Source organism: Manacus vitellinus, unplaced genomic scaffold, assembly GCF_001715985.3.
Source record: "Manacus vitellinus isolate BGI_N305 unplaced genomic scaffold, ASM171598v3 scaffold_53_pilon, whole genome shotgun sequence".
NCBI classification, from domain to species: domain Eukaryota; kingdom Metazoa; phylum Chordata; class Aves; order Passeriformes; family Pipridae; genus Manacus; species Manacus vitellinus.
This window is the reverse complement of record NW_021940637.1, coordinates 1,812,279-1,884,101: the sequence shown is the minus strand read 5'-3', so window position 1 is coordinate 1,884,101 and position 71,823 is coordinate 1,812,279. Positions and strand designations below refer to the sequence as shown.

General features: G+C 43.7%; 2 protein-coding genes across 4 annotated transcripts in view; both read right to left on the bottom strand.

The window, feature by feature from the left end:
- DAPK2 (death associated protein kinase 2) overlaps positions 1–30,414 on the bottom strand; it is a 35,077-nt gene extending 4,663 nt beyond the window's left edge. Inside the window, exons 1-9 of one of the 2 annotated variants that reach the window (XM_018081526.2) lie at positions 30,324–30,414; positions 18,216–18,437; positions 12,514–12,652; positions 11,072–11,201; positions 10,026–10,074; positions 9,333–9,359; positions 4,902–5,054; positions 3,499–3,544; positions 1,048–2,599 (exon numbers count right to left, since the gene is read on the bottom strand). In XM_018081526.2, the coding sequence (XP_017937015.1) occupies positions 1,964–2,599; positions 3,499–3,544; positions 4,902–5,054; positions 9,333–9,359; positions 10,026–10,074; positions 11,072–11,201; positions 12,514–12,652; positions 18,216–18,437; positions 30,324–30,385 (1,464 nt within the window). In that variant the 5' untranslated portion in view covers positions 30,386–30,414 and the 3' untranslated portion in view covers positions 1,048–1,963. Of the gene's footprint in view, positions 1–1,047; positions 2,600–3,498; positions 3,545–4,901; positions 5,055–9,332; positions 9,360–10,025; positions 10,075–11,071; positions 11,202–12,513; positions 12,653–18,215; positions 18,438–30,323 lie in introns of those variants that run through there. The other variant, XM_018081527.2, reaches the window with a different exon arrangement.
- Positions 30,415–40,341: 9,927 nt separating this feature from the next.
- Positions 40,342–68,089, bottom strand: TBC1D2B (TBC1 domain family member 2B). 2 transcript variants are annotated; one of them, XM_008934856.3, is made up of 13 exons: positions 67,055–68,089; positions 65,572–65,725; positions 60,669–60,834; positions 56,002–56,159; positions 54,767–54,996; positions 53,028–53,420; positions 52,098–52,208; positions 51,004–51,197; positions 50,022–50,516; positions 48,950–49,067; positions 48,094–48,279; positions 46,663–46,784; positions 40,342–44,225 (listed from the first exon to the last, which is right to left on the bottom strand). In XM_008934856.3, the coding sequence occupies exons 1-13, from the start codon at positions 67,079–67,081 to the stop codon at positions 44,030–44,032; spliced, it is 2,550 nt and encodes an 849-aa protein (XP_008933104.2). In that variant the 5' UTR covers positions 67,082–68,089; the 3' UTR covers positions 40,342–44,029. The 2 variants fall into 2 exon arrangements, with proteins under 2 accessions (XP_008933104.2, XP_017936996.1); XM_018081507.2 differs by lacking the exons at positions 60,669–60,834; positions 65,572–65,725; positions 67,055–68,089 and adding an exon at positions 56,621–57,162.
- Positions 68,090–71,823: the final 3,734 nt, after the last annotated feature.

Genomic DNA, 71,823 nt, shown 5'->3' with positions numbered 1-71,823 from the left:
ACTGTGTCAACCAGCCTCCAGGACAAGTCACAACAACATTACCCTCACCCAAAGTGGCCTCATTTGATGGTCCTTCTCATCGTGCATTTGTTCATACAGAAAATCTGTGTGAACAAATGACCTGAGATCATGGCTGAGGGAGGGCAGACTCGCTCCTGAGAGGCTTTTCTGCAAATACGAACTCTCACTAGGCTTCAAGTTACATTTTAAGAATTAAAACTCTCCCCCTCGTAAAAAAATCCTGTGTTCTGGTTTCCCTGGATAGCATCCAGTGGGTCTTCCAACCAAAGGAACCTGCAGGAGTGACGACTGAAGCATCTGGAGACAATAAAAAATGGACACACACAAAACTCTCAGTGCTGTTTGTCACAACAGAGCCCAGTTCTCCCCAGCCACCAACACCAGCTTGCCAGGGTCATCTCCTGGCTACCCATGGGACTTGGAAGCTTTTGAGAATTTCACATCTCGTGCCAAGAAGGAGGCCACAGGGAGCACATCCAGTCTCCATCCTCCTCCCAGCACAGTGACAGGAGCAACAGTCCCCCAGCTGAACAACTGCTTTCAGAGCCCTGAATTCCCACCAGCCTCTGCACATCTTTGAGATAAAAAGATAAAAGCATACTCTCCTCCAATTTCTGCAGAGTACAGTGGCCCCCCTGCTGCCATGTCCTCACAAAGTAGGAAACACTCTTCTTAATCATGTTAGGAACAACAACAATTCCATTTATTTAGGTCATTAACTCCTCTGCAAAAGGAGAAGGGAGGAGGGGCAGTGAAAGACATACTTTATATATATAAGATCCACTCTAGATGGACATCAGCTACTATCTCACTGATTCTTGCAGCTTCACAAAGTCACCTTGCAGCAAATGCCCACAGCACACAGCAGCCTGACATCTTCAGTCTCTAACTAACCTGCAGGGAACAATGGCACCCTGCTTAAATAACTATTTACTGTGTTCAAAAATGAGATGGAACACCTGTGCAGGTTGATACAGTATGACCACATGGCTTCTTTGAACACAAGACAGCAGGGCAGGATTCAAGTTTGGGTCAACTTTTCTTTTACTTTCTAAAACTTAAGGCAAAAAAAATCTTTACAGCAAGAGCACTAGTCTCACGTTCCCACACCACAGATTAAGTTAGTTGTAGTTTGTCATCTTCTTCACTGTAGAAAACAAACTAGAGGACTATGATATCACTTCTCAGTCACATATTAACATTTGAACTGTAAAATTGCAGTTATTTGATCATTACAAGTTCCCATTGGTGTCTTTGGAATAGGATTTCTTTGGTATAGGACAGAAAACTGAATCCTTTAGTTTAAAATTCAGGTAACACCTCTGATGGTAAAAGACTTCACCCTGCACAACTGGCTTTAAAATAATCCTTTTCTTCATTGGCAGCAATTTCATAGAGAATTTCCACAGTAAATGTTAAATTACTACACCGTTTACTTTGTTTTACAGGACAGAGTTATTAACCTTTGCAAATACTTCTCTCATGTGGTCTGTAGGACTCCCTGCACTGTTTCCTTCAGCCAACCAAAGGTACTATAATGAGATTTGCATTAGTTTCCAGGCACCCAGCTTCTAGTAAGTACAGGCTGACTTATTCTTTATTCCAAGTTGATAACTTAGTACCTTCAGGAACTGTAATACACAATGCACTATGATATAGGCAATACAAAAGGCTGTAGGTTTAGATATGTCCATACCACTGTGAGAACCTTGTTCCTGCAAGTTCAGACACTCTAAAAAAAAAAAAAAAACACACAGAAAAAAACCCTTCAACACTACAAAGCACTGGGAGATTATGGCTTTGGTCAGCACCTTGTGCAATACCTCAGAACTTCTACTTTAATTCTAGGTGATGTTTTTGGGGAGAATCTGTACATTGGGACCTTTTCAAACTGGTGTACTGGAAGGAGGCAGCAAACCCTGCCCCTAGCCTGATCTCAGCATCACTGATGGGATTCTGCTACACCAAGATTCAACCCTGCAAGGAATTCCTCACAGCGAGATCTGTTCAGCAGCTCCATCAGTGATTCGTTAACATCTTTGCTGAAAACAGAGTCGAAGTTTCTGTTCGCACAGACTTCATTTTCCAGCTGAAAACTGCTCATTAAATCCTGTATCCACTTGAGCTCCTCAGAGAGTTCCTGCCTGAGGGATTCATACTGGCCCTGCAGACCAGTGTATTTCCCAGCCACGCCTGCCAGACTGGTGTCCACGGCCTTGATGTCCTCCTGCAAATGCCTCCTCAGGGACTCGATCTTGCGGCACTCGTACTTCAGCTGGGACAGCTTGTGCCGCACGCTCTCGCTCTCCTCTTTGTACCAGGCCTCCTTCTCATTGTAGATGGACAGCAGAGCGTCGACGTCCTCCTGCAGGGAGTCCCGGGACGCGGCCAAGGTGCCGCAGCCGCGCTCCGTGCGCGAAATGTCCTCGACGACGCGGGCGAAGCGCTCGAAGTTGATGTAGGTGTTGTTGGGGGGCATGCTCGAGTGGCACTTGATGGTGTACTCCCTCAGCCGCTTCGTCTTCAGCTGGCTGCTCCCAACCTTCTTGGGCTCCTGCACTTTGGTTTCTTCTTTCAGCTGGCGAGTCACCGGACAGAGGAACCAGTGTTACTGAGCGTTCACAAGACAGGGCAGGCACTCAAAATCTGCACACAGAGGATGCAGCCTGGACTTCCACAATGTTGGGAGATCCTCTGCTCACACAGGCTTGCCTTCATGCATATGAGTAAAAGAAAAAAGACACCAAACACACGAGCCCAAAAACAAATGTGACAAGTGATGTGCATTCATTCCAGTGTGATAAGAGCAAATAATGCAGCTGCAACTTATTTTCATGTTAATTTTTAGCAGTTAATAGTCTCAAGCTGTGGATACTTGTGAGAGGAAAAACAACAACCCTGAAAAACTCCAATTAACGTTTTGTGCAACGCAAAGCAAAAACTGAACTTCAAAAATCCTCATTAGTCATGCTGAGATTAGCTAAATGTATTTTCAATAAGAGACTTATCCACACAAGCAGGCAATGTTTATGATGAAAAATACGTATGGACACACAAAATGTAAGCAAATCAGCACACGTGGTACACAGCAGTTATCTCTTGAGAGAAATCCATTTTCCACACTGACTAGCAGTCAACTCTCAGTTCAAGAAAGCACTGAAACCAACACATGTGTCCATGCAAATAGAGAAGGATGGAAAAATGCAAAGCCCAGTCCAATCTGGGAGGCTGTAATGTGCAATAAAGATCAGAGCTTGGTCACCCTCTTTTTGAAAGTTATGCTGATAAAAGAAGGCATTTGCAGAAATCCAGGGATTTAGTCAGACCCAGCCAATTTGTTCCCAGTAGATCTCTGAAACACCCAGGATCACTAAGCACTTAGGGGGCAGTTTTCCATGTAACACACCACTAAGAGTGAGAATATGATCCCTGCTTTGCTCATAGCAAAAACCAGGATGTTTGTTTATGCAGTCTTACCGTTATCCAGGGATGAGACAGAGCTTCCTGAATCGTAAGCCTCTTCCTAAAAAACATCAACACAAAACCCCCACAGACTTGAATGAGAAATTCCTGGTACACGAGTCCATTGACCCACCCTTCTCCCAGGTTTCCTATGAATTATTTATCAGGATAATACCAGGACCAACTCTCAAATGTCAGGGTTGTTACTCCCTGAGCCTGCTGCTTCTGTGTAGTTTAGTTACTGTTCTGAACTGCAGTGGGTAACTGGCCTCACTCCACACAATTTTAATTCTTCATCAAAACCTACCTGTATTTTTGTGCACCCTTCCATACAAAGTAACACAATATCTGTTTTGTTCATCTGACATGCTTAGAATAAGTTCTTGCTGCACACCTTTGATACGAGTGTGTCTTTGATACAGCAGTAATTGTATCAAAGCTGTCCTTTGGAACAGATTACAGCACTGCTGTCCTTTGGAACAGATTACAGCACTGCTGTCCTTTGGAACAGATTACAGCACTGCAGGAGCTGTTGTTTCCTGAAAGCAACATTTCTGAGAGCAATACTTAAACCTAATCAAACTTGATCAATTCTAACTTCCTCCTGCATTGTGGCAGTTTGGTGAACAGCACATTAAGAGCACTGAGAATCAAAGAGCGAAACACAGTGTTGCACAGAGATGTGGGACAAGTATCATCACTGACTTCTCCTTTCCTAAAACGAGGCTGCAGGACCTGTCCAAACCTCTCAAACCCCAGCTAGCTCTCCCCACTCTGAGGTCTGATGATCTGCAGAAATCTTGACCAACAGCTCTCTCATACCTATTGCCTCCCCCACTGAAGCCACTAGAAAGAACCACAATGGTCTGACTTCCCTCCAGGACAAAGTTACAGGGAAGGAGATGCTACTCCTGCATGAGCTTTGTTAAAAGCAGGAAGTCTGTGGTTCCTCTGAACTGGGAATAAAGATCTGCAGAGCTGTCACACAAACTCTGGGTGACTGCAGAGAGACTTACAGCAATTCCATATCAGCACATGTAAAGATTTTTCTGGCATGGCACCACTGGGGGCATATTCTGGGATGGTATCACCTCCTTGTAAGTAGTTCATAATAGACTGAAACAGTGGAGTGGGAGTTACCCTGAACTCGAGGTTCTGCACACCATTTTCAGCCCTTCAGCCACACCCTGTTGTACCAGCTTGGCTCAGGTGAGAATTCAGTCCTGAACATGAAATTTAACTGAGGAGATTTGGTTCCTTAGAGCTTCTGGGGCAGTGATTAACTAGGGGCAGCATCCCCTGCCTTGCTCTGGAATGGCAGTGCAACTGCAAGGAAAGCTTTGCACACACCTCATCGGGCTACGTTTCACCAGGTTTACCTTGAGAGACAAACGGATCTTTCTGGATCTTTTCCTTACCGTGTATCTTTCACCAGAAGTTTCTGAATAAAATCTTTGGCCAGGTCACTGGTATTGCTGAAAAACTCTTCATCAAAATCGTAATTCACAGCTGTGATGTTGGCAAGTGTTTCTTGTTTAGTTTCTCCAAGGAAGGGTGATGCACCACTAAGCCTGGATAAGCCACAAGGAAGAATCAGTTGGAAAAATAAACAGAGCAAGACCCCCGGTGAAGTGACAGTGACTGTGTAATATACTCTGAGGACATTTGTGGCTCTGGTGTGGGAAACAACAGGGCCAGCTTTGGCCCACCACATCTGTGGTGATGAGCCAGACTCACCCTGGAAGTCTCTAGTGCAGCACTAATGGGTGCACCCAGACAGGAATGCACACATTCCCCTCTCCTAAGTGCCTCATTGAAGTCATTGCTAACAAAACTACAAGAGGCTTCAGTTGAGGACAGTTTCTATCCCTGAGACTGAAGCTTCTATCACCTTCAGATAAAGTAGTGTTTCTGTAGATTTTCTTCAGGTAGGAAAAGCCCTGCCCCTACTTGTGCTGCCCACAAGTTCCCTGCACACCAGGTTCAGCCAAGAGACCTCTCTCAGCTGGCTCCAAAACACAATGTGTGATCAGAAGCCTTGCCTAGGCCCAGCTCCACTGGAGAGCTAGGGCCATGCTGCTCAGTGAAAGGAATCCACAGACAAATGGACTTTGGCTGCAATAAAATCCAACAGTTTCTGAACAACACAAATGTTCATTCTGTCAGCACCCTGCTCCAGCTGCAAGGATATAATGGAGACAGCATCATAATAAAATGCCATTTAGCAGTCCTTACTGGAAAGAAAGCTTTCCTCCTGCTTGGACTATCCATGAGCTGACAGAGTTGATCTTCATCTTTGATGACTCTATTTACCATTGCTCCATGAAAGCTGAGTGTCAGAGCAGAGTCACTGCAGACTCCTCCTGCCCTGCCTCTCCTCCAGGTTCCTCCCTCCCCAATACACAGGGATGATGACTTGCAAAACTCTGGTTTACAGGAAATGTTATTTATACCAAGGAATTTGATCTCATCCCTTTTTTATCATCTTCTGGGCTATTATTGTGCTTATCTATTATGTCCAGCTTTGACAGCACAGTTTCAGGATGCAGCAGGCTCAAAAGAGGACTGCAGCAAACTCTAAATTGAACTTTTGAGTACTAAACCACTTGTTTACATGATCCTGCTCAATAGACCTTTTACTCTGCATTGCCACTACCATGTTGGCTGGGAATTTTGGGGGGCAAGCAGAAAGTTGGATGGCACCACCTGGCCTTTTAGGCCAATCCCCAGCTACCACATGTGGTTTTCCCCATAGAATAAAACATTTGAGTGCATAAACTGCTTTCTCTCTCTCTACAATTGCACAATGACACCAAAGCATCTGCCACAGCAAGGCAGCACGAGTGAGGTGCTCCAGCTGTCTCTGATGAAGTGACTTTCCTGCCATTAACCACAGTCACTCTCATTTCTTAACAGGTTTTACATACTCCCTCTTAGGCTTTTGTTCCACTTCTGCTGCCCACAAAGAAGGCTACAAGCAGGCACCTCACCACAGACCACAGGCATTGTTCCAAAACTAAAGCTTGGAAAGCTGGTCTAGAGCCTTGGTTTCTTTGCCCTCTCCCCAAACTGAGCTGTGAAGTAGCTGTAATTCCACCTTCTGGCCTCTTGCTGGAAGCCCAAACCAGCAGTGCTCTCTCTACTCTGATTTTTTTTTCTCTTTGGGACCTAGTTTTGGAGGTCTAAAATCAGAGCATTCCCAAATTCTAATATCTAATGCAAATGACTTTTGTCATATCCTGACTCACAGCCTGTAAACATGTAACAGCAGACAGACCTCAGCACTAAAGCCCAGTGAATCACTCCACTGGTTACTGAACTGAGGGCTTGTCTGCATTTTGGTCTCTACACCTGATGATGGCACCCATTTGATTGCTGCCACGTTTGCTACAGCAGGATCACAAACACACCCTGCTTATTCAGAACAATTCAGAACAAAAGGCTTTCAAATTAACAGGCAACAGTAGTTACAGAATCACAGAATCAATCAGGTTGGAAAAGACCTCTGAGATCATTGAGTCCAACCTTTGACCCAACACCACCTTGTCACCCAGATCATGGCACTGATGCCACATCCAAGCTCTTCTTAAACATCTTCAGGGACGGTGACTCCACCTCCTTGGCAGCCCATTCCAATGCACAATCACTCTCTTGGTAAAAAACTTGTTCCTAATGTCCAACCTAAACATCCCCTGGCAGAGCTCAAGGCTGTGCCCTCTTGTCCTACTGCTGGTTCCTGGGAGCAGAGCCCAACCCCACCCAGCTACAACCTCCTGTCAGGGAGTTGTAGAGAGTGAGGAGGTCTCCCCTGAGCCTCCTCTTCTCCAGGCTGAACAGCCCCAGCTCCCTCAGCCTCTCCTCACAGCACTTGTGCTCCAGACCCTTCCCCAGCTCTGTTCCCTTCTCTGGACCTGCTCCAGCCCCTCCATGTCCTTCCTGAGATGAGGGCCCAGAACTGGACACAGCACTCCAGGGGTGGCCTCACCAGCGCTCAGCACAGGGGCAGAACCCCTTCCCTGCTCCTGCTGCCACACTGTTCCTGATCCATGCCAGGATCCATTGGCCTTCTTGCCCGTCTGGGCACACCTGGGCTCATGTTCAGCTTCCTGTCAATCAGAACCCCCAGGTTCAGTCACATAGTTGAAGGCAAGCAAATTCCTAGTCCACAGTTTATGGTGCAAGCTGCCCCCTCCCATGACACAAAGCATGTTCTTTATTGCTGATCATTTGCAGGGAGACATTTTTCTACCTTAATCCCCACGGCCATGACAACCAGTCAAGCAGGTAAAACATCTCCTCCCCTGGGTGCAGCACAGAAACTCTCCCTGTAACTCTGCCCCAGCACAGAGCCCTCAATGCCACTGAAGGACCCCCAGAGCAGCTGGCTCTGTGCATCATTCATGGCATGCCAAGCATTCCCACCTGCTTATCCTCAACTCCTAAGTTCTCCTCTCATCATATATGGACACCCATAAATAGAATTTACACAGTTTAATGCCCTGGCAAGTACAGGTGTGTCACTGGAGACCAGAATGCTCATAAAAAACAAGGATCTGGATAACATTTCAAACCCCTTTCCCTGAGCTTGGGCTCAGCCAGCATCCCTCTCTTTTTGTGCACTGCAGGACAGAAGGAATTTGTTGCACTGAATCAGGTTTCTCAGCCCATACCTCTTACAGCTTTCAAGGTCTAAGCCTTTGGTATAGCTGAAGAGTGGATTTAATTCCACTACATTTATTTTCCACACTGAAAAGACAATCCCTCCCCTTCAGGCCTCCAAACTTGTCCTGAGCCCCGAGCTGTGCACTGCAAATCCACCCAATGCCAGAGTCCCCCTTTTTTAAGCTTGGCAGCAGGTCAGTCCTCTGAGTATCACAGGGAACAGCTGAGCCCAGGGTGAGACATTTCCCAGCATAGAATATCCACCATGTGCTGCTCCCCAGGAGTCACAGGAGCTTGATTTCAGTGGAAGCAGTTAGTCCAAGGACCACTGCTCACTTCTGCAATTCCCATAACAAACCAGAGGAAAAGCAAGGAGTGCTGTCCCTCAGTCACACCCACTGTCACACAAGCAGTTCCCCAAATTGTTAAGCTCCATCTTAAAACTCTTCCCTGCTTGTCCCCAGATGCCCACACAAACTCACTTCTTTGAGAGCCTGAGCTTGTCAGAATTTCCTCCTTTTATTTATTCATCACCAGTTGACACACTTTTCTTCTAAAGAGTATCTGTGCCTAAAAAGCATTGTGATCTACTTTTCCCCCTGTGCTTTTTAACTATAATGCTATCCCCAAACAGCCTTTGCTTTACCAGCTTTAACAAACCCTTTTTTTTGCCCTGTAAGTTGAATTCTCAGTTCCCAGGGTCAACTTTTCTGCTCCTTTTCCAGCTTAAATTGAACATGGGTGACCAGATTTATGCATAATAATCTAGACTTCTGCTGCCTTGACAAGCAAACTGAATCCTCCCTGTTGCCACCCGAAATGACACACCTTGGAAGGGGTGCTGTTACCCTTTCTATGCTCTCCACATGCTGGTAGCTCAGTCATTCCACCAGCAATGGATATGCTTGGCTTTTCCACTCCCTGCCATTTGGAGCTGATGAGGTCCCACGGGAAGCAGAAGTGCCCAGTGGTGTCAGGGGCCATTTGCTCTCAGTTTGCTCAGAGTGCCCCCCTACTTTTAGCCCTTATTTCCAGCTTGAAAAGGCTGCAGGGCAACACTGTGAGACAAAGCACTGCCCACCCCCTGTGTGCAGGTCTGTCCTCAGGTGACTGCAGGCAGAGCTGTCCTGTACTAATGCAAGAGAGCTGCAGGAACACTTGCACTGGGGCGAAGCTGTTGTACTCACAGGATGTAGGTGATGACTCCTATGCTCCTAAAAAACAAAGAGATCAATGGCAAGGGTTATACATGACCTGTGTTCTTCCTAATGTACAGAATATGAAAAAGTGAATTAGCAGCTGCAATAGAGGCAGGAGAGCCACTGTGGCCTTAGGTAACTGCTGACATCTCTTTTAAAGGACAGTGTTCCAGGGAAAGAATTAATTTTACATGTAAGAGTAAGTAATGTGGGTATCTGGAGTCTCCACGTATTTCTGCTCTAGTGGGTACTACAGCACACATCAGAAAGGCAAAGGATGTTTTATTTGGGGTGACCTCATTTGCCTGCCTTCTCAGCAGATGAGATTAGTGCACAGGTCTCCTCTGCACCAAGTGCTCTTAGAAATAAAGCTATCAAAAGCAGTCACTGCTTGCACTGTTTTCTTCTAAGAGTGCTGCTCTGCAGTGGACAGTGGCAAACACTTAACTCTGCAACTGCCAGCACTCAAGCTTTTCATTGTAATTTCACAGAAATTAAATATTTATCTTTTGATTTAAAAGGATGCATAAAAATGACATGACAGAACACAGAGTAATTAGCTGTATTTAAGTTTTTTGTTTTACTTCGTGGCAGTGCAATGGATTCTACTCAGAGCCAAATAGGAAAAAGCAATTGTAGAGCAACCTGGAAAAAAAATTACTAACATTCTAAAAAACTTACCACATGTCTGCAGCTAATCCAAGTGGTTCGTAGTTTACGATTTCTGGAGCTGTAAGAAACATTTAATTAAACATCAGCAATGAAATAACGTGTTTTTACCAGGCTGGAGTAGCAGGACAAGAATTACCAAGAGGAAGAAAGGGGGGGAGATTATGTAGGGTAACTTAAAGCTTAGTGCAACTCAACAGTAAGGGCAAAGCAGATATTATACACTAATTACAGTGCAAATTACAAAAAATAACAAATTATGTCACCTCCCAAGAACATTGTTGCCCCCAAGAATTGGAGCTTTTGTTTTGTGTTTAACTGGAGCCATTATAGGAAGTTTGTAAAGGCCAGTCAGAAAGAGCTCTTGAGCAAGAGTTTGAAATGACTTGCCCGACTACATTGCTATCCATGTCAAACTCTGTTTTATAGGAAACATTTCCTCATTGGAAAACATCCCCACACAAGATTGCAAGCAGGAGAAAAGAGCAAGGGGTAAATAAGATGAAAAAAGGGATCTGCAACAGTTGTGTTTAACTGGAACATTAATTACAATTCTCTCCTCACTCCCCAGACCAACCCCAAAGCCTCTAATTGAAACTATGAGAAAGAAGTAGGATTAACCCAAAATCCAAGTGAGACAGATAATAACTGTGATCAGTGAGGAACAAGAAGAGAATCAGGTGGTAAAATGTGAAGGAGTTGAGGGGTTTGTGCTCAACAGGTGAACGGTGTGAGGCATTTTAATCTAGAAGTACCCATGTCACTGTGTACTCACACACCACAACACAGGGAGATCTACTTACTCCAGGCAACAAGGGAAGAAATTATAATTTGTATTTGCAGAGTTTCACAATCTCAATCCTGAATTTACATCTCTAAGCATTTATCTGGCAGCAGTTTACTCTCACAGGAGTAGCACATCCAGTTTATAGAAAGCACCTCTCACCTATCCCAGAAAAATAAAGCAAACCTCTAGATTTAAGTCACCTTGATAGAAATGAGATGTCTCAACTTCCTCATGGAACCTGTAATACAAGACAAAGGAACATGTCACTCACCTACAAATTCTGGAGTTCCAAAAATGTTTTTAAACTCAACTCCATCTTCGATTTTGTGAGCCAGGCCAAAGTCAATGAGTTTGATGTGTGGAATAGGGATATTCTTGTCTAGAAGCATAATGTTTTCAGGCTAAAAATAAAAGATGGATCTACGTTATTAAAATATTAACATCTTGGAAAGTAACAGAGTTTTCAAGTGCCTTTTTTTCCCTTTGCAAACACAACACTGTAGAACAAGAAACACATACCTGTACCTAACCATTTACAGTGGTTTTGATGAAGGGTTTTTATATTTCATAACATCTGCCCAGTTGACTCTATACTGTACTGCAAGCCACTGGGAGAAGCTTTATTAAATGCTTCCTGAGGGATTCTAGTCACATCTGAACCTATTTAGGGAAGGAGAAAATGATCTTCTCTATGAGACAATTCACAGCTGCAACAAGGCCAGGAAGATCTGGGATTCACCAGCTGAAAATGGGTAGAGTTGGGATCAGAGGTCCTAGACCATATGACAGCAAGCTATTAAAAGAACATGTGGCATTCCTCACAGCATTGCAGGAAAATCTGGAGCTGGAACTGTGAAATTAAAAGTGTCGTGTTCAACCACAGACTTTCCTCTTTTACCAGATTTAAGGGAAATGTCATAAACTTCTTTCTTGAACCAAGTTTCTCAGCCTTATCTGCTCCCCTCCATGGCCCCAATTCACAGGTTTCAGAGTAAACTCTGGGTTCAATTTATCTCTCATGAAGAGCTTTAATGCATTAATTTGTCAGAACTTAACCATAAGCTCAAGAGCAAGAGTGAGAGTTTGATTCCCTGCTGGCCTTCCCACAGCAGATCCCAACATGGAAACTGCTCCTGCTAACACATATTCTCAGTCAGAGCCACACTGGGAAAGAGAACATATGAATAATTTATTATCATAATCTTAGACCAAGAATGTTTTAGCCTCAGGCTAACAAGTCAGTTTTTCTTCCATGGATCTAGGGCACATGTGTTCACCACAGATACAGGATGTAAAGTTCTTAAAGCAGCCAGAAGAGACTGAAATGGCAGAAAGTCACAGTCACACCTCTGGCACTGGTTGATTCCTTAGGTGGTATAAGGCACTGTGGCTCCACTGCAGCTGATGGAGCCCTGTCAAGTGAGGAGATAATGATGAATCATCCTCTGTCTAATCAGATCACTGCTTAAAAATACATGTCTTATTTAACACTACAAAGCTCCAAACCCAGTCCTTTAAAACCCAGGAGAGTTATTATGTGAATACATTTTAGGTTATTTAATATTCACTACCAGTGAAATGATTCTTTACTTATGCTTTCTGATTTCTATCTTGCATGTCTTGCAACATCTTCAGTGACCACCTGACCTTACTGGCACTAAATACCAAAACTAGCAACTAGAGATCAGCTAAAGTCTAAAACAGCATCTTTACCTTTAAATCAAAATGAGCAATTTTCTTAGAGTGAAGGTAATTCACACCATCCAAAATCTGCTTGATGAACCTGGTTGCTTCCTCTTCACTCAAAGACTCCTTCTGTGCCAGGAAGTCAAAAAGTTCTCCTCCAGAAACCCTGCAAAACACACCAGAAAACAACCTGTTATCTACTGCATTGTAACACATAAGATAAAATGTAAGCACAGAAAACTAAAGGAGCAAAGAACCCCAAGGCAGTTAGAAAAAGGCTGCTCTTGTAGACAACCATGGGGTTTGTGTTCTGGTCCCAGGTGGGCCAAAACTTCCTTTTGGCTTCAGCTCTCTCCCCTGGAAATTAAGGACCAGCTTTTCCATTGATGCTGTAAGGTTTGATTCATCAAGGATTATACAGGACCCAAAGAAGTTACATTATCTGATGAATCCACAGACATGTTCCTATTTCAATAGGTTGACTTAACCACTTCAACTGCTATTTTCCAACATTTTCATTTTGGACAGGCTGTTAAGAATCAACAACTGCTAAAGAATCACTTCTTAGCAGTGGCCATCAGAACCAGGAGGCAGCAAGACCTGCCAGCAGAATCCCTTTTCTTTGCAGAACAGCTATTCCCCTGCTCTCACACAGAATCTTGCCTGACATAACTGACAGGAAAGCATTTATTTGGTGCTGAATTTTTAAGAAGAAAGCAGATTGCAGCAGGTTGGAAGGTACCTAAAATTGTTTTCCCAAATCAAGGAAGTGCTCTTAGTCACTATGAATTTTCACATCAAAATTGGAATACATTTTCTCCTTATTTAGTACCCAAGACTTTTATTTTCACTTCTGTGCCTTCTACTGAGAGTTCCAGTGCTATTTTTCTATACATTATGAAACAAGATACTCTAAATATCGAATTGGGGATTGTTTGCAGCTGCTATTCATAACCATGCTTACATTTATTGTTTCCAGTTCATGCTGTCATTAATATTATTGGTTTATTCTCATTTAAATTTACCCACAAAGCAGTTGTTGCTCTTGGGTACAGGGTGACCACCCACCTTTGCTCACACTCAGAGGGCAAGCACAAGACCAGCTACAAATCCTGCAAGGACAAGTCACCTGCAAACAAGGACAACATGTCAAGAGCCACAGCGACATCGTGCTGGTGCCTTCACTTCTGCTCTTGCTGTGGGTGACACACACTTTGTTGTTCCAGAGGCAGAGCCTGGGGACCTGGGCATTGATTACTGGGCATTTTTTCACAGCTCTCACATAGCCAGAAACTTCTGTAAGCAACGTGAGGCAGGACACCTCAGCTGGCAGTGACCTCACTTCACCTGGCCAGAGTCACTTGATGCTTTAATTGTTACAACTCTGGCAAATTGTCTGGCAAACCAAAATAAGCTTTTACAACCCAGGAATATGTTGCAACTTCTGTCTTTGACTGCCACCTTCTTCTCCTTTCTATTCACCTCAGTTACTCGGCCTGTGAGACTCTCATTGGATCTCTGATTTTCTTTTTTAGGTGACACTTCCCAAGGGTCTCAGCACTAATTTCAGCCTGGCTGGACAGGTTTTGTTGTACTCTGTGCATATCAGGTGGAAGGGAACACTGCCTCCTTTCCATATTGTAGTAGGTTTAGGGGCCTTGGTTCATTAGTTTAAAAATTATTACAGCCCACTGTGACAAACCAGTAAGGAAATCTGTAAGAAAACCCTGGTGGTGTGTCAGTGAAATGTGTGGTCAGTGAGCAGGGGAGGCTCCTTTTCTCAACTATTTCTATTCCAAGTGCACTTAAGCAATCCCCCCTGGCAGACACTGCATCAGGCCATCAGGCAGCCACCTGGGCTGGGACAGCTCTTGTACTTGGCTGGAATTTAACCATGTAGGCACACTGCTCTCTCTTCCTCTTTCATCCTGTGAAATCTCCTTGCTGATTGTTTCTTATGGTGGACTCAAACCAGGCCTAAGAATAAAGCAGCCCTCTCTGAGCCCAGACCAAGAGCCCACACAGTCCTGCAGGACAAGCAAAAGCAGGCACCACTTCAGGAGAGTACAGAAGCTGAGCCACTTGGAAAAGCCCCCCTGCTCACCTTGCCCTGGCACGGAGGACTGTGCTAAGGATGTCAGAGGATACTTTCCTCTTGGAGGAGACTGGGAGCTTCCTTTTGAGGAATCTCCTTTTCTACACAAAGGAATGTCAGAAAAATGGTTCAGCTGCCCAGACTGGAGGTCCCTTAATTCTCTTTCTCTCTTGCTGCCCCCGAGAGTGGTCACTTAAACCAGCTGGGTTGGTTGCTCAGGGCACACCAGGAATTTTTCCCCAGTGGCAACCTCACCAACATCCTGGGCAACCAGCTAAGCCCAAGGCATCCTGAAGAAAATGTGCAGCCTGCAAGAATGAAGGTCACAGGGGATTTACTTGGGAGCTCCTTGATCTATTTTCCCACTTCCCTCTAGTTCACACTAACCATGAATCAGGCTGGAGAAGGGGCTTTCCAAGGTACAGAACAAAACATTAAAAGTAAAACAGGAAGCAACACGAAAAGATCCAGGGAGTTTGAAGTCCTTTTGTTACTTTATCAGCAAAAGACTCCCTCCTACCAAAGCCACATGAACATCTCATTTTCTGAAGGTCAGAGACTGGCATACATGACAATCTCCAGTCTCTTATAGTATAGCCTAACACATTAGCCTAAGCTGTAGAGATCTTAAAAGAGTAATCCAAGGGAAAATTCAGTAGAAGAGATGTGATGATTTCTCACTAACAGAAGACTCAGGCTTTAAAACCAGGTTTGAGTAAATTGTACCTAGAGAGTGGTAAGCAGTTTAGTGCAGGATCATTCTTATCCATGTTATGCACCTGAACTCAGAGAAACCCTCAAGCAGAAGAGATTTAGCAATCCCAGAAGCCAGCCATTATGGAATCCCCCAAAAAACCAACCCAAAAAACACAGTTCCTTTGCAGTACAACACTCATAACTGCACTACAAGTTACATTTGAACATCTAGGGAGGATGAACATCACCACCTGCAAATGCTCCTTTCTCAAAGGTCACAGAAAATTTCCTTCCTCTGGTTCCATCTCCTTCCCTTACACCAGGTCACCTTATTGCCACAGCAAGGAAGAGAGAAAATGATACCTTTGTCTTTTATTGGACTTGGAAGGAAAAGTAAACAACAACACTGTCTCATTTCTCGGCAGGAGTTGCTTTGTGTACACAGCCCTGACACTTCCCAGTAGAGGAGACTGGGGTGCCCATCAAACCTGCCTCAGGCAGCTGCTGCTGCTGTTTGGGCAGGGCAGGCTCCAGGCAGGGCCCAGGGGACACAGAACAGCAAAGTCACAAAAAGCTGTGGGGAGGAAATGCCTGAACAGTGTGCACAAGGAAGGACACACTGTGCACCTGCCACACTGCACTTCACAGCAGTGGAGCTGGCACTGCTCCTCCTGCTCTGGGACAGGAGTAACAGCACCTGGGGGAGTGACCCCTGGGTGAGGAGGAGACAGCCTCGCCTGTGCCAGCACAGGGAGTCTGGGAAAGGGTCAACATTTTGGACAAAGCCTCTTTTAAACACCAGAGCAGCTTCTTCAATTAACCAACAATACTGGGGACATTTTTTTGAGGCTGAAGTCCACTGTAGATCAACATAAGAGTGGTTGGCCAGGTGCTGTAAGCTTACCTTGATAAACTGCAGGGAGTATGAGACAGAGCAGAGTGTCAGAGGGAGAGAGATCATCTATTTACAGACAATTTAATTACCTTTATTAGCAATTATCATCATCCTCAATTTGTACACTGCAGCTGAATGCAGAGGCCTTAATCAGGTCAAAACTGTGCTGCACCCAGACTTTGAGCAGTATGTTAGAGCCTGACAAAAGGACACAGAACGTGTCAGGGCACGTGAGGACAGGAAAAAGCAGAAGGGGATGAAATAGGAGGTTGTTTTAGCCCAAAGTGGCTGCCAGTCAGAAAAAGCAAGTTCCTTTCCTGTCTTCCAGAGCGTGGCTGCAGAGATCAACATTTGGCCATAGACACAGAAGTCAAAGGTAAGAGATGCTCATCATTACTCATATGCCATCCTCCAGTCCCAGTAATCTCCAGGAATGCTGCCTGGCCTGAATGCTGGCTCCCCTAGAAAGCCAGTGGTTACTTCATCTCGCTCAGGGATAAAAGCCTTGTTGCCTGGATTCCATGCCCAAGGTCAAGGCTGGTTCCCCAGGGAACAGATGGTCTACATCACTTCAGCCATGGTGACTGTGTATTCCATGCCTCACACACACTGAAAAATTGCATCACTTTGCATGGTGGGGTGAGGCTACAGCAGCCCACAGATTGCTTGGTTAGGAGGTTCACTTGTCACAGGACCTAAATGGCAGGGGTTTGCCCCCCTCACGTGGTGGCATGAGGGAGGAGTAAGAGCTCTGCTTCCCTTCCATCCTGCTGCTATTCATCCTTGACAGTCAAAGACTAGGGATTAAAAAACCTCTTCCCTTGCCCTCCTCTCCTCTTTTCCCTTAGCTCATCTAAATGTGGAAAACATGGGAGTAGTGAGAATGGCTGCAAATTTTGCAAAGGGTTTGATGGCCTCCCACACGTGAAAGCAGGAGGGAAAATGAAATGAGCTTTCAGTGGCCACTTGTACTTCCTCCAAAGTTCATGGCAGGGCAGCAGGAGGCAGACATGAGGTAATCCCTCTGTTAGCAAACTGTTTTCAAGTTGACAACACTCCCTGGCTCAGTGTCAAATGACCTCAGCTGCCATTAAGGTGCACCTGTATCCCCAGGGCACACGGATAAAGGGGGGACTGTTTACCAGCAACCTCACTCAGTGCTCCTGCCAAAACTTGTGAGGCCTGGGAATGCAGCAGCTCCCTTATCTGTGCCCGTGTGTTCCGGCTTCATAAAGAGTTTGGAGAAACAAACACTTGAAGGAAAGCACCAAGATCAGTGTTTACAGAGCCACAGTGCTGTCTGCTCTCTTATATGGATCTGAATCCTGGGTCATCTACAGCCACCACCTGCGACTCCTCGAACACTTCCATCAACGCTGCCTCCGAACAATCCTAAACATCCACTGGTCAGATGATGTGACCAATCCATCTGTTCTAGAACAAGCAGCAGTCACAAGCATTGAGGCCATGTTGCTGAGAACACAGCTGTGCTGGGCAGGGCACGTCTCCAGGATGAAGGACCAACCACCCCCTCCCTAAGATCCTGCTTTGTGGTGAACATGCCACTGACTGTTGCAAGAGAGGAGCCCCAAAGAGGAGATACAAGGACTGCCTGAAACAACATCTCAGCCTTGGCCATATTGATCAACATAACTGGTCTACTCCAGCCTCCAATCGGGAGACCTGGAGACACACCATCTCTAACGCTGCTGATGCCTTTGAGAACGCAGCAGGATCACCCTTGAGGGGAAAAGACACCGCAGAAAGAATCGTGCCCTGCAGAATTTACCACCTAAGGAGTCTCTCTGCTGTGCCTTTTGCAACCGGTCGTGCCTGTCTAATATTGGCCTTTTTAGCCACCAGTGTGTTTGTAACAAACGTGGGTAGAGCCCTCCCCAAATCTTCGTTCCCAAAGCCTGGCCATGATGATGATGATGATGATGATGATGATGATGATGATGATGATGCATTCTGGCAGCTTCTGCAGTGCTTCCCAGTTACTGCTGCCCTCCCCCACCCCTGGAGGGCAGTGCCCTTACTCACAGCTCCAGGATGAGGACCACATCCGTCTTGTTCTCGTAGATGTCATGCAGTTTGACAATGTTGGGGTGCAGGACCTGCTGCAGGATGGTGACCTCCCTCTGGATCTCCTCCCGGCTCACCCCGCGCCGGCTCGCCCGGCTCTGCCGCTTCTTGATGAACTTGGCGGCGTATTCCACACCCGTGCTCCTCTCCTGACACTTCTTCACTATGGCAAACTGGCCACTGCAGGGGCAAGAAGGTGACAAAAAGGCTTTCAGATAATCACAGCTTCCCAAATAAGCTTGACCCTGCAAGGCCTGAGCAGCACTGCTGAGCTTGTTCTGGTCCAACAGAGAGGACTGTTGGAATTCTGCACTTAAAGGCAGTGGAGCATAAGGCAGCCTCCCACGGTGTCTGAAATTTAGCAAAGCCAAACAACATCTGGCAAAAGGGAGGGCAGATGTTACAACCTCTAAAAAACAGAATCAGATCTGCCCCAAAAGGTTCAAGCCACCTCTCCTTCACTGGGCAGTGTTTAAGACCTTCAAGTCTGCAGTGCACCACTGGATGTTCTGAAAGGACATGCATGCATTCAAATATCTGCCTTAGGAATAATCTCTAGAGAAGCACTCAAAGGATTGATAACCCTCTGGAAATGTAGAAACTGGCCTCCAGTAACGAGTTTTCAAATAAAAGAATGGTTCATTCAATATTTCTGCACTTCACTTGATAATTTAGGTGTAAATGTAACTAGAGTAAGAGCAGTATCTTAGTGCACCTCAAGGACAGAGAATTTCCCACTGTACCAAACAGTACAGGGGCTGCACTAAGGTTAAAGGGCATGTACCTACAGTTTGGTAACAACATTTTCTTCACTGTGGCTCCTAAAGCAGTGCCACTGCAAAATTTCCCCCTTACCTCCTAAGGATTGGCAGATCTCCAGTCCCAGAATACACATTTAGTATCAGATACTTCCTCACTCAAGTCATTATGTCCAGACTTGCAAGGAAAAGACTGATCTTACAGGTAACCTTAACCTTTAGCTACTGTGATTTCACCAGACAGGATCTCTTGATAAGAATCACAAACAAACTCACGAAGTGCACCCACCCCCCACCCCCCCAATCCACAGGAGAAGCACTGAGCTGTTCCTGTTTTCAATATTATTGTATCCTCCACTGGCTTGGTAAATGAGAGATGTATTACAGGCTGTACTTCGTGCTTCATCAGCACAGACATCTGATTGGAGTCTGTCCTCAAACTACAAAGGCAGAGAAATTAAAAATGAAGGCTGTCACTTGGTGCTCAACTGCTCTCAAGAGCCAACACTCCACGGCAGAGGCAGCCCCTCATTTCAAAGGGCTCAAACAAAAGCCAGCCAGCCTGAAGTACTTCTCTGGGCTTTTCATTTTAATATGGGTCCTGAACACTTCTGAGGAGAGAGGCATGAACAGATGGGACAAGGGTCCTTATCCCTTTAGGACAAATCATTCACAAATGGAATAGAGACTGTGGCCATTTGTCGAATGCATTAATTGATTCACATTTCTCCTGATTTTCTCATTACCTGCAAACCCTAGAGAAATTCCTTTTACAAAATCCCCAAACTTGCCTTAAACATTCTGCTGGAAGAGTTTGCTGTGCAGTGCTGAGAGCTGTTGGTGTATAATACGGGTTTCATGGTTTTTTTGCTTGTCTGACCATATTTTGCAAGACGTGCATCTTGCTTGGTCCAGACTTCCTAAAGAGACACGGCACTAATATTTCTGTGTTTGCTTCCTTGAATTCTCTCTGGGGATATAAATTCTGTCAGCAAAGTCAGGGAGAAAAGCCTTTTTTTACGAGTGCTGATCATGGGAACAAACACGGTCACCTTTGCAGAGGGATACTGCAGATTTTATACATTTTTGTTTATGCAAAAACTCACAAAAATAATAATGGCACGGTCCCCTGTGACCTGCTATTGCTCCCCTGCATGTGTACCCACCAACACACACACTCCTGCTCCTATCCCAGTTTTCATGCTATTTCCTGTAGCTCTGGAAAACAGGCTTTTGCAGACAGTCTTTACTGAGCCAGTTTGTGACTGAGTAGAGGTTGAAGCCACGGGGAATAATATAAATGCACAATTCCCTAGCCCAGGACATTAAAGACAGAGTGCAATTACCAATGGATGGTTCATGTGGAGGCCTGCACAGCCAGGAAAAAAGAGGATTTTACAATCACAGTCGATACACTTTGGATTTCTTGTTAACCACAGAGCTTGTAAGGTCAAGCACCAAGACAACAGTGTCTCTGCACCTTCTCATGCCTCAGCATTCAGCACATAAGAATCAAGTGGTGTCAGCTCCCCAAAACTTCCAACCCAGCCCAGGAAAGAAGCAGAAGAAAGGGAAATATGTCCCCCAGGCACCACAGCACTGAGAAATGAAGCCATTCAGTTCATTTCACAGGGGGCATTTGTGCCTGAGCTTAGCCTTGAAACTCCATTTCACAGCTCGGATGGCCAAACTTCAGCAAAAGACCTTGCCAGAATTCCTGGGCTTAGTATATGGCTGAAATGAGGATGACTTGGGCCATGAGCAGCTGTATTTACAACACACACAGGATAAGCCCAGAGGGTGACACTTCTGGATGTGTCTACCTGGAGCTCAGAATGTCTCCCCCAGCATTTTCCTGGAGAAAATTGGCTGCACAGGCCTTGGACACTGATCTTAAGAGATCTTTTCCAACCTTAATGGTATTATGATTCCTAATTTCTTTTTTTTTTTTCCAGGCAGTTAAGTCTGTTCCCTTTCAGAAATGTTTTGGACAGCTGTACAACAGCCTGTCACACACTCAGCATAGGCTGTGCTCAACTGTGGTAACAGCTCAAGACTATGAACAACAGCAGCTGCATCCTGTCACTTGTAATATAATTAGGTACAACATCAAATCTGTCCACCATTAATGATGGAATTCATCCCAGAAATGAAGACAACCTATAATTTGCATTGCTACTATCATCTAGGAGATTTGTCACTGAGAAAACAGAGGCAGTAATTTGTCACTAATAAGAACACAGAGGCAATGTTACTGGGTGGGTTTGGAGTCTAATTTCAGAAACTGTAGAGGAGCACAAGGTCAGCTCATTTAATCACAGGATTCAGGAGAGGATGTGGAAAGGATGTGGGAAGAGAGAAACTGGACAATCCAGAATAACAGGATAAGTTCTTGCTCTTTTTTCGAGGCCTACTTTTAACACAGGTTGTGGAGGGTAATGCTCTGGGGCAGAACCTTACATGGCAGAGAGGGAGCAGAGCAGCTCCAGGTTGGAATGTCCTGATCATATTCATCTTCATTTAATTTGCTGAAGAATTCTAAAAAAGATTACTTTTTTTATTGTTATTGTTATTTTGGTAGCTGTTAAAGCTTGAAATTCCCATAAAAGAGATGATACTTTTGAACACGCTGACAGATACACTTTACTCTGAAATATGTTTTCAACAAGTTCTTTGAAAAATAACTGAACCTGGCAGAGGACAGTGCTCTGGCATTCTGCCACTCAAGAAGTGACACTCAACTCCCTCCATGAGCCAGGACAATTTACTTAGGAATAGATTTGCAAGGGATTTTAGGTACCAGCCTCCCACTGACTTTCACAGTAATTAGGTTCCTGCACACTTGATGGAAAACAACACCTCAGTCCTTCTGTACTTCATTTCCCAAAGCCTGTAAAATGCAGGTAATGCTGCTCAAAAATCAAATACATTATATGGGCTGAGCATACAAGCTGGACCTACAAACTGATTTCATGTCTCTAGATAGCACTATAATTGCAACTACAATCATTCATATTTTTATTCACAAGCTGTTCTCAACCACTTTCTTTAACTGCCCAGATTCACCTGCAGACTGCTGTGAAAGTTGGAAGGGTACAATCACAGCCCACTGCACAGAGCAAGACACCAAGACTTTTTCTACAGTTTTTTTTACTTGAATGGTGCCATAAATACCTATCACTCTTCTGTGATGTTGGCTTTTACCTACAGCAGGTGTGGGGAGACATTCAGTGGTGGGAATGCAAGCCTGAAAGGGTTTATTTGCTGTTACAAACCCCATCCCAAACAAAGACAAAGGATGTCATTCATATATGTGGTTGCCTGTGCTTAGAGCATTAATTTAAGGTTTACTAGACTTTGCAAAGTCTGCCAGTCATTTGGCCTCCTTCCCTAACTGGATGATAAATTGTGCCTGGTACTTTGACAGCAAGATATTAAAAAGACACTCTCTCCAGTGTCAGATACTCTCTGAGCTCTGAGTCAACACTGTATCTTGAACTCTGAAAACAATTTTCTTTATGTTTATTGACACAGCAATCAGTTACTTTACAGTCTATGACACAAGCCAAGTCAGAGTCCCCTTCTGTTGTCCTTTCTCCAGGAAATGAGCTTCCAGCACCCTTTGCTTTAATTTTGCACAATCTACAGTTAGAGACCCGTAAAAATTCTAAAAATATGTTATGAAACCATCATGTGTACATTCTTCAGTTAACAGACACGAACAGAATCACAACAATACTGTTTAGCCAATCTGAACACAGGGCTTCTCTAGACTCAAGAGGTTGCTTTATTTAGTTTCAGCAAAGAAGGGTAATTCCTTCTCAGTAACAACAGCTGTTTTTATGTCAACAGTTTTGTTCACCGTGCCTTTCTGCCACTATTAAAGTGGGATTGGTCATCTCAAGCTTAGAAAGTCTGCATCTTGTTACTTTTCAATCTTTTTCATTCCTGTTTCTTTTTCTTGGAAAAAAACCCACACAAATAAATTTATCCATTTATGGTTGTCTTTTTGTTAACTTCCAAAGCAAAGCCCCTGAGAATTCTTGCTGAAGGCCTTCCTTGAATTTGAGAGGATAACAGCTATTTCAGGCTTGATCTGTTCAAAATGACTGGAATTTTATTAAGCTAAATGCTCTCCTCCCTCTTTGCTTACACTTTCCAAGGAGACTTCTGCTGGCTGTGACTGCACTGCCAGGCTCTTCCCAGCAGAGAGGACAGGGGTCTGCTGGTAACAACTTAATTTCTTATGCTCTCAGCTCAATTATGAAGCACAGCTCAACCAAAGGCCATGCAAGGTTCACCAAACATGTGCATAAAAGCTTTGGCTGAAGGGTTTTTGCAGGAAGTTTGTGGTCACGACCAAAAAGACCCAGAAGCCTTCTGTAAAGGGCAATAATTTGCACTACGTTTTACTTTATATAGAGGTTTTTTTTAGACTAAACCAGGATTTTGTACAGTAGATATTTAACCTAAGTAGGGAATAAATAGCAAGTCCAACAGCACGGTATTCACAAAGAAACTACAGTGCAAGAGCTGAAACAACAAAGCAGCAATCCTAGCATGGCAAGGCTACTGAAGGGAAAGCATCTTGCTGTTTCCATAAGATTTTATGGAATGAAACTAAAAAAAAACCCAAACCTTAATCTGTTTAATACTCTGCTGACACCTCCTATAACTTCATAAAGAGCTTTAAAAATAAGATTGTCATAAATATCACTGTACTTCTGTTTAAACTGCAAATAAAAGTGAGTTTTGGTTTACTTGTGGTTTTTTTCTTTCCTCCAAAAAAATGCAAAAAAAGCAGATACCTCTCCTAAAGCAACTACACAGAACCTAAACTGTGGTAGAGGCCAGATTATAATGGAATGATCCCAGATTTTCTGAATAGAGCTTTTAACAGGAATTTTGCTTGACTACTAAAAAGTAGTAGAAAGAGGAAAAAAAACAACAAACAGTTGCCACTTTTAAAAACACTTATTTTCACTCACAACTCGTGTTTTACTGACTGATTGAGTGTGGAGGGTGAGTTTCAATATTCCTGAGAGGGAAGTGCTGAGCACCTTTGGACTGTCTGTGATAATGTCCCTGTCTGGCACCTTCCATCCATCCATACCTCCCTCCAGCTCACACACAGGTCACCAACACACCCTGACCCTCCGTGTCCAGGGCCAGGAACGAGTCAGAAGAGCAGAGGAATGTGCACTCAGAAGGATCTGCTTTATAGGAATAAGCAGAGAGAAAACAAACCATTTGAAATGCAAAGGAAGTTTGATAAATGTAATGTTTCTGATCCGTGCTAGGAGTCATTACAAGCTCTCAGCACAGTGACGGGCTCGGCCTTGCAGCCCCTAAAACACCACATGGGGGCCTCAGCCCTGAGCCACAAGAAACCTGTCACCTCCCGAAGCATCACCGGCAGCTCCCGAAGCTGCCTGGGGTTTTTGGAAGCCTCCCAGTCCTGCAGTGACAATCGACGTGGCTCCTGAGCGGGGAGGTGCAGAGTCTGCAGGGACACAGCCTGAGCACAGCAGTTCTGGTGACTCCCTGACAGCCTGGCAAGCTGTTTGTGCCATCTGAGCCTCAAGAATAAAATGCACACGATGAAAAATTCTCCCCACTTATCGGACTCAGCTTTAGATCGAGTATCAGCACTTGGAGTGGCAACGAGCAGAGTCCAGAGCGCTGGGGAAGGTCAGAGCTGACTCATGCTCAGCAGGAACAGCTGATTTGATAAGTTGTTCCTTTTGCTAAGTGGAGCAACACCAGGGTCTACGTAACACACACACAGAAGGTCAGCACACCGTACCTGGGCATTTAAAGGCCCAAACCCAGCCAGATATGGACTGAAAGGAATACACCTGGGGCAGGTACATTGAATGGGGACATTGTATGGTCAAAGGGTTAAAGGATTTTTCTCCTTCCCCATGTAGCAAACAGAAGGAAATTATGCTGGCATCTTAATCAAGACTTGAGGAAATTATCTGTAAGGCCGAAACCACAAAGGGTTGCTGAAACTCCCATTTCACTGCTCAGCTCTTACAACAGGTTTTCACTCGGGTTCAAAACTGCTGCTGCAGAGTTTTAACTATGATTCATAGATGTCACCTGAGATAAATGAAGCTTGACCATCAGACAAGTGCTAATAATGGTCGTGCTAATAATGTGCCAATAATGGTCATGCTAATAATGTGCCCAATGCTTTGGCACTGTCAGCCCAGTGCTGAGCTGCACTATGTGTATGTCATGTGCATTTTTACTCATAGGTAACAGCTTTCATTTCAAAAGCATGGAGTGAATACTATACAGAGTCTATTCTCTCAGCTGTTCAAATTTCCATCTGATTTCTCCCTCAGTGCAAACCAGAAAAAATGGTTTCGTTTTCACAAAAATGGCAAGGCAAAGATGGGTTAAAATTCAGTGTTTTTTTCTGGAATTAGTCTTCAGTGCTTTTTCCTGGGGTTAATATTCTGCTTAATATTCAGAGTTAAAGACATTACAGAATTTGAGCTTCCTGAGCACTACCAAGGAGGTCACTCACCTCTATTTATACTTTCAAAGCCAGACATGGACTAAGGCAATACACTGAGATCACTTCCATCATCAAGGTGGATGCTGGTGATAAGGAATGCACGACTTTGTTACAAAGTAAGGCCAAGGCCAGGTCTAAATCACCAAGGCCAGATCTTTTCAGTTACTGTAGGCAGAGCAGCTTTGTTTTAGAAAAAAATCTAAGCAACAAAACCTCCCATTTTCTCTGCACTTTCCGTGACAAATCAAAATATTTCGGAAATAGTTAAAGTAACATTGAAAATTAAGAGGGAAATCTGTTTAAAAAAGGAATAAGCTAAGAGCACTTACTCTGAGAATATAAAGAATATAAAAAGAAAAAGTCCAAAACCAGCAACTGTTTCAGAGAGCTGATTACAATCACAGTGATCCTGACCAAGTACTGCATGCCAGAACTGCTTCAGCAGAAGATTCATTATCCATGAAACAGATGACTTAGAAGATTTGTAACAAGGAACATTAAGAGAGGTGCTGGTTAGTCCTCAAGAACTAAATTTACATTTTGCATCTAATGCAAAGACTTGCTTTGTGTGTGTTGTAGGATAAAATAATCCGAGGTTATTCTTCAAAATTTAAAGAATTAATTTAAAGTACAAATTAATCTAAGAACAGAGTTAAGGTCTGAGAAAGCACAATACTGAACAATTTCTATAGATAGAAAACAATGCCTGGTATGAAGATCCTGCCTGGTGTGTTAAGGGAAAATTTCCCAGCTGCAATCACACCCCTGTGTTTACAGGGGGAGTCCAACTAGCTGGGTGACATGGCTTTTTATCATGGATTTCCAAGTTCTTCCCCTACAAGTTATCTCTGCTTTTTGTTTTCACAACATAAATAAATATTTGGTAGTTCCCCTGTCAGAACAGTGATTGTGTGGCAGGCTCCAAGGTCCCATCACCACTGGTGAAATGTTTTATTCGCTGTCCTTTAAGGCTTCACCCAGAAGAAAGGGTTTCCCTGTCTCAAGGCAAGGAGGAGGTAGGAATCTGTAGCTGGAGAGGGGGGACTACAGGAGGGATGATGAGCCATTGATGAAAGATTGAGCTTGGCTTTATCTTTCTCTCAGCCTCACTCTGCAGGGGCTGAGAAAGGAAGACTTGATTATGCCCAAACTAACCAAGAGAAATCCCAGTGATTATCTTTGGCATGAAGGCATTGACTGAACCAGGAATGAGGGATAAGCACAGCTCCCAGTCAGTAAGAGAGGCCAGAGACTGGAGTGGCAACTGGAAAGGCTGGCCCATGCTGGAGGAAGGCAGAGCTCCTTCCCACAGTGAAGAGGGGAGACTTCCATGCCCACAAACATCCCTCTGGGGTTTGTGGAGTGCCTCTGTTCAGTGTGAGCCCTCCCACGCTGCAGAGCTGAGCTGCAGGGAGCAGGACACTGCCCCAGGACACTGCCACCCTCACACCTCCCTGCAGGGACACACCTTCTCAGTGGGCACTGGCACAGAACACTTTGGGACAGCTCCGTGGCACTTCCCACCCTCAGACCTGTAACAGTGACACTGCCCAGGAGGCACAAATGTCAACAGCTCTCACAGCCTGGCTGGCAACACATTTAGGAAAGAGATTAATGGCTCTGTGGTACAGCCTTTTATAAATTAAGAACGATCTGCTGCAACGTTCCTGCAAAGGGCTTAGACCAGGATCCTGCTCAAAACAGGCAAATCTGTTAATGTTTCTCACAAAGTTTATTAAAATCAAAATTAAAGGATGCAGTTTTTCGTTACTTGAATAAAACAGGCGTTTAGCAACACAAAGTCACATTTACAAAGGGATCCATATTGAAAACATTCTGTGAAAAATAAGTTTTGAAGCATCTATTTTTGGTCAACAGCTCAGGCACAGAAAAACTCAATCTGCCAGAGAGTCTGACGCCTGCAAAGAGTGACAGCATTAAATGCTGGGGAGGACTAAAAAAGGTACTCCCAGATCACACTATCTAGCACCCTTGGGAGAGGGGGAGAGAGAAGACAATCTCCTAATACCTCTGCAGGCACTGATCACTTCAGTCCACGTTGCTTTCTACCTCTTCTAGACTGCCAGCCTAGTAAAACTGAGGGCTTTTTAAATAAATCCTCATACATATTCATTTTCAAATAAGTTTCCTAAACTCTCTCCTTTGCTTGCCATCAATTTTGACAAAGAAAAAAATTAATATTTGAATATCCTAGCAGTAAGCTGTATTATTTGCTTACGATGTGGAAACAATGTGCTAAATTCATTTTATAGGCTCCTCTTTTTAGGTTCCCTTTCAGCTGTGGCTAGAGAACCTCAGTCCACACAGAGTTCAGACTTGCAAACTGGCTGATATCGGGGAAGTGACTTGGTTATATGTGTGTATTTCAAGTATTGCACACATTCAGCTGCTACAAGGGACAAGGCCATCAGCAACTTGTCTCCAACACCAAGTGCCTGACTCATCGTTCCCTGCGTTTACCCTTTGGAGAAATTGAGCAACAGAGCTGTAAACCTAAGATTAATATTTGAAAGACTGAGGGAACGTTGGAGCCAAGCAGGGAGTTCCACGTGCAGCTGCAGCTATGGAAAACCTGCTCCCCCTTCCTGCAGAGGGGCTGCTCTCACACCACTGCCCGGGCTCGGGACACAACTGCCCTCAGAGCACCCTCTGAGCTGCTGCCAGCCCAGCAGGGACTGTGAGTGTGGTCTGGCTGAGGAGTCACAAATGCTGTTTGCAGGGTTTGCACAGTGGGGGCTGAGGAGCCTTTGCTGCCCTAGGACAGGAATGTCTCATGTCACCACCAGCCCAGACCCAGCTCAGCCCTGGGAAGCAGCATTTGCTGTGCAAAGGGGGCATCCCTTCCCTGGTGCTGTGCAAATAGTCAAGCAGGTGCTGGCTCTGGCAGTGACATCCTCCATTCCATCTTATGGCTGAGCCAGAAGAAGGATTTAGTCCTGTATTAACAACTACTTTTGCTCTCAAGAAGTCACAGGCTCAGGAGGACGAGAACAGGACAGACTCTTCACAGACGGTGTTTGGAAACCTTAGTTTTGTAAGTGACTCCTGCTGCCAAAATTACAAGAAAGGAGCCCTTTTACCTGCCAGCAACCAACAGCTTGTTGCAAACACAGTGAACTAATAAAAGGCATCCCCAGGTTCTAAGGGCATCAGTCAGCAGTGGAACACATCAGCCACTGCAATCTGTCCAGCATGTTATTCTGCTTCTAATAAAGCAAGATATCATTTATCACTGGCCCTTATCAGTAGTTCCTGCTCAGAGATATACAGGTATGATGAACCAGGTGACACTTCACATTTAACACAGAGCTGAAACAAGAGCTCTGCAGAGCTCCTCACACGTGAAAGTGAAAAGACACTGCCAAAGACAGTGTGACATTGTACCTGCAGCCAGGGGAGGAGGAGGGCTGCTCTGACCACACAGCCTGAGGCCTCTCAGGGTGATTCAACAGCAATGGCCAGCCTCTACCACATTGCTTCAACAACCCCTCCATTCAGAGTGCCAAATATCCATCAGCTTGAAGAGGAGAGTGACGTTCATCATCTCAAAAGATTCCCAAATCCAATTCGGAAACCAAATTAAAATTAAGCTACTCAGTCTCCAGTCTCTCCCTTTGGCACTTTGACTGTTCCAGCACATACTAGGGCCTCCTAGGTTAAAAAACCACAGCAATTACACCCTGCACACACACACACTGAATTCCTACACAGTTCACTGTGGTCAGGTTTGCACTGTCAGACTGATACTCTCAGTGCTAGTCATTACTCAAAAGTAAACAAGTACAGAAAAGTTAATAGTCAAGGCCTTCCTGAGAGGGAAGGGAATGGAAAACAAACAACCAAACGAACCCCATTCCCCTTAAAAGAAGTTTTTCTCACCAACTCTAAAGGTGAAACAGCTGAGAGTGAAAAAAAAAAAGATTTGGCAGGCAAACAGCTTCAACTGAAGTGTTTTAATGGAACTAAATTATTGGCCCTTGAAAAAGGGTAATTGCACATACACAGTTATTTATCAAAACCAACTGCCAGACATTGGGAAAGAAGCCAACGTGTCTATAGCCCTAATTTAGCTATTTACATATTAAAAAGGAAAACACTAGAGGGCTGGACAGCAGCTCTCCTCACCCAGAGCTCTGCATGTTACTTAGGGCTGGGGGAACCCTGTGTGTCCAGCCCACACACCCAGCAGTGTTTCAGCAGGTGCTTATGGTGAAGCATGATTACAGGTGGTAATTACAGCTGTAATTAATACCTGCAGATTAGCTTTTATGGATGAAAAGCTATACAGAGGCATTAACCAGTCCAGCTGAAATCCCGACAGGTAAATCTTTTCAGGAACACAAGCACAGTGTTTTGCAGGCAGGTATGGATGTGTTGTGTCACAGTGCTGAGCAGGGCTGGCCAGAACCAGACAAAATCAAGTGCTGTCTCTGTGACAACAGCACGGGATGTTCCTGTTCCCCAGCTGGCTCAGGTGAACTCAGTCTACAGCACAGACACAGACACCTATCTAAGAAAGACAGTGTGAACATACCTTTTGTTGTCCTAGTTGCAAAAAAAGAAACAGGAAACACAGTTAGCACACTTCAACTAAAAAAACCCTAAAATATCCAAAGTGCAGTTTTGGTCAGGGGTTGTGTTTGTGTTGTGTACTGTGACTGATTTAGGCTAGCATGCAGAGTCACAGTTTGAAGATACATGGCAAATATCCCCCGTGGCAGCTTTTACAATCATCTGGTGTCAGCAGTGCATCCTTACCTTCCCAGCTCTTCCCCAATGTCATAAACGTCCTCCACCTTCTGCTGCTTGAAGAAAGCCATGCCTGGTCTTTCATTGATGCTCAAAGGTGATGCAGCTGGAATATTAATAAAGAGTGACATTCATTAGGGTCTTCCAAGAGGCCAAGTGTCAGTAACACACACTTTGGTATAGTCACTTTGGATCCACTGCAGCTCATTCATGGCCAAAGTCACCACTGATCAATCAAAATAATTAATTTAGCAGTCTCAGCCAAACAGTGAGGGTTCAAACCTGGAAAGAGGTGAGCACCCTTAAGTGAAGGTGATTCCTGGCCCTCACTGATGTACCCGAGCACATACTGAACCAGAAGAACAGAACACACCCTGAAACACAAATGTGATGAAAGCAAAGCAATTAATTCATAATTTGACAAACTTATGGACAATAAAGCCTCTACACTACACTAAAGAGAGCCAGCATGAGAATCAGCATTACAGGCTCCTTCAATAAAGTGTCAGCAGGCAGATCCCGAGCCAGGCAGAGCACCAGGCAGAGCTTCCTTTTGCTCAGGTCAGGCAGAGCTCCTGGGGCACACAGGCAGGACAGCAAACAGACAGCTGAGCTGCTGCTGGGAAAAGGCTTTGGGATCCCATCTACAGAGCTTTCAGCACATCCTTCCCCACACACTGGATGTTTCAGATGAGGAGAACACAAGCAGCACTTGTTACTCTGCATGGTCTGTGCAATTGTTTCCTGACCACAATCTTTTAAGCTGATAAGCTCGGTGGGGTCTGGAAAGACAAACCTCTCCTTGGTGCATTTGAGCATCTGTGAGTGCATTATGCTGGGCTGCTTTGGGATGGGAAGATGATCAGAAATCACATTATTGCTTGGGACACACCTCCACAGCAACACAAGTTATGGTGACAGAATAGATCTGAACAGAATAACCGGTCGGGTTAGGACATGTTTGATGTTCCCTGTGTAGATGAACACTGGCATCATCCCCAACAGCCCAAACAACGTCCACTATTCAGATCAGAACACATAAAATAGCTGTGAGGCCTCCAAGCATCACGACAAAATCTAACTACATTGAGCCATGCAGTGATTCTCACACATCTCTAGGCTTCAGCACTATATCTGTACTTGTCCATGTAATGTGCTTTTCTGTATGAATCCCAGATGCTTCTTGCTTCAGATGCACTGGGGACTTCCAGGTTCTATATTTCTACACAGCTCCTGCATGTTTTTAAATAGCAGTGGTTGGCATCCCACTGGGGCAAACTGTGAAGCATATTTCACTACAAAATAAAGCTCTATTTTGATCCTTTAGAAATAAGCTCAACTCAGTGTTGCAAGAAGATTCAGCTGTTTTGATAGATCAGCAGACTTATTACAGAACAGGACTAAGCACCAAAGAGCAACTGCAGTATTCCTGTCAACTTGAAATGCACATAATTTGAAGATTTTTCTCTGACAAAAGCATATCTCATAAGCAGCAAATACTTTGTAAAAATTCAACAGCTCACCAAAATGCACCCACTTTTTGTCATGCACTCACCTCAGCAAAAGGACTGGCTGCTTTGTGTGCCCCCACCCTTTCTATAAACCATTCACTTCTAACACAGGGGTGGAATGTTGAGTGTCAATTCAATTCTTTTCCAAATATGCTCCTTCTATTGCTTCAAAGGAACAGAAATAGTCTCTTAGTGCTTCTACACATATTTTTGTTGATGTTAGCAAAACCTAGGAGGAAAACTATTCGACTGCTTTATTTCAAGCAGAAGGGCTACTACATCAATGCTTACATTGACAGGAGTTGGGAATTACTTTCACTCTTTCAAAAAACAGCAGCAATAAGCAAAGGGGTATCAACAAAATCAGATGTCCCCTTATTAGGCAGTGAGCACTAATTACAAAGCACACAGGCTGAGAAGTGGTACCTGTTTCCATCAGAGAGAAACCACACTGGTTGTGACACAGAAGCCCAGAATAACCATCCCACCATTAAAATACACTGCAGAAACCAACACTTGTCAGTGGTGAGAATGATGTGTTACAACGTGGGTTATTTCTTTCCACTTCCACTTTCCACCCCAATACTTTCTCAGCCATTTTCTGCCTTTGTATTTTCAGTTTGTCAAGGCGAAGCCGGGTGAGCTGTTCTGTTACTCCGCTCATTAATTTCCTTCCCAAAGCCACATTCATGCCCGGGACAAAAAGGTCTATTTTTCTTCTCAATGAAAATAAACTGCACTTTGTATGCAAATTACTGTATTCTTCAAGCAATCTTTCATAATTTCACAGAAAGCTCATTGACCAATATTGCCCAGGGCTTGAAACCAGACTCAATAAATGTTTTAGCAGCATTTACAAGAACGAGGACACTTCTGAGCTATTGGCTCCTTATTAAGTTTGTCTGATGCTGCTTAAAATTGTTCAGAGCAGAATTTTCTGAGGTGTTGGTGAAAAACCAGTTCAGCCCTCACAGACTTCAAAAAAGCAAACAAAGGACAATACCAAGCCTTGCTTAAAACCCCAAACCTTTTGAACTGCAAAATTAAGTTCTGAACTGCAAAAGTCCAGTGCAGGAAAATGCCCAGGTATGAAGAGACACTGCTGAGACTTGCCCAAAGATGGTAAATCCCTCAAGCTGACTACTCCCCTCATCAGAATCCCAGGTACATGGTTAAAAACAACATCAATGCAAACACACCTAAAAAATAATTGTTTTCAGAGAGAGTTCATTGCCATTCAGAAGAGCAAGTTAAAAACATTGCTTTGAGAGTGGGGAACCCACCCAAAATGCCTCTGGGAACAGAGTCACTTTTATGTTTGATTGACAAGTTCACTCCTCTCCCAGCACCCTCCAAAGAACAAAGCAAATTCTGCAGGTGCACAGAACTCATGCAATATTATCTCAAAGATAACCAAACAATTCTAATCCCTTTTACTGATCTTTTAACTTGCACCCTTTTCAGCCTAGAGCCTTGTTTCTGAAGGCTGAAGGCAAAACTGCTGCAAAGTGTTCAGACCCCCCAGGGGCACCTCTGGTGTGTTGGTGTTTGCCACGTCCCTCACTCCCGTTATCCAGTCCTGCCTTCCACAGACATCTCTCCCTGGCTTTCACCCAACAGCCACAGTTAGCAGATGCCCAAAATAGATCACACACTTGATGACCCAAAACAATTGCCATTAGCAAATACACAGCACAAGGGGGATAGGCCAACAACAGACAACCTTCACACACTTCAAATCCACCCGAAATAAAAATGCCATTCACCAGCAGGAACATAACACTCCATAAATATTATACACTGAACTTAGGAAATCAAGGTGATTTCACTTCCAAAGATTTTTTTAGACTACAAGTTTTGTTGGACTCCGTTTGCAAGTACAGAGCACAAGAACATCAAAGGAGGAATGAGAGCCTTCGTTATTTTTTTTTCTCTAGTCAGGTGGTGATTTTACTTATGGTGATAAGTGAAAGTAGAAATAAATTAGAGATGGTCAATTCATCTTTGACTCACTCAGACAAAAAAGTTGTACATTCAGGAAATAGAACAAGCCACTTTTTTTCCTGAGCATTTCCATACCAAGGCCAGCCTCTACTCAGCATCTGTATTGCTGTGTTTCCATAATGACACTCCACAGTACAGTAAATGTTTAATATAAGTATAAAATACCTCACCTTTTGCTGCTGTATCCAACTCTTGTTTACACAAACCAAGGCAGCAAAGCATTGCTTACCCTGGGCAAATGATTTTCCTACAGACATGTAACAAAGCTCTAGCAAAGCCAGAAATAGAATACAGGCCTCTGAGATGGCAGTTTCAGGCACTAGAAACATCTCCTGCCTAATCTCTTCACATTCCTAAACTCTGCTGTACCATGAAATGGGAGCTTTTTTACCCTAAGAAATCAGTTTCCCATTGTGATCTAAGACACAAATTTAAACACATACTTTCTATCAGTACCTGGGTACAGACATTCTTCTTCCAGCACAGAAGTGCCTTTCTAGAGCAGCTTGTGCTGTGTGAAAAGACAAATTAATGTACTGAAAGCCACTCTTCTGAAGGGGGTGACAGAATCTGCCTTAGGAGGAGCAGAAGAAAGGAGGTTCTATTTCTCTCCTTCAATAAAGGTTTCTCTGCACAGGGAAGTTATCAGCTGGTCATTACCAAATTATGTGACAATCAGTGACTGGTCTATACATGTCAAACCATGATAAGTGTCCACCCACCACTGAATGAGAGCAGATTACAGAAAACAGAGGTGAGACCAAAACTGTTGGACCATTTGCCTTGCCAGCAGCTTTAGATTTTTTTTCCTTTAGGGTGTCTTCTACTCTAAGGAAACCAGTTTCAAGTGACCGAGGTAACAGCTGACTCATCTTACTTTCTCAAGTACACCTGACATGAGCTGAATGACTAAACCCTCTGCCAACCTCAGAACCGTCCCCTGTGGCATGTTTTTATATGACAAAACAACAGACCAAAGTATCAACTTCCCTTATGAACTGTTTCATAATTCTGAAAAAACTACCAAAAGAGTTTAGAATCCAAACTGGACTGTTTTAAATTAATCATTTGGGTGGGAAAAAATAAAAAAATTAAAAAAAAAATAAATCAAACCCACCAAACAAATGAAAGTTATATTGTCTTCTAGTGTTGGTGCCCTAGGCTAAAAGAAAACAGATTTTTATAAAAATTAAAGTGTTTTCCTCTTGCACCCTTCTTTCACTTTCACTCCTTCTTTCACATTTCCTTCTGTTTTCTTTTATCCAACAGGAAAAAAAACCCCAAACCCAAACTACCCAAGTAGTTTTTACCCTTTGCTTTCAAATGAATCTAGCACAGTTAAAAACTATATTAATTTCATCAAAACTCTTACTTTCACCAAAATATTTTCCTCTCAGAAAACAAGAGCAGCCTAAAAACTTCTGTCAGAGAACTGAGGCAGTTATTACTGCCTACGTGTCTATAGCGGACACAAAACACACCCACCAGCTGAGCGTTCAGTCCCATTATGGAACCACAGCTCCTGCCAGTGACTCTCAAGGGATCCCAAATTTACCCTGCAGTAATTACACGTGTGGTGAATGACCCGGGGCTGTATTTCCAAGCTTCAGGCACACGTACCAAAGGCGCCGGCTCTGCAGCTGATTCCAGCTCGCAGCGCAGAGCCAGGGGCCGGGGCGGGCGCTGTAAGCGATCCCAGCCCCTCGCGTGCCTGAGCGATGACCCCGGGGCGAGCTCCGGGACACGGGAGCCGGGGAAGCCCGCAATGCCCGGCACGCCGGCACCGCGGGGCACTGCCCGCTGCCGTCCCCGAGGCGCCGGCAGGGATTACCGCCGCACATCAGGCGCATCGCTGCCCCGAAGTCGCCTCTGCCATCGCACGTTTTTCGCAAATAAAAAAGCACGGGAAGGTCTGAAACCTACAGATGTTTCAGAGCAAACGCCTCTCCAAAGCGGCAGAGTTGCGCTTTTCCCCACACGGCAAGCAGGTGAGCGCTCCGAGCGCGGTCCGCAGCGGGTGGTGGGTGACCAGCCAAAGCAGGAGCAATTGCCGCACGTTTCCACCCTCTAATTCACATCTTCCTTTTTGACTGCCCTCTAAAAGGATGCCAGGCCAAAGCAGTCCCCCTGCGCTGCTGCTCCAGGACCCCCAGAGGAGCAGGTTACAGAAACCCACCGCATCCCGAGGGACGCTGTGCGAGGGAAAAGGCAGGAGGGAACTCGGGGATAAACACGATGGGGTCGCAGGGCACTGCCTGAACGGTGCCAGCGAGCTGAGGTGCGAACCCTGGACCGACCGTCCCCAACGGCTTCGGGCAGAAACGCGGCCGGGCCGAGCGGTGCCAACAGGTAACGCGTGGGGGTGTGTGGAACGGCTTTGGGCTGCCCAGCCCTGGGGAGCTGCTCACACGAGGGGGTGCTGCGGGAGGAGCCGGCAACACGCCGTGCGACGGGGACAGCGCCCGCACCGCCGACAGCCCGCCCGCGGCAGGGACCCACCGGGGCTCCCCCGAGCCCGCCCGGCCAGACACCTCGGCTCTGCCCGAACCGCGGCACATGGACCGGGAGCAGCGTGAGGGCGGCTCGGTGCGAGGAGCGCACGGCGAGAACGCGGAGAGGGGGCTGAGGGGGGAAGCGCCCACTTACCGCGTCCCGCCGGGCGGGGGAGGGTCGGGGCCGGCAGGAGCCTGAGGGGGCCGTGCCGGAGAGGTGAGGCTGTGACCCGGAAGCAGGCTGAGGGGGCCCCGTGCCGGAGGAGGGAGGCTTTGAGGGGCCCGTTCCGCCGCCCGCCCCGTCCGAGAGCCGAGGCAGGCACAGGAGGGAGGCAGAGGGAGGACAGGAGGGAGGGCAGAGGGAGGGCCCGGCCCCGCGCTCCGCCCAGGGTCAGCCCCGCGGGGGCGGCGGGCCGGTCCCCTCAGGGACAGGGACCGTGAGTGTGTCCCCGGCCGGGGCTCCTGGGCCCGGGTATGCCTCAGGGACACGGCGTGAGTGTGTCCCCGGTCCGGGGCCCGGCGCGGCCGCAGCAGTGCCGTGGGGCTGTGAGAGCCCCGCATTCCCACGGGTGGGACGCGGATAGACCACACGGGAACGGTCCGAAGCGTTCCAGAGCAGCACAGCCTGCCCAGACTGATCGGGGAACAGTGCAGAGGTAGAACCTGATTTCTGTGCTTTGGTAGATACACGAAAACAATACCAAGAAAATAAGGCAAGTCGCATAAGCCTTGTTCTGTATTCTAATACGAGATTGGTTATTGTGTGGTCTGAAACTCACCCAGTGAAATTGCCCACTGCTTGTTCAAGAAAGTGCTGTGATATAAAGAACGGCGATATAAAACAATATAAAGAATGTGCTATAAAGACATGTTCCCAGTCCTCACTGTGCACCTCAAGCTGCATTAACGTGCACGACCCCAAAAAACCTCTGCCACTCTGCTTTCCAAGCTGCCCCACCCCAAGTGTTGGCTATCAGCAGTGACATCCTTCATAGGCTCACTCTCCTATCATAGAGACATCCCCAAAACCTGTAAAACTAGATTTTCTCCCTCTTTATTTGGCAGACAGTAATTGCAATAAATACTGTTTGGCCTCCTTACATTTATTCTGGGCAAGTTAATATCCATCATTTGTTAATGAGGAATGATGTGGGATTGTTCACACCTTCACAATCAAATACAAGTGCCAGGTTGCCCTCACTTCCAATTCTCCCTGTGGTTAATGTAACACAAAGCTATGGTAACTTACCATACATAATTAGGAAGGCTGTTTCCATTTGCAGGAAGATGCAAAGATAGATGAATTAAAAAATAATTTTGTTCTAGGCAAGTGCTTAAAGACAGTGCTTTTTATTATCACAGTTGAAAAGAAACTTGGGTTCAGACTTGTTTGAACTATGCCCTGCTTGCCTGCCCTGGGAGTGGTCACAGCCCACGGGTTCCACCCAGCTCTCCCAATTCCAAAAGGAAAGTGGCTGCAGCTGATGTTACACAGGGCTGAGAACAGGAAAGAGAAGCAATAGTAAAGGTTTTAAAGGGCAGTGGAAGTATTCAGAACTCTCTGAAAGGGAAATACAGACACTGCATTCCTCGCCTTTAGCTCTACAATGTGATATGATCATGTGGAAGTCATAGCAATCGTCCTATAAAAATTCCCAGAGCAAAGGGCACAGCAGGAAGGCCACCTCCTTTGTTTGCTCCCAGCTGCAAGGAAGGGAACAAAACAGCACAACTGCTTTTCAAACTGGGACAAGCTCTCCCTAGACCCCAAATAACCCCAATTTGAATTTCCTATTTGCTGGCCAGCCCTGCAAGGTTTCCAAGAGCAAGGGTGGACTGAATCCCATCCCTGGTGCCATGTCCATAGGGCTTGCAAACCCAAGCACAGGTTCTGCCTAAGGAAGATGCAGCTCCTGAATTACTCTGTAGTTGTTCACTGTTACAACACTAACTCAGACATCTCTGTAACATCTTTGGCAATGAAAGTGAAAGCCTTGATGTGCATACAGGACAAGCACAGAAAGGAAAACTCAAAGCTGAGTAGTGTTTCCAGCAGGCAGCACCAGCAAACGCTGCAGCCATGCATTTACCAGCCCCCTTTAGGAAGTGAAGGAGAAGGAAGGCTGTACCTCATGTTCCCAAGGGGGAGTCCCAGGATCAAACACCAGAAAAACAACACCTGCATTTATTAACACAGGCAAATAGCTTATTTTACAGTTTCATCACCAATCACAGTTCCTGAAGACATCACTGAGTCTGTTCTTTAGCACAAACCTGAAGTCTTAGAGGCAGCTCACTGCAAAAATGGGACTGGTTTGTACACACCAAAGATCCACTGCATCTGAGGGACACAGGCAGGATGCAATTGCTCAAGGGCAGGAGAATGTTAATTAAGGCCAAAGTCCTCTTCATTTAACAGGTATATTCTAGTATCAGATGTTTTAATTACTTTACTTCTTTTTACAACACCCCAGACTAATTTAGGGTCGAGCATAGTTAGCTTTCTTATTAAGTAACTGTTTGGTTTTTAAAATCACATCTCGTGTACAGTCCTGAGCTTTGCTTTCTACTCTCACCCTCTGAAAAGCTGGCACTACAGATGGACATCACTGAGCTGAAGGCAAGTTTGGCTCCTACAGCACAGAACACCACTCTAACTTCCTTATGACTGAACCTTTTACCTTCTTTTGCAGGGAGGGAGTTTCCAAGCCAGAGCACACCCTTCCTTTGTATTATCTGAGGGAAGGTACTTGTGTGGGAATTCCTAAAGCTTCAGCACTACATGGGTTCTGCTTTCAGCTGAGGTCAAGGGGCTGCAGATAAGGAAGCTATGTTTAGCACTCCTGAAAATCCCACAGAATGAACACCTGACATGCTGTAATACCAGCAGGTTCAGTGCATGCTCTGCTCCTGAGGCACCCAGAACACAGTGAGGCTCTGCAGGTGTTGGGGCTCAGTTCAGAGCAGGCCAACTGCGTTTATCCTCTCTCTAAGTTATGCATGGCTTAGGAACCAGCCTAAGCCCCACTCACATCCTTACTGCAATTCCACTGAGAACAGATGTCTCAAGCTTAGTCCCAAGGAGCAAATGGGAGTCTCAGCTGTTCTGTGCAGGCCCCAGCAGCTGCAAGGGCAACACAACCTGCTCAAGCTAAATGTGCCGAGTGTCCAAGTGAGGACACTGCTCTCTGTGCACTCTTCCCAGAATTTTCTGTTTACTTCTGACTTCAATTTGCAGTATACAGGACAGGAGGTCCTTAGGCCATAGTCATGTTCTGCCTCAACTGCTGATCTCTATCCTGTTTTGCAACCCCTTTGAACCGATTTCCAGCTGTGCCATATGTCCTGCTATAACAGCTTGCCATTCTGCAGCAGAGCCAGAGGACAAGAACAGTGCACTATTCACCTCTACTTATTAAAGATCTGCTTGGACACACAAGTTAAGTCAACTCCTGTTTTTTCCTCCCTCACAAACCTTTAGCTGTTAAAGTTTTCTATCAGAAGTAGCTGAGGTACTTGATAGCCTCTTTAAGGGAATCAAGCAATTCCACAATGCAAAAGTTATATCTGAAAGACAGACATTGGGACAGGATTTCCAAATCAATTCAGTACTTGGTTAAATTTTCAAAGCAGCTGAAATTATGCATTGGACTACAAAGCCTTTAGCAGAACATCAGTACCGAGCCTCCAAGGGAGGCTTCTGGTGTCAGGAGAGATCATACAAATCTATGTTTCCTAGAAAGTGTGTTCCCTGCAAACACTCATGATTATTTCATCTTCCCTTCCCTCCTCTCCTCTCCCAAAAAACTAAGGACACCAATCCCAAGTTGACCCAGTCAGCACCACCTGCATGCAACATGTTTATAGTTCACATCTTCAAGCTTCAAAGCCCAATTGGATTCTCTCAAATCACAGTATCAGACAAAAATACAAGCCCTGCTACTGGTTTGTTCTGATTGCACCTGCAGACATTTTCATCTGTTATGGAAGAAAAAAAAAAAAAAGAACAAAAGCAAGCTATAAAGTAATAAACAATTTATTTTTTTTCTTTACATTGATCTTTATGAAGATAATATCACTTCTGTTTTGTGATTCATATTTCTTGTACCGCATATTGCTGATTTCTGACATGGCACTTAAGGGAACAGTCACAAACTGCTACACAATTTCATTAAATTAATCCATCTTCCATTTCTCAGTTAAACAGGAGTGAACATACAACTCTGGCAAATTTGACACCATTCAGTCATTCCTGATGTCTCCAGAAAGAAAAAAAAAATATCTTTCCCTTTCTGCTGAAATATCTTACCATGGTTACAAAAACTATGAGGAAGGGGAGAACCTCTCACAGAAGACACCTAAAAGGGCAACAAAAAATCCTTTTTACTGATTACATAGCTGGTAAAAAGAACACCACCAAACAATGTGATAACACTGGATGATAACACCACCTGTACCCACAGGCAGGTAGAGCTGAAATACTGTGCAGTTCTAGTAACTAGAGGTGTAGTGCCCCAATTTTTGGCCTATTTAACAGAAGGTAATACAACATTTTAAACAGGTAACCAGAAGTTTCACTGGGAAGCTTTGCACACGTGTAAGGAGATGGAGGAATATTCTGCAAGATGCAACTTAGTGGTTTGGTTTACATCCCATATTGTGGGAACCATGCATAAGGAACTCTTGGCACATATGTGCATCACCTTGAAGTTAAAAAAATCATCTTGGTAGTCTTTATTTGCATTAAGAGCTCAATCTCCTCCCAGCTGGCTGGCAGAGTGTTCAACTCTCAGGCACCACTTCACAAGCTCCCACCCAAGCACACACTCTGGGTATCTCTGCACTTCAGCTTCTGCAGACCCTGAGTCACTCTGGATTTTGGCTTGGTTCCATCAGTGTCAGTACTGCCTGAGTATCCTGCATGTCCCTAAGGAGTTACTGCTCTTCAAAGTTACCACTAAAAAACCAAGTCACCTTAAGACATTTGCAACAGCAAGCAGGGCAAGCTGCCCCTGAGGGCGCTTCCTGCTGCCCTGCTGCTCATTTCTGCTCCCTGAAGACTTCTAGTGGCCAGAGCTTAGATGCCTCTGCAACTTTTTGACCTTTTAACTCATCACTGAATCAGTAAAGAGGCTTAACAAAATGAAGCCAGCAGCTTGTTTGGAACTTGAGCATAACAGCATCGACTCATTTCATATTTGCAAGGTGACAAAAAACCTGGAGACAACATGACTTGCACAAGGTTCCTACATTCACGGATTGGAGTCACACCCTGGCAGAAGAAACAGCTACTTATTTTTACTGCACAATTGGGTAACAACTTATATAATGAAACACACAACACAGGCACACACAAATTTAACCACCAGCACAACTGGAACAAAAAAGTGGTCTTGTAACAGGTCCTGTTTTCTCAGCTGAGAACTTCCTGAACAGTTGCCCTATGGTTAATTTTATCTTCACAACCTAAAGACTTCAATGGAATCAGTCTGGAAACATCTCCTAAAGTCATAGGACTAGTTCATAGTGAAGACTCAAACCCAAAGAATAGCAGATTGTAGAAACAGGGTAGGTACATACTTTAAGTTCTTCACCTTAGTATCTCAATAGTGGCCACTGAAAGAAAGATCTTCAGCTTAGGGAAAAAAAAAACCCACAACTTTAACACTTGAAAACATTAAAGCAAATAAACAAGAAAAAAGCCAACATGACAGATTGATTTAGAGACCAGCTCTTTCAAAACCAAGCCAGCATAACTAGAAAATTAGAAAACCTGGTCCCATTTTTGTATTCAAATACTGATTGTAAGTAGAAAAAGAATACAGTACATGCAATAATATCAAAACCCTGCCTGACAAACTCCAGGACACAATCAAGACTAACTAGGGACTTTAAAAAAAACCCCAAACTACTACTTGCAATAGACAAGGCAGGGGACATTTTAGAAGATAAAGAACATACAAATCAAGATGATCGCACCATGGGTCCCTCATTGGCAATGATTTGCTGGCTAAGTAAAAATTTTGTCATATAGGAAGCATATTTTATATCAAAAGTAGTTCTCTAAGTTACAACTTCACCTCTGATTAAATACTTCCCCTCCAGATAAACTAACTTATAATATGCTTACTTGGAGAAGGCTACAACTAAATTCTCTAAAATAAAATAAAAAAAAAAAGTGCCATGAAACAAAAGCAGGATTTCTCTCTGCACACACACTTATGTTTATAAATGATTACATGATTATACCCAATAAAGCACTAGCTACATCTCAGAAAAACAAAACACAAGAAATAAAAGCTGGATGCACTTGACTCTTCCCAATTACTCATTTTGGTTTTGTGCCAATTAACCACTTCCCCAGAGCTGTGTGATTTACTGCCTGGTATTTGAATCCTGGATTTACCATGACACATTTAAGTTAATCCAACAGCCTGAAGATATAACAGTTTAAGAAAAAACACTGCAAAGCCCAGAGAATAGCCAGCAAGGACACCCTCCTCATCCTCAGAACTTCTAGTCATGAAATGAGAAAGAGCAGCCTCCAGTCACAGCAGAAACACTGCAGCTCAACCCCCAGGTGTCCACTTACAGCTGTCTTGCAGGATGTGCATCCAACACCCACAGTAAAGCTGAGCACAGAAGAGAATATTGCATTTTTCTGTTGGAAAAGGATCTTCAATTCGTGACCTTTCAGCTCCTCTGACTGACTGATTGATAACAGCTACCATTACTGTACAACAGGTCTGCATTCATGCAAAAAGAACACTGTTTCTTCTTGAAGAGTAAGACTTCACCTTAAGTCCTAAATAGGAAGAAGTATTAAAAGAAAAAAAAAAAAGATGAAACAAACCATAACAAAACAAACCTTCAATAGATACACAAATAATTACCTACTAAAGCATGGTACTCCTGTGACAAGCTCCATTCTTCCATGATATCTGAAGTTTGGTTGTGACCTTTTTTGAAACATTGCAATCAAAAAAATGAAGAGAAATAAAATGCTCTAAACAGAATTTGATCTGTAAACCCCTTGGCATTAATGAGAATCTTTATCAACACAGCTGCCCTGAAAAGCATAAATGATGTTTGATATCAGTGTTTCAGTACACACTGAACATTCAGTGGTAAATAGGTACTTGTTTCAGCTTTCTTTTAGAGAACAAATATTCAAGTGTTCTGTTTGGAGATCCATTTCACGTCACTTCAGGAAAAGACAAAGGAATGTAAAAGTTCTTCCTGTGCTTCACTCCATACCTTTCTAGTTAGTGACCTCAGGAACTGAGCCAATCTGAGACCAAAAAATATGATGTCCTCTCACGTTGAACCTGCACTACAAAAAACAGGATTACACCAAAACCACACAGAATGGCAATGAGGGCAGTAAACAGAGCAGGGACTTTTCTCACTCTGGTTTCACAGCCAGACATTGAGGGTGCACTGGGGGGAAAAAACAACTGGCAGTTCAGCTGATTGCCTGAACTGAGACAGGTATTAAGTGCTCTACAAAGGACTCCATGAACAATGTAAACAGAAGTGTTTGGCCTCCTCACAAAGCGCTACAGCTGAAAGTGCTGGGGTTTGGAAATCTGTCCTGCATATTTCCAAAAGCAACTCGTTTACATTCTGTTTGACAGGGGGAATAAAGTGTTTTGGAGGTTCCCTCCCTTTGGTCTCGCTGCCAGAGGACAGTTTCTGGCGGGCAGTCTCAGCTGTCCTCCTCATCGTCGCTAATCAGGTCCCTTTTCTCCACGCACGTCTCCCGCTCCCGCAGGAAATCCTCGCGGATGGCCTCGAGCTCCGTCAGCTCCAGACGCACCTTCTCCAGGTGGTAGGTCCTCCTGTTCCTGATCTGCCGTAAGGGAAAGGGATTCAGGTCTCCAAAGGCAATAGCAGTCAGCTTCCTGTAAGGTGACACAACGTTAGAAGACAAATCAGTCGCGGTTGGTGCTTTTTAAAGCCACTTTTGAACTTCATCCCTATCAGTTCTTATTGCATGGCATATCTCTGGTCTCTCACACTCAACAGGTCTCAGATGATATCAGGATTGCCAGAAATTTCTACAAAGCACTCCATTTTAAGGTTATTTCAAGCAATGAAGTGTTATCAGATGCTCAGGAGTTCACAAAGCAAACTCTGTATAATGCTACAGAGATCACAGCCTTGACAGCACCGATCAGAAGACATGAGCTGGGATAATCAGAGCTTCCCTGGCTCCACTGAACACTTGGTACACCCAGTTACCCCACTGTAGGTTGGATAACTTCCTCCACATAACCCACTGAAGCCCCTTCAACCCCAAACCAGTCAGCTCTCCAGTTAACCAAGACAACCCGACAACGAGGAGACCAATAAAGCCTGGGATGACACAAATGCAGCCCAGGAGAACACAGAACGTGTCCAAGCCAAACTGATACAGCAAGGAAGCTCTGGGCTTTTGCTGCTGGAGCACAGAGATCTCTGAGCTGGTGCCAAGCCAAGCTTGTCAGGGCACAGCAAAGCACCCCAGAGGGTCCAGCCCCCTCCCAGAGTGATGCTGCACCACATCCTTCAGTCACAGCACACCCAGCAACTGACCTGTCTAATCAGTCCAGAGTTAACTACATCAGTGTTGCTGATCTACACCTAAAAATATCTCACTGTTTACTAAGGAAAAAAGGGGAATTGGAATATTTAATTTAGTCTACTTGAATTATCAGATGAACCCAAATATTAGGAAAACTTATTTGGACAGCTTATTTAAGGCTAGTTTTTGTATTTTTGAGTGAACCAGAATGATTTCCTGCTATTTCTACACAGAACATATTCCAACAGCTTCTCTACCTGTACACAGCATGCCATGGAACACAACTTGCACCTGTAGAAAAACCTAACTATGACACTCTACAGCCCAGAGTATACTCATGCACATGTTTGTAGATACATTTCTTTACTAGAGAGTTTGAACTTAAAAATTCCCTGAGAAAAGATTTTTAACCCACCCAGGACACCCATGAACTCTATTAAAAAAAGATTTCTGAACTTTTCCTCTACAACATGACTTTTGGTCCTTATCAGGAAAGACATCGTTCTACATGCTTTTGTACTGTCCAAATTTTGATGCTGTAAAACTTGTACAAACGTAAAAAAGGAGAAACCAGGCAGTTGGAATCCTGGCTTGTCAGTCCCAGCAAATCCTTATTCCCTAGGTGGCACTGCACCACTGCTTGCAACTCCCACTTTTAAATCTGTAGGCAAAGGCTTACAGAGCATATTTGTATTGTAAATATCTTTGATGCACTGAATGCTGTCCTTGCTTGAACTCCCCATCTGCCAGTGATACCCCATCAGCTCATTTTGTTAACAGCAATATTAGAAGCCTTTAAAATAAGTTATTTCCATGCCAGAAAGTTTAGACAGGAGAACCAAGACATCATTTCCAGAAGCAGAAAAGGAATGGAAACCGAAATCTTCACCTCTGATTAAATATCAAAATTTTGTTCAAATTAGGTAAAAAAGATTTCATTTTTTTCTCTCTGCATCAGTCCCAGCAATCCTTTTCAAGCACAGAGTAAGATTATTGAGTTTTAACTTCTCTCCAGTCAAAACAAACACAGGAAGTAAAAATATTAAACAGCTCTTCCAGCAGAATTCAAAGTAGAAGCCTAAGTTTATGTGGAATTTATTACAGTAAAAAAACCACCTCAGATTTCAATATATGATTTTGCACTAAATTGAAAATCAGTGAGCTTCAATATATGTCCTGAATATCTTCAGACATTAAACCAACCCCAATATGACTTTTTAGATTAATCTGCTGCTCTACAGTCTTGAAACCAGGAACCTAAAAACACCAGACCTTGATTTACAAACTGTAAGGACTGAAGAACAGAAGAGTATCTAATTTGTGTTTATTCTCTGCTTTCAAGTATATCTCAGAATCAGCTGGAACCAGTAGCAGTAGCCTATACATTAAATGATGTACAGATCTAAGCCTTGTAGGACATGGCTCACATTTTTAACACCTGAGCCAGGACGTGGTTTTATTTACCATAAAACACTTTGCTAGCAGAAGTAGTGTCTGCAATGCAGGGGGAGACTTCACCTGTGGCTGGAATTCTCAAGTGTTGCTACCATGGCACTACAGCCAAACCAGGTAACCTCCATCACACCTCACAGTTACCAGCTCAGCATTCATCACTTCTGCCAGATCTAAGTGCTCATGGCAAATCTTGGCAGTCAGCTGCATCTCTAGTTGCTTTGCACCTGATTTAGGATCTAGATAAAACCAAAACAGCCCCCCCTCACTTCTCCCATGCCCCACTACAAGTCTTGCAAGGACACAGAGTGCGAGTTCCCCACCTGGCATCGAGTATGTTGCGTGTGAAGTAGCGAAGGTACTTGAAGATGGACATGGAATCCTGCAGCTTTAAGATTTCCTCTTCTTGGTATTTAAAAAGTGCCAGGGCAAATCGGAATATTACCTGAGAAAACACCCAGTATCTGGGATTTGTAAGTACAGAATGCACCAGCTCTCATTATCATCTTGATAAACCCCAAGGAGAAGGGTTACTCTCACAGAGGCTGCACATGAGCTCTCTAATCACACCTCCCTCTGTCCCCCCCTTCCCTGGCCCAGCCCCTTTTCCAAAAGCTGCCAAATACTTCTGTTGTGGCTGTACCCAAGGCCAGCTGTCCCACAGACCCATCCAGAACACAAGGCTCAGTTCAGAGATTCAAATTCTTGAACACTTTTAGTTCCAAATTCAGTTGTAGCATCCAGACTGCTGGGCCTATTCAATGCATTTATTAAGTTACTTCACAGTTAAATTTAAGTTTTGATTTTTAAACAGCTTCTTTTCCAAGGCCTTGAATTTTCCCAACACACTGGGGACCTGATGCTGAAGGAATTTCTAATACCAGTTTGTCCATCACCATTGGCATGAGCTGGAAGCAGCATTATTTCCCTTTGCTTTGGTAAGTTCTGAACTTTGCCAGTCCGTGCCTGGCTGCATTCACAAATTGCCAAGATGTTTAACTGATGTGAATGAACAGCCAACCACTCAGTGTTCAAATGCCCAACCAAGGCCAGCGAGCAGTCACCTCAAACACAGTTTTTGTCTTATTTTATAACTCACCTATTCTCTCCAGTTGCCTACAAAATCTACTTTAGTGTTTGAAACCAATGACTTTTTTTTCCCCACACTGATTTTATTTCACTGCAATTTTAGAAAAATGAAAATTCTTTCAAATCCCCCCTTGATTTATGACATAGAGTCACTGTTTGTCATTTGTGTTTCAAATGTCTGCAGAGATAAAACAAATATTTGCTGCAGAGAAAAGCTAAAAATCAGCTCTTGGTTACAAGTAATTTTTACATCTTTTCAATACTTCTAACTTCTGCCTCCATCACCTCATCTTTCTTTTTTATAAGAGTAGCTCTCACCTTGATATAATTACTAGAAACTCATTGACAGCTGCACACAAGAATAAACAGCACTGCCTGGACTTTTATTTTTTCAAAGGGGGAAAAAAAAGGTGGTGGCAAAAGGAAAATACTTGTATTTAAAATTCTTCCATGTAACTCAACCCCTTAACTTGCAGAGCACAGATAAAATGGAAAATGCTTTGACTGGTTATTTATGCACATTTCCTCCTTTGTTCTTTTTTTTCCTACCAGTGATTTTAAGTGACAGGATTCTTGTGAAACCACCTTCCTCCCCCCTGTGCTCAGTAACAACAGAGCAGTTTTTCTCAGGTAACAAATGAACAATCTCAGCTCCTTCAGCTCACCTTTGGTCCCTCATAGAGGAAGGAGTCCCAGATTTTGAAAAGGATGTCGCTGACCACGCTGTCCACAAACACCACCAGGAACCAGTTGAAGGTGATAAGGGTGTAATCCACTTTGTACTGCTCAAAGTGAGCGTGAAGTCGTGGCAGCTTCTCACTCATCAAGTCCTTGAAAACCCGCTGATCAACCTGAACAGGTGACAAACAGGTTATTATTGCCCCTAATTTTCCAACAGTCATTCCAAGTAGGGCTGTCACCAGCCTGTAAGTGCAAGTTTTTCAAGAGGTAACCAGGAAATCCAGGAGTGTCCAGATAACAATTCCAGGCTATACCCACCCAAATGCAGAGCCATCCCAATGCACACCCCCCTTGCTGACACACTGCCAGCTTCTGCAGCCAGCCCCTGTCCCACAGGGCTCCTCACACACAGAGGGTGTGTTTCCATGGCAGGTCACCAGGGGGGCACTGCTGCAGGAGCACTCAATGAGCTGGGAGAGATGTGGATGGAGAAGGCAGCCTGCACAGGGCAGCACCTGGAGGCAGAGCAGTGCCACAGCACAGACTGCTCCCAGGACAGCAAAATGCTCCCTCAGGGCCCATAACCACCATCCCCCCAGATCTGAGGAAAGGAAGGATAAATCCACTCCATGCTGTGAAGCCAGTAATGAGAAGCGGGGTTAAGGCTGGAGCTGCAAGCAGGGCACTGAACAATTATTTAGTGTCAAGCCCTTGTCCAAACAAGGGTCCTGGTGCCTGGACCCCACCCCTGTCAACTCAAGACACCCCCAGGAAGGCCTGTCAGCCAGTTGCAAAGGAAAGCTTTTGTCTGGCTGCAGTTCCCAGGAGCAGAGCACATACCTGGGATCCCAGCAGTGTCTTCGTGTAATAATCACGAGGCATGAAAACTTCCACTATTGTTACCAGACACCAAAAAGCATCTTCCTGTTCCAAGTACAGGAGTGCAATTGCCACCAACCTGAAAAGAGGGTTTATTTTAGGGATTATTATAGCATCACAAACTATATTAAGAACCATTACAATAAAGTGGTTTTGTTCAGCTGAGGTAGATCAGGAGAGCACTAAACAGCAACACTGTTACTGAAGTTTCAGATGGGGCCTTCTCAGCCACACCAAGTGTTTTTATTCAGCTAAATAAGAAATCAGATAAAGGCAAGACCCAAGTGATTTTCTAGAAGCCATTTTCCCAGGAACTAAGACAAAATAATAAGAAGCTTCCAAGTCCTAAATATAATACTTGATTCCCAGACTTTTGTCTTTTCTTATTGAAGAGAAGAAAGAACAGATGGCTCTTGAATTACACACAAAGTTGTTTTAAGATTAGAAAAATCCTTTCTAGCACATTTGCTTTATCTCCCTTAAGATAAACATAAATAACACCATCATCTTTTAATGAAAATAAAAAGCCCTAAAATATTTTAAAGGCTGAACTTGTTCTAAGAATTTCTTCAAGTGCTGGTGCTGCTGATTTTAGCTCTCTCAACACAGAGAATTCTGCTATTCTGATTGAAGACATCAGAGTGAAATGCTGAAATTTGTGGCCTTAACAATATAAAAAAAGCTTTCAAGCACTTATTTCTGCTCGTTTTAAGAAAAAAACTAACAAATTCTTGCACACAAAAGCAACTCAATCCCCGACAAGTGATACAAAGTCAATGTAAAACTACATTCACGTATCCCATTTCTTACGTGATTTAATTTCAGTTCCATGTTTTTTGCCAAGCTGATTTTACAGAATTCACTATCCAGGTCATCTGGGTTTTTTAATTGTTTTAAAAAACGTGCCAGTTATTTGTTTCTTAAAACACCGTAAATGCTGAGCATACAGCCCATAAGGCAAACCTCTGTTCCACGGCGTGTTGCTACATTTGGGATTTGAAAGGCTCATTACTCAGGATTAGCAATATCTCACCTGTTGAGCCCTTGGCAATATCCTATATCAGGATTTCTCCAGGAAAATGCCAGCAGCACATTCCGCAGCTTCTGGATCCCTTCGGATGTCGGGGAGGAATAATGTTTGTTGTTGGGCAAAGTCCTCAGGAGATCCAACTCAATCTGTTTGGATGCAGGGTTTTGTTTCTCCAGAGCATTTTGAAGCAAGGTTTGGAAGTACCCAGGTACTGTGCTGTCCTTGAATTTTTTAACGTGGAGATTGACACACCACTTCCAGATCTTGGAGCGGTGTTCGTGTGGAATTCCGGAGCGGATGAGGTTCTTCAGCTCCACGGAGCGCATCATCTCCCTGTTCATGGTGCTGGCAAGGTAGTTTTCCCATTTTACTCCAGCTGAGATCTCTCGATTTTCACTGAGGGAAAGTGACCTCAGGTCCAAAGCTCGTGATTTTGCTACTAGTTTCTCCTCCTCATCATCCTCTGGGACTGTCTGAAACCCATATATATCATATTCACTGCAATGGGAAAAAAAAAGGAAAAAAAAAAAAGGTTTTACATGTGTTCAGCAGCCCTGAAACTCCCACATTCCCATCAGAGTTAGTCCAAAGCCACTCTCCATAGCTGTCAAGTTTTAACAATTATTACACATTTTTCTGAAATATATCTTTTATTTAGTAATTACTTTCACAATTCCATATATAAAAGACTTGGGGCCATATTCCAGTATGTATTACCATACAAATTAAGCACTTTAAGAACAGGGTCAAGTTCAAATGAACCCAACTCTTCAGTAACTCGCCTTCAGCAGCTGTATGGCAACATTTGAGTCTAAGTTGTATACTATCTCAATAAACCAATAAATGTGTTAAGGGAACTTCCCAGTCTGACCATTCAGGAGACTCTGGCAGTTGCACTCCCAACACCAGAGACTTTCCCTGCTGGGACTGCAGCCCCTTCACTGACCAAGGCACACAGACATTTATTTGAACAGGACCAAATTACCTGACCAGGTGTGGTTTGAAAAAGGCCTGTTCTGGTTGTTCACTGGTTTCTGCTTTCAAGGCATCTTCCAGTAGCTGTGTGATGACCTCACGAGCAGGACTCTGCTCCTCAGAACAAACTGGAGTTTTCATTTCTTGAAGCAAGATCAAGTATTTACTTTCAATCTGGCAGAGTTTGGCTTCCAAGCTGGTGTACTGCAGAAAACAATATACTATGTAAGTCTTCAGACACTTTGTGCTACACTTCTTTTAAAATCTGGTTCAGTGTGATTCTGTTGGTTTATGTTGCTCAGAAACCTGTAAGTCAGGAACAGTCAGCTTGACTTTCCCATTTGTGTAGCACCAGCAAACATAAGGCAGCAAAGCAGATCTGATGTTTTGCACCAGATGTACTTTTGCATATGGAAAATGTGAGCCAGCTTAAATTATCACTACACTGCATGAAATACAACTCAACCATTTTGTGCCTTTCAAGTAACAGCTTCAGCCTATGCATGCTGGAACAAGAACAACTCAAATGGCATTTTAAAGACATGAGTTAGGCAACAGCATGTAGGAGCTGTAAACACACACTTCCATGCCAGAAATACAGCATTTAAACCTGGTCACTGTGGGCTTTGCTTCCAAAAAACCAGAGGCAAAGCCTACCATCTCTATGTGTGTGTTTATTTTCCCAACCCCAGGCAATGGAAATATTCATTATTTACCTGCAACACCTCTACATTCAAGTTCATCTATACAAGAACACACTCCCAAAATTACATTCACCATATCACAGTCGCCCTTCGTGCTCAGGAGAAAGCTCTACACATCCTGTCATACTTCAAAAAAATCATCACACCCTGAATTCTGAGGAAATAATGTTTTCAGAGAAATATATAGGCCTGTGTTCATAAGTTACAAAAAAACTTTCACCAGCAAATTTAAATTTACAGCAAATTACTTCTTTCAAGAACCTATCCAGAAAGATTGGTCTGTAAGGACTGAGTTAAGGGGGATTTTTAACTTGTTCCACTTTCCTAGGTAGATTTACAGCTAAAATTTTGAAAACCTTTTAGACATTTCCAAAATGAGAACATGCTGTGTTAGTCTGACCTTTGCCTGCCATTCTCTCTCTCTTGCTTCTGCGCTTCTTCGTAGAGCAGAAAGTTCCAAAATCTCCTTATTTAAAAATTTATTCTGGGTCTTATAACCCTGAAGATTGTCCTGTGGATTAAAAAAAAAAAAAAAAAAGGCAAACTAGATTTTTAATAAAAAATATTTTACAAACAGTAAATGCCTGCCAGAGAAAGCACACCTCAGAACATGGAAACAGCAGCTACTAATAGCATTTATCAGGTTTAAAACTTACCAGGGTCTCATATAGGAAAGGTATGATGAATGTTTATGCATATTTTAAGTTACTTACTTGTATTCCAAATTCCTTGGAGTGTTAATCAATTTGGAATACAACATTTATCCAAAGGCAAAAAGAAGCATGTTTAGAGCAAAGTGGATAACTTCAGTAACTCCATTAAGAACTTGTGACACATTCATTGAGGTTCAAAAAAAAGGCATTAATAAGACCTGTAGGAGCATTAGTAAAACAGGTTCTTAAATTCCTCCCTTTTTGTCTCCTCAGAGCTTCCCTTTGCCATTCCACATGCTTTGTTGCCTCGGTTTTGATACTGAAAATCTTTAAAAAAGCAAGCTTTCTCTTTGTTTCCCCCCATGCTGATATTTTCCTCTTACACTCACTTCTTCCTGCTCCTTTGATTATGTCTCACATCACTGCTCCTCCCCAGCAAGGATTAATTCCCTGGAAGCCCAGGACCCTGCACTACAGGCAGACAGAGCAGCCCAAAGGAGAGGAGTTCAGTGAGATTGTCACAGACATTCAAAGAGGGGGTGCCAAGCAGAGAAAGCCTCAGCTGAGAAGTGTCCTGGGGAGCTGCTGCAGTGACCTCAAGCAGCACAGCAGCCTCAAAGCACCCCTACAGGGAGCACAGAGTCCCCTATGCATCGAGACAGAGACATTGCTCTTACTTTCAGTCTGTCCAGTTCCTGCAGGTCCTTATTAGCACTGGTGGCCGTGGGAGAATTTACTGCTCCACTTGGAGAGGATGAACTGTCCTCACATTCACTGAGCTGCCGGGAGAGTTTCATGATCACCTCATCTTTAGCTTGAATAGTTTCCATCAACATACCCAGCTGCTCATTGAGTTCTCCAACTTTGCATTTCAGGTTCTTCACTTCCTGCTGGAGACTGTCTTTTTCCAGGTTTAACTTTTCAAGCTGATTGTTGAGACCCAAAATCTGGTCGTCCTTTTGGTGCAACAGCTCCAGTTTGTCTTTGGGAACCCCCTCACAAAGGCGGCTGGCAAAGTATTTATCGTACTGGGAGGAGCGGACTGTTTGCTGCAGGAGTCGAACAAGTTCCTGAGAATTAAAAAAAAAAAAGGTCATGAAGTTTTAAGTTGCTAAGGTTTATAACTTATAAAGTTCACATCAGGCAAAAGAAAGCTCTGGAATGGGTTTTTAATCTGAGTAAACAGCTTTTAAGAGAGCTCGGGTTGAGTTTTAAGGAAAAAGGGAAACACTGACATGACATGATTTCTAGCAGATTAACACCTTACAATGACTGGTCTACACGGAGGGTTTAAATGCCTTTGAGCTAAGGATCCTGCCTAGAAAGGCTCCAACAGGTTAAGGAAAAGTAGTGGACAGCTGTGGCCCAGCAGTTACCTGGAAGCTGAAAAAATCCTTGCCTGCAAGCAGCCCTGTTGTAGGGAGAGGAACAGGGAGAGGGCTGAAGCCCCAAAGGTTAACAGGTGAACATTCCAGAATGGAAAAGGCAAAGGAACTAACAGCTCTTCTCTAACAGAGAGAGAAAATAAGAGCAGGAAACAATACATGCTGCTTTGCCAAAAAGGAAGTCTGAAGAGGGCTTTTTAGAACATCTTGCCACACCATTTTAATTTGTCTTCTTATTAAAACAGAAGCAACTGTGAACACAGTGTTGCACTTAGACCAGTGAGATTTCTCAGAAGCTGGCTCAGGAGCTCAAATGTACTCCTGGGAAAGATAACTCCTCAAATGATTATAAGCATGGGGCTCACATTCCTTCTTTGGATTCTCTTCGATCATCCCACACAACAGAAAATACAAATAGCAGCTCCATATAAGACCTAAAAATTATTCTTCTTAAAAGGAGTAGAAATTCTTTTAGATAAAGCAAGGTGCTGAATAAATTGGAGTTATGAGGCATACAGCCATGAACACTATCAGTGCAGTACTATATGCATGTTTTGTAGATGATTATGGCTAGGCCTATGCTTCACAAAACCACTCCTGATGATGCAGTTAGGGTAGAGAGAAGTCAGGCCTATTCCCCAACCTCTCTCTAGCATTGAGAGAATCAAAAAACAAACAAAGAGGACCTGAAAGGATGAGTTTCTCAGAAATTATAAGTACTAATGGAAAAAGAAGCTGCGTCTACCTGAACAGAACAAAACAGACACTGAACAAAATAACTTCAGAGAATAAGGAAGATACATAAACCAAGTTAATGAACACTGTGCAGAGGTTTTGTTCAGGGATCTCATCTTCAACAGGTGTAAAAATGGTCCTTCTTGTCTCAAGACTCTTTATGTACCAAGGTTGGTTCAGCACCATCGTTTTACACCAACCAACCAGCTCTTGCAGTTCGATGGCCAGAAAGGTTAAACTCACAGTCACCTGCCAGATCCATCTGCTTTGGGCACTTTGCCTGAAGGCTTAATTACCTTTTGGCTCAAAAGATCTTTCTTCAGCTTCTCCAGCTCTTCCTGCTGGCTTTGATACTTGAGCTGCAGCTCAGAGACCAGTTTGCTGCCATTGCCAGAGCACCACTCTGTTGGGGAGGAGTCGCTGCCGGCGCGGTTCTTGCTCGATCCCATCATGTCCTTCAGCAAGGGGCGCCTTGCTTTGTGTGGAATGCGGCCAAACTCAAATGGAAAAGCTGAACTAGTCAGTCCTGCACAAAACAATTTCTTCTAGTTCGGTTCACTTAGTAAAAAGGCATTTCAAAGCATTCAGATTTCCTTAAAAAAAATACACTCATTAACATCAGACTCTGAGCAGCTTCTAAACTACCCAGTACAATAGAGTTAAACATGCCTCATTTTCCAAGCTGCTTCCTTTGGTGGGAAAAGTATAGAGCTCAAAGGCCCCTCCCCTCCCAGACAAAAGACTTGGCTCATGAATTGTACAATTCTCTTCGTGTCTTACTCCCCAAGTACTAATTTATCACACAAAATAAAAGGTACCCCTAACTATGGCAAAGTAAACTTTGCTTCAAATAATTAACAGTTCCAAAGTGGTCAGAGCAAACCCAACCCTGGTATCACAGCCCCCTGCTCCTGGAAGAGGCACTGGGGTAACAATTCACCTCTGTTTACATCACCACAGGAGTACTCAGGGAGAAAGCTGTTTTCTAACAGATCAAATCGCTTGGATTCCAGCTGAAGTGCTCCCAAGGAGCTGTAAAAACATCTTCATGAGGTTATTGCAGACACTGGTCATATTTGAGACCCAGTTACAATTCACAGATGAGCTGCCACTGCATGTGCATCCCCTACTTTTTCCCCATTTCAGAAGCAAGACAATGTAACACCTACATACTTATTTAGAGTATAAAGGCAGTTCTGCTTCAGGGAGTGACACTCAACTGAGTAATTAAAGTCTCAGCATTTCCCTTCATCTCCTAACTTTGCAAGTCAAGTGACAGAACTAAAGCCAGTAACACACTCAGGAAACCAGAACAGTGGATAACAAGGCTTTGTCCTCATTCTGTTGTATTTGAATGGCAGAAGATTCCAAACACATCATAAGGAATTAGTTTTTTAAAAAATGGATTTACAGAGCTCTGGATGTGGTTTGTGAAGAAAAGATAAGCTTCCACTACTTCCTAGAGACAGACACAACACAGTACATTACATTAAAGAAGGCAAATGCTCCCCTTCCTTCCTCCCACTTCTACCTTTACTTCCTTCTGCCAGGTGCTTCCTCTTTTCTTCCAGAGCCATGGAGTCCTCCAAGTCTTTGGGGGTTGGATCCAGCAGTTCCCACTCCTCAGTGGTGTAAAATATGCTCTTGCGGTTTTCGTTGTTTCCTTTTCTTAGAGAGGACATGGAATTTCTGTGGAAAAGGCAGCAGGAAAAGGTGACCACAATTTCTGTGTTTTGCATTCATTCTGTAAAGGGCTTTGCAAGACAAGCACTACAGTTCAAACAGTGCAAAGTAAAAATAAGCTAAAACACAGACCAAACCAATACCAAATAAAAGCTCAAAGAAAACAAAGGGTGTCCTACCAAACAGCACCTGCCATCAACGGGTTTCAAGAACAGAAGAATTATTTTGCTTTAATGGGATATTAATTTCTAGGAGACCACTATGGTATTTTGCATCTCCCTCTGTTTTGGCAGTGGTGAAGTACAAAAAGTTAGGATTTACAAGCAGCATCTCTTTATTGATCAGTTATTGTAGCTTAGAATTTTAGAGGAACTGCCAGGCACTAAAGTGAACAGCATGCAGGCAAAACATGGATGTTATAGTTCCATATCCTGGGTTAATGCAAAACTTGGGATCACCCAAGAGACCTGCTGTGGCTGAGTCACTGATGACAGACTCCTGAGCAGTTTTCCTTTCCTAAGGTGGAACATGGCCAATTATCTGCAAGAACATTTCAGAGGCATCCTCTGAATTCCAGCCAGATAATTCCATGGAAGAACATACATTTCCCAGTAGGATGAGGTTACCTTACCCAGCTTCCTCCACAACCACCATGCAACCAGAAATGTCCACTCTTATGTCCATGAGTATTAGCACAGCTCAGTATTGTGAAGCCTTTGTTCAGTCAGACAAGGAGATTCTACATCGACCCATAGGAATCAGTTTAATGTCTCAGGTATAAAACTGGAAATGTATTTGCTATCTCAGCATTTTCTCTGCAGTCTTTCCAAGCCCTCAAAGATGCTCTCACTCACTGAGCCACATTCTCTCCTCTTCAAATCTCAAGCAGAAGGTAACCCATATTACACTCTCAAGATGATGTGATGATCCCAGCCAGTCTTTCAGCTTCACATGAGATTTAACACCTGATCAACATGAACTCTAAGCTAATCATTATATAGTGCAAGATTTTCATAATCTGATGAACTAAGAAATATTTAAGTACAACTTAAAAATAACCCTAAAGGTTATTAATAAAACCACTCCAGCAATCTACAAACTCGTCAAAGATCAACTTATGCTGCACTTTAATTTTCTCCCAGAAAGAATCACAGTTTCTGTCGGGGGCAAGAAGCCTTATTTTGTTTTTCAGACCTTCCAGGGAAATTAAACAGATCAAATTGGGCAGTGACTGACACATTTCCCAGGGCACTCAAAATCAACAGGTGTCACCTGCACCTCTCCATCTGTTCTGGGAACAGGGGCTGACTCTTACCAGGCACCTCCACAGCCCCCTGCTCTGCACTTGGTCAACTCCAGGATTTAAAGCCTATCTGAACACCACCTTCTAAAGCTTGAACAAACCACAGAGAACAAGAAGTCAAGTGACTTCTGGAAAAACTGCTTTAAAAACTGCTGTTAAGCCCATGAAAAATCATAGCTGATGCTCTGTTTTTTTGCATAGGTTTGTTCAGGGCACTGAAGTGGCACTGCTTCATTGCTTTCTATTACATTAAAATAAGATTAAAAGATCAGATAGTTAAATTTGAAAACAATATTTATTTTCCTAAGCACACTGTGACCACTACAGTCAAACTACCCAACAGTTGATCATATGATCTAATGATTCTCTATTTTTAAATGTTTGGGGGTTAAGTCATATTTTATGGTTATATAACTTGAGGTTACTATAATTCAGTATGTTTCCAAGTCTATATTCTGCATATATAAGAGATATAAGTAGCTGAGGGCATGAAGATTACAAAAACTCAGGCCCAAATGTCTGTATATGTCAACTAGTACTTGAAAATACATTCTGAAAAGCAGAAAAGCATGGTTCAACTTCAGTTACTGCAAATACACACACAGCTTAACTTCAAGACATAGTCTTCATTTTTTCCCCATTATTCCTTCCCCACTGCTGCCTGGGATGCAAACACAGCTATTACAGCAACAGTTTCTCTGTCAGACACACCATAAACGTGCTCAGGAGGAAGGACAAGGCTCTAAAACATCTACATGTCTTAATACAAATTAGCAAAAATAAGACAAAGACATGCTCCCAGCAACACAGTTCTAGAAACATTGGGATCCATCCATTGGAGCTATAACTAGTCCCATCCCAATCCAGTAAGACACTGGAGAATGCACACATATTCCCAAGGCCACCAGGCTGCACTGCTGCCCTAAATGGTGTAGAATTGCTGGAGAAGGGAGGAAGACCATCACCTACAACAGTCCTGCTGCTTAGAGAGGTTTACTAAAATAAATTCTAACATTTTAGTGGGGCTTTTTTTGCCACCAGCTTTTACAGTTACAGCTTTTATACACTACTATGTAATTTTAATTTTCCAAGGTTCATAATTAGCTTTCACTGCTGTGAAAATATCAACCATCTAGTCCTGGTTCTGCAGAAAGGTCCAATACCATTAAGTGCCCCTCCTTTGACACACACTCACAGACTGCTGTTTACCCAGGGAAAGAACACCACTTGTCAATCAAATGAGGCCACACATGTTAAAATACAAGACTAAATGTACTTTTCCCACAGGAATTCTGTTCAGACTGGTTTGAGCACAAACCAAGGCTGTGCAATAGGAAAGGCTGTAGGACCCCTGTGCCATTACTGAAGAGTTTGGATGACTGATTGGGCATCATTCACTTCAGGAGAAGCATGTAAAAATGATCACTATTTATGCAAAATCAATCAAAATTAGGATTATACTTGCCCTCCCCTCTCTCTGGAGCAGCTGAGGACAGCCTTTAGAAGGAAAATTCACCAGTCCCTCGCCAAACCTAAGCTAAAAAAGAAATAATCTTTCTTGAGAAAACTGCTACAGATTCAAGTCTCAAAACAAATTTATCTTGCTAGATACAGGAGTTTAAGTGCTCATGACCTGCTGGCTGGTGGCATTCAGCCTCAAAGAGCTGCAGTGGGAAGTTTTCTTACATAGAATCATAGATTTTTACATAGATTCACAGAATATTCCAAGTTGGAAGAGAACCACGTGTTCATTCCCAAGACCTGCAAGGACTTCAAGCCATGAGGGTCAGAGCTATACAGAGAAGGCCAACTCTTGAATATTGTGCTACAGGGTCTGCTGGGCCACTGCCACCAGAAGTATTTCCCTCCACCCTCAGCTCCACCATTGCCTTCCTGCTCAGAAACACTGACACACCAACCAGGCAGCACCGAGCAGCTCACCCTGGCACTGCTGGACTTCCCCAAAGCATGGCATCTGCAACTCAGGAAAAAAAACCAACAGCACAAAAAAAAAACCCAACAACACTCCAAAAAAATCAAGAAAAAAATTTAAAAAGCAGATAAACCTCGTTTCAAGTATACAGGAATTCACCAAACAGAAACTGTTCCATGTACTTTTCCTTCTAGGATGATCAAGTTTAAGTTCTACCAAAGCAAAGTGGCCACACAAACCCAAGCAACCACACATTACCAGCTAAAACACGACATGTAGTAACAGGATTGACATCTTTCTCAATCCAGCCATAAGCCATCTTTTCTCGAACTTCAATTACAGTCTACACAGTAGAGAAAAAGAGCCAAAAAAAGAGCCAAAACCAACAACAGAAAAGGAGCCAGAAAAAGAGCCAAAACCAACACCACTTTGTAACCTCTCAGATCTCTGTGCTAAACAAGAAAGCTTTAAAAGGCATCTGTTTAACTCAGCACTGCTGCTGAAAATGAGCAGCATTTTACAGCTCAGGAGGGATGTGGTCGAGTTAACCAGAGCTACAGCTCTGCTCTGTGACCTGCTCTGCTCCAGCACAGCAACAGCCTTTAAGTACAAGTGGAAAATACGTGTGGGAAAAGCAAAGTGTAAAATCAGTTAGAAAGAAACTGTAACAGGAGGGCTGAAAGCTGGCAGAACTGCTTTCCTTAAAGCAATTATTACTGAAGAGTTCTCTCATTATGAGTAAGGGGATAATATATGTGGGTTTGATGTTGTTCAGAAAGGGTCTGCCACGGTTTTGCTCAGGAATTCAAATTACATCGACTTCAAATCTGTGCCATGTGCTTTCATTTATTTTAAGAAGCAGATGAAGAGTAAGGATTTGTCCTGCTTTGATTTTGATCAATAAAAACAGTTCCAGTGCACTGAACACTACACCTGCTACAATGCTGCACCTGGGAAAAGCAGCAGAAGCTGAGGATACAACTCCCAGCTCCCTGCTGGGGTTCAGAGGGCAAAGCCATCCCCAGAAGTGCTTTCCAAGACTCCAGTCTCCCTTTCAGGTATCAGTGATGCCACATGACGATGTTCTCACTCACACCCTTCAAACAGGAGGTAAAACAAAGAGTTTACTTGAAGAGATCCCACTGTACTGATCCACCCCACCACCCCTGTCCTTCTAAGCAGCTCCACCCACCACACACAGACATCTTTCAGTAGGGAACAGTCTCAGCCAGCAACTACCACGCTCCTGATAACTCCTTCTCCCACGTTCCCAACTTACTTGAGTTCAGTGCTCCATTGTTTAAGTGAGAAGTTGATGGCACTTGCTTGGACTGGGGCAGGCTGGGAAGCTGCTTGTTCCCCCACCAGGTCTGTAGGAGAAGTCTCCACAGCTAGAATATTTCTAGCTCTCTCTGCTGAAGCATTTTGACTTAGGATACTCAAATCTGTATTAAAAAAAAAAAAACAACAACAACAAAAAAATAGAGAAAAAGAAAAATAGGCAAAACCTTCAATAAGTAAAAGAACAGTGGTTATGTAAAATCATATACTGCTAAGCCTGCTAGCAGGGTAGGTCGAGTTTTATTTTAGATTGCAACATAACTTAATAAAGCATTCTGTTTAAATGAACCTTAAAACCAGCAAACTGTTTTCCTCAGGGAGCTCTCACCACAGCCACCTACTTTTGATAACAGGACTTGTGTGATGCTCAGGAGGCATTATTTCATCAGTGATTTACAACCTCAATGAGTCAATATTGATTCATCCAGCTTAAGCAGCTATAAAGCTATAAAAATTAAGGGGAATTCATTACATTAACCTGCAAAACCCCCTGGTAAAACAAGCTCAGGCTTAGCTCTGATGAGTCAGCAACAGTGCCACAAAAACACTGACATCTTTCAGGCTGTGCTTCGCCCTAGAAGTTCTTCACCCTACAAGTGACACTGCTGCAAGTCAAGGAGCTTTATGGCCTTGAGCCAGCTCTGAGCCAATCCAGCCTGGGCATTCCCAGAGCCAAGAGCACTGGCACAGGCACTGCAGGCACACCCAGGGCCTCCTGGATCAGCACGGATTTACCAGCCGTGGTTGAGCTGAGGCAGCTCCTCCTCAGCTGCTCACACTGCCCCAAACGGCCCCACAGGAACCAGCCCAGGGCTGGCACGAGCCCTGAGCCACAGCTGTGGAATTCCAGAGGATCCAGGCTGATCCAACAGAGCCAGGCAGGTCTCCAACACAGCACACTGTCAAACATGGACTGCAGAGCCTGCAGTGCCTGTGTTACCTCAGTGATTCCATTAGCCTGGATAACTTGCTATCTCCCTCCAGCAGGCAGAGGGAATGAAAAATTGGGAATATGGAATATACTGTGAATAGCAACACCATTATAGAGAAGCACAAAGCAGTTTGTGGCCTTACACAAAGCCTCTGAACAGGCAAGTTAAACAAGCTCAAATGTAATTTTCAGATTCTTCTCGATATAATTCACAAAGAATTAAGGATTTTCTGACAACACTCTCAGACTTGTTCAGCATTACAAAGTAACACATTGGGATGGGCTCTGATTTTAATAAAACCCTAGGAAATCATGATGCCCTCTTTTATCACTGCTCTCACCATTACTTGGCACAAGCAGCAAGCCCAGCTTTAAGCAAACTGTCCCCTCCAGTTACTCAGCAGAGGGTTACTTTTATTTAGCCCTATCAAAGGTTAGAAGTAGAAAGAACATTCTGTAATAAAGAATACAAAGTATAAAAGATAACTGACACCAGAAATCTCTCAAACCCTTGAAAAGTGGTATCTGCCACAGAAGTGCATTGTGGTGTTTCAAACAGAAGTACAAGTTACACTGCCTTGATTTGTTATGAACAGAAGCTTCAGGGCCTTATCAGCCAAGCAGAATTCCAAGTTCTTTGGGACTGTGGCTGTTTGAGCTGAGCACAGTTCAGCTAAGATAGGTTAGCTAAAACCAGCTTTTGGTGATATTCACTGTCTAATAAAGGGCAGAGACAATAGGTTTTAATGAAAACAAAACAAAACCAAAACTAAAAAAAAAAAACTAAACCCCAAACCAACCAACCAACCAACAAAAAAACCAAAACAAAACCAAAAACAAACAAAACCAAAAAAACCAACTCAAACACCATCCCAAAAGGAAACAAACAAGCCCTCAAACCACAAAGCACAAAAACTCATGGATACCCAAAGCCAGGCTGGAATACTGACATTCTGCCTTCATACTCACAGCTTGTTTCATCTTCTACCTGCACCATTCACCAAAAGCTGCCAAATCCCTTTTGGGATGGCCCAGGTAAAGGAACTGCTCAAGAGCTGAGTTCCTAACACGTGCATTTCCTCTCCCAGACCTGCCAGGTGTGGCTGAACCTGAGGCTGCTCCTTGTGCTTGATCCCTGCCAGTGGTTTGGTCAGAGGGAGGGACTGCACAGCAGGTGAGCACAACTAATTCATGTGCTTGTTAATGCAATCATCACGTAAAAAAATAAATAAATAAATAAAATCTTGTTTTTAAACTTCTCTCAAAACACAACAATCTTACAAATGCATGACATTGGGTTTTGTATTAGTGCAAATTAAGAGGTGAGGAATAACATCACCAAGAACTGAAATTATAAAACCTACTTTAATATTCAATCAATTTCAAGAGAAAAAATAATAATTCCATTTCCCATAAGGAATAAATAATTTGACTTCCATGGTAGCAAGGCAGTTCCATGACAAATCCTGCAGTCTAATTTTTGCAACACGAACTTTCCCACATCCCACTCTGACAAATAAAGTAATTTTCACTACATTGAACGTTCTTAAAAACCTTTCAAGGTTGATCCACAAAGCAGCACCTTGGCTTTATGTATGTTCCTGTTAGTCCAGATTTCTAAACTGGGAAGGGACAGGCCAAGGAGAGGACAAAACAGGCAAGGTTCCAGTAAGCAGTTCTGGTTTTGGACTGAAGACAGACCACTTCCCCTTTTAAAACATTAGTGAGAGCATCTGCACTAAGGCACCAGCAAAACAAACCAATTTCTATGCTCCAGTATAAAGCACATCTTAGTCATCAACACCAAACCAGAGCCTTAGAGAATCCCCTAATTCTACAGGAAACTTTTGGAGCACTTGATTAAAAAGAAGAAACAATCATCAATCACTCAGGCTCTTTGCATTTCCCCCAGAAGGAATTCTTACTTAAACACTTCAGCTGACAATAAAGCCATCACTGTGATCTGTCCTAAAAAATGAGATACTCAAGATGCAGTTCCAAATGACACATAATGCAGTTTAACTGCAGGCTGTCCCTGAAAGGGATGGGCCTGTTGAGCTCCTCTATCTTACCTTGACATTCCTTGTCCTAGATTTAAAAACAATAATAATTTAAATTAAAAACAAATTCAGATAATAATAATTAAAAAAAAAAAAATCACACAAAGACGTTCAGCTTGCTCATCCAGAAACTCCCCAACAATTTAGAGGAAAGGAAAATACCAGATCAGTGACTAAAGTACTGGATCTGCTGCCAAACTGGAGTGAGGGAGCAGCACCTCCACACGGTGCAGTGACAGCAGGTTTATTCCACCTTGTACCCAAGCTCTGAGGGAAGCAGCACAAACAAGAACAAATGGATTTGTGGCCAAGTTACATATTCCAGTTGATCTGATCCAACAATCCACTGCCAAGAGGGCAGGGCTGCTACTCCTCTGCTCTGCCTCCCTGCGTTTTCCACTGTGCCTTGTTCCCTCCTTTCCATCAGCTCTGGCAGTCACCTGATTGCCCAGTAAACATATTCCACTCCTTAATCTGGCAGAAATGACAAAGAAGTCTTCCTTTCTGGCTAACATTTGAGCTCCCCCAGCTCGGCACAGGGTCAGACAACAGGACACAAAAAGGGAGCCTGCGGAGCAGAGAGCGAGAGGCTGAAGGCAGAAAGGCAAAGGGCTGGGAGAGCAAAAGGCTGCTCCCCTTCCCACCACCAGCACCAACCAGTGTGACAAGCTGCCAGCCAGGCTGTGTGTGGCCACAAAGGTGCTCTCAAGCCATCCCACCTGGCATTCCCAACAATTTCCCAGGATAATCCTGGCACTCACCTGGCCCTACAGTAAACCGCTCCTGGAAACTACACTGGCCAAAAACCACCGTGGAGAAGCAGCTGCTCCCTGCCAGCTCAGGGGCACTGCCCACGGGAGGAGCTGGGCCCTGCTCCCAGCAGGGATCACTGCAGGGGCTCAAAGCCAGGCTGAGCCCCCAGGGACACAGAGCTCAGCACAGCCGAGCTGAGCTCACAGCTACGGCAGAGGGAAAGCACAAACCGGGTTAGAGAGCAACCCTGCAGCCTGGATCTGACCTGGGGGAGGGCAGAAGCCTGGGGAAAACAACACTTAACATAGCAAATTGAGATGAACCAAATATGTAATCTGGTGATGAAATATGTCTGACCCAAGAGAGTTTTACTAATGCCTAACTTGGCACAGGACAGGATTTTACTCAGGCTTATTTATGGAGAACAGAAACCAGCAAGCAATCCATTTCTGTAGGGGCTCAGAAATAAAACAATTCACAAGTGCCTGAGCAATGTAGTAAAAAATACAGAATAGCTTTGTATAATACACCAATACATTTTTATAACTGACACTGAAATTACATTTTCCTTGCCTAAACATATTACAAAGACTGAATTTCACTTGTGTAGTATCAGGGTAAACAGTTTTCCAGTTTTAAAAGGCAAGACATTTTTATCAGAGTCAGACAGATCCACCATACCGTACTTTTTAGGGAACAAAGTATGGTCATTCAGAACCCAAAAAATACTTTTTCACATTAAAACCTGGAGTTTACACCTCAGGATATTTACTACACTAAGATATTGCAAGCACTGAAAGACAACTTGCCTAATCTAAGCTGTACTTATGAAACCCAGTCATAACACTACTCCATTTTACTTCATTTCTAAAAATATGTTTTACAAGAAATCCACAGATTTTTTAAGAGATACGAAATCACATATAAAATTACATTTATGTTAAATAATTATAGCACCGTAAACAAAGTTTATACAGAAACAAGGTGCAAAAAAAAAAAAAAACAACCTTCCAAGGCTGTTCTCAGCACAGCCTTGTACTGCTGAGCTGACACTGAAGAGAGACATCCTTCTGGTTTTACTCCAGTTTCCAACGTACCGGGATTGTCTTTGGCAACAAGACCTTTGGAGAAGTCACTGGGGGTGGGGGAGGTCCGGCTGTCCCTCTTGGCTGCGTCCACGTTGTTGCAATATTCCCACCTCTTCTGCTGGAGCTCCTGCAGCCAGTAGGTCATGTCCTGACGAGTGGCAGCCTGAGCACACAGAGCCAGAGCAGTGGTGAGATCGCTGCGTGTTCTCTGCTGCATGAACACAGCAATTCCAAGAGCAGCAGGAAAACCAACCCAGATAACGAGCAGAGCAGCAAGGGACCATCACTCAGAACCAGCAGGATTTACAAGAAATAACCACCAGTGTACCAGAGGCACCTCATGCACACACACACACACCCCCCTCCCTGATTTTTAAGCCAAATTCATTTTCTATTAGAAGCTGTCACATGCATTCTTCTTCTCCAGTTCTACACTCAAACATTAGGAAACGCAGCAGCATCTTTTAGTTACACACAAAGCACTGTTTGAACACAGAGCTACAGTCCATACCACAAGGAAAAAAGATCCCATACACACTCAAGAAGATTCCCATTTCCTTTTAAATTGCTTTCTCACCAGCAGAAACCAACAAACTAATCATGCATCTCAACACCTCCTACTTTAATTACTAAATCTACATATTGTATTTCTTGATGATCCCACGAGCTAAACAGCTCCTATAGAAAAATCATACTTCAAATAAAAAACCCAACAGGAATGTTTAATCTACAAAGTGATCAAAGTGAACAGGTAATAAGTGAGCAAGAATTCAAACACACCTTGAATAACAGCTCTAAGTCTTTTCAAAACACGTCAAATGAAAATACACAAATAACACCATGAGACAAGTGATGGCAGCTGACACTGCAGGTGCTCCCATGGAAAGGTTATTGTTATCCCAACATACATCCTCAGCTGCCAGTCTGGGACAAGCACCTGACCCAGTGACAGGGTCTGTTCAGGAGCAAAAGGTTACCACTTGTGAGGAGACACTCCTCTAAGTCCTTTGGTTTGTAAGAAAAAATAGTGCTTATCTTTTAGCCAGCCTTGTTTCTACCTTTTCCCCAAGTGCTTGGTGGAATTATCAGTGAAAAACCCTACCTGCTTGGGTAAATGACTAAGTTTGCTCTTTAAAGACAATTTAACTTCCTGTTCTATTTATCACAGAGGGCACCTGTGCAAGGCACAGCCACAAAAGAGTGAAAAGCCACAAACAACACACGTTTCCTTATGAAAGAAATGCACTGAAGCACAGCAATGGCACAGAACTGTCTTCATTATAGATAGAACACTTTTGGTCTGGTCAAATTGAGGACCCATTTGCCATCATATTTTGACCCTGGCAGTAGCTAATTACAAGACAAAGCCCAAACAGCACAGCAAACAAGAACTGTTGCTTCCCCAGGGGCTCTCTCTGGCTCAGCAATTTGCCATCTCAGCGTTCAGCAATCAGAGACACACATTTTCGTTTTACCATTTGGCTCTTTGTACCTGTATGAGCTTTAACGTCCCCAACATTCCACAGCAAATGGCTCCAAAGCACCGTGCAAGGACGTTAAACAGAAAACAGTTATTCCTGGAGCTGCTGCTGCTCCTCTCAGTACATCATAAACAGGGTAAGATATAAGATAAATAAATCGTGGCAACATTAGTAAATCGACCAGTCATACACAAGGACACTGCAGGTTCACTGTTCTCAGCTGACAGGAAAGATATGTGAGACACTTCTAATCTGAAGTGGAAATTAGTTTCATATATTCTTGCTTGCCTGCTCATGGGAAACCAGAGAAAAACATTTCCCCCATAAAAAAAAAAAAAAGACCTGGCAAAAGAATAGCTTAGAACTGTCTGTAAGGTTTCTCACTAAGTGTCACAGAACTGGACACAGGGAAGCATCAGTCCCACAGCCACCTCTGGCAGCGTGGCAATGACCACAGCAGCTTTTCCAGGCCCCAGGCTGCAGTCCTGCAAAGAGCAACATCCCCCCGCTATTCCTTGCGCTTGAGGATTCCCTTTGCACTTTTAGCCAGTGGCTAAACCAGCCTTCACTTCTGCTCAGCCTGAGAGCTTCCATTTCCTTCGGATGGACTCACACACAGGCCTCCTAGAGCCGTGTTTTACGTGCTCCAGCAGAACCCAGCAGAGCTCCAGGAGCTCCACTGACACGGGATGTAGCTCTCCAGCGTTCCCTGCTACCACAACACAGCTAACCAGGAGCCCATCCAGTTACACCTGCAATTAACTTCTGCCCACGACTCCCTGAACTTAATGACCCTTTCTCACCACTTGGCCCGTTATTCTCTCCCCAGTCACCTTTGGAGAACCGGGAATTAATTTAAATGGAGCTGCTCCTTGTTGGCTGCTTTTAAATTCCCAGTTGCTCCTGCCCTGCCCGTTACCTCGCCTTCCTGCCTTCCCACGCACAGCCTTCCTTCTCTTCCAGAGTTCTCCACTCCCTTCGAATGGTTTTTGCTGAGTTTATGTAAGCATCTTAGTTATTTACAGTTAAAACACTATCCTGGAAAATCTCTGTTTAAATGAGTTTTGTTTAAACAAAATTAATCTTTGAAGCTGTTGTTTGAAATGGACAGTTTAAAAAAAACCCAACACACACGGAACATGTTACGTCTCCCTCTTCCCCCACTCCTAAACACAACAAATTTGCAAACTTTTTTTTTTTTAATTCACTTTACCTGTCCAAGAAAGGAACAGTCCCATGCTTGCCCCATTTCTCATGACTTCTCTGAGTATTTGGCTACTGCCCACCACGAGAGCCAGGACATTTAACCAGCTGCAGCATCAACCAAATCTCACCAAAACATCCTTATTGGGACTAAACTATTGCTAAGGTGCTTTCTTACTGCAGAGCCACACCAGCCACATTTTAACAGAGAGAAAAAAACCCACCATGAATGCCACCCTAACTGGTGTAAAAAAAGGAATTACTACTGCAAACCTACAGGCAACAGTAGCAGCAAGAGACACTTAAGTGAAGAGACACACAGTACTATGCAGTTTTCAACTTCAATGATGGAAAATTATTATCATTTAATTAATTAAAACCATTCCCTATATCCCCCCACTAAGAATGATGCAAGAACTGCCACCTTCTGATGCACACACGACACAAGCAGAATGATTTGGAAGAAACAACCACCCTCTGGCTTCCTGTACCTGGACACACTAGTGGAACACGTATGCCAACATTAAACACTTTAATGAAGAGTCCAAAGAAATGCAACAAGACCTGATATTTTGAGGAATCTCATGAGAATTCTTGCCACAGTCCTCCTCTGAACACAGGGAAAGTCTCCCCTGAGCTTTTTTTTTAATCACCAGAAAGTTTGCATTTCTTAAGATTTACTAATCCTGCTACACTCAAACAGCAAATCTGGAGCCAGATGGCTTTGTCTGGAGGGCAGCCCAACTCTTAATTAAAGCATTGCAACCACTAACCAGCAGAGTTTGAAGGAAAAAGCATCAGCTCAGGCAACAAATCACCCTCACAGCTGAGCCACCCTCTCATCTGCCTTAGTTCCCACAGCAATGCTGTCCAAGCTCAACCCCCCATCATTACCCACATCCTTCCAGAGCACTGACAAATTAGAGCAAAAGCTCCAAAGTAATCCTCCTTTCAGCAAGTCTGGTGTCCAATACTTCCAAGGATCTGGGCTCTGAAATCTGCAGTGCCTGGAATGCTGACACTCGGCCAATAACCCAGAAAAGATTTTTTTTTTCTTTCAAAAAATTTCTGTTCCCCTCCCAGCTCACCACTGTTCACAGAGAGGTCACCCACACTGGAGTGTCCAGACACAGTCCAGCATCACTGGCCAGTGTTTCTTTGTGTGTCTACAAGACACTGCTTTAAAAATATTTAGAAATATATATATACACATATATATTTTCCCCCCTTCATGAGAGGCCTCACTGTGTGCACACAGCCAAATGTTCACTTGACTGTATTACCAGCATTCTGTTACACCAAGTATCTGCAGGATCAGGATTTGCATGCCTCCCATAAAATATCCTCAAACATCATCTATCCATAATTCATAAAGTACACAATTTTCTGAGCTTCTTCACCTAAAGGAATGGTACTTGTTATATATATTTAAATAGAAAAGCTTTTTACACACACTTATGTTCTTCTACTGTACTTTAACTGTTGGAAACATAGGGAAAAGCTACAATCACACAAGTGGCAGGTTGGTTATCTACAGTCCTAAAATATGAAGAATTTGCCTTATTTGCTGTAAAGGCAGCAATATGTTTCTCCCAAAATTGTTATCTACTGAGAAACAAAGACTGAATACATCATACAACCCTCAGCTCCCATTAAATGACAGAAGACTGAGCAATCCAGATGATGAAATCATTACATTAACCAAAAACTGAGGCATTATGAAAAATAATGCATTCCTCAACAGCACCATCAGTTTAATCTGGAATTTCCTACTGCTCTTCTGAGTCCACAATCCTGACTGGGAAAGGCCAGATCACAAGATGTGGAAATTTTGAACATGCAGCAAGTTGAGGAAAACAAGGCATGTGAGTGACAGGGTGAAGAATCCATTTGACTTCACCTTATTCCTCGTGCTCTGTGTGTAATGTTTTCTTGACAGACTAAATCACATTTGTTTTTAACAGGGGCTGGATCAGAGTGGGGGAGGTTTGGGGTTGATTTTTTTTTTTTTAACATTTTGAATTCTTAATTCCACATCTACCTAATTTAGCCAAAGGATGTTTTTAGAGGCCTTAAAGAACTACCATGTTGGGTAGAAGAAAATTAATTCCAGCTGCAAAAGCCTTGGTGAATCACATGGCCATGGAAGGCCAGTAGGTCCTGCAACATCCCTCAAGATCTTCATTAATTCCTGACTTAGTACACCAACACCTATAAGAGCATTTTTACAGACAATCACTCAACCACTTTAGGGCAATCATCATAACACAAGAGGCACACAAAGCAAAATCAGCTTTTTCTGCTAATTACAGAAACGAACTTGACTTTCTTAACTGGCACCTCTTCTCAATCCCCATAAGGGAAACCTGGGGAGAGCTCCAATCTATGCAGCTTCTTTCCCAGAGTACAGAAAAAACCCCTGATACAAAAAAACATGGGCAGAGCAGTAGCATCACAGACCAAAAGATACCAAGAAAAATATGTAGAAGGAAACCCCCTGTTCCTGATACTTCTGCATCAGTGTTGGGTTTGATTTGTGTCTTCATGACTGCAGAAAACACCCAAGGCTCCTCCTGTCTGCCTGACAGACTAGTTATTTATTACACAGGTGGCAGATACTGTATCCCACTGCACTCCTAATCACAAATCCCACGGTCCTCAGTAAAGGCCCTCCTACTGAAAAAGGATCCTCACAACAAAAACCATGCATTAAATATCTTTCTGAAGATTTCCACACAAAAATCACTAAATGCTAATTAAAAAAACCATCTGAGCAAAACACTCTCCAGCTACCAAAAAGCAAAGCTCACACCAAGTCCGCAGCTTTAACTTGCATAACACAGATATTCAGGCTACAAAAGTAGATTTATAGAAAGCAATAAAGTCTTTGGTTAAGGCTATACAAAAGTAGCTTTTACATGTGATTGCACTGCTTTTCCTTCACCAAATAAGTTAAAATTATTATCATATTAGTTTTCTAGTTAAATAACCTGCTTATTCTTCAGTAAAGTATGTTGATGATTCTGTATTTTGACGTTTCTACTTCTCAAAACAGAATGCTGAAGAGCTTGATACAATCACGTCCCACAATCTCAGCACGTGCTATCACTGCTCAACTCTCCACTGTTAAGAAGTGTGTAAGAGATATCTTCCAATATTCAATAGCAAGTGCTACTGTTTAATAATTTAATGGATTATGCTCAAAAAGTACAAAATTCACATGAAAAGTCACACTCAATGCACAAGAACGTTCCTTGAGGGGCTCATCTGCCTCAAGAGCAGTCAAAAATCACAGATACTCGGGAGGATTTATTTCTTCTTTACTGAGTGGAAATGGTTTCCTCAGTTGGTTTTTTTTTCCTAGGCGTGACAATAGAGGAAAGATATGTAAAACAATCCCCACATTCGCCTCTCGCCCTGCGAAGGTCCGAGTCCTTGTACAGATGAGGAGCCTCTGCTACTCTCAGGAAACAATTCTCCCTCCTCTTCCTTCCTCCCAGTGCAACCCAGACACAGACTTGTGCCACGCACCATCTTTGCAGAATAAACACCCCAACACTGGGACCCGGCCCCTCCC

Excerpts from the sequence above, each read along its gene's own strand:
- TBC1D2B (XM_008934856.3), bottom strand. The coding sequence starts at position 67,081 with ATGTTGGGGACGTTAAAGCTCATACAG. Across the intron at positions 52,209-53,027 it reads AGGAACTGGACAGACTGAAA|GACAATCTTCAGGGTTATAA; the intron begins GTAAGAGCAATG and ends TTTAATCCACAG. Across the intron at positions 50,517-51,003 it reads TTCAAACCACACCTGGTCAG|TGAATATGATATATATGGGT; the intron begins GTAATTTGGTCC and ends TTCCCATTGCAG.